This window comes from Lactuca virosa, chromosome 7 (assembly GCF_052849685.1).
Source record: "Lactuca virosa cultivar CGN04683 chromosome 7, Lactuca_virosa_CGN04683_v6, whole genome shotgun sequence".
Lineage (NCBI taxonomy): Eukaryota > Viridiplantae > Streptophyta > Magnoliopsida > Asterales > Asteraceae > Lactuca > Lactuca virosa.
The window spans coordinates 290,576,761-290,648,849 of record NC_136432.1 but is presented as its reverse complement, the minus strand read 5'-3'; the positions used below and the strand labels follow the sequence as shown (position 1 = coordinate 290,648,849).

At 40.4% G+C, this 72,089-nt stretch overlaps 2 protein-coding genes and 1 pseudogene across 4 annotated transcripts; 1 reads left to right on the top strand and 2 right to left on the bottom strand.

Annotated features, from left to right (window-relative positions):
• Positions 1 to 32,461: 32,461 nt before the first annotated feature.
• On the bottom strand, positions 32,462 to 35,503 carry LOC145127824 (protein FAR1-RELATED SEQUENCE 5-like). The gene is made up of 5 exons (XM_079062947.1): positions 34,713 to 35,503; positions 34,448 to 34,643; positions 33,611 to 34,030; positions 32,620 to 33,210; positions 32,462 to 32,503 (listed from the first exon to the last, which is right to left on the bottom strand). Exons 1-5 carry the CDS (start codon positions 35,501 to 35,503, stop codon positions 32,462 to 32,464), a joined length of 2,040 nt encoding a protein of 679 aa, XP_078919073.1.
• Positions 35,504 to 37,222: 1,719 nt separating this feature from the next.
• On the top strand, positions 37,223 to 39,416 carry LOC145124621 (scarecrow-like protein 21 pseudogene; annotated as a pseudogene). 2 transcript variants are annotated; one of them, XR_013715661.1, is made up of 3 exons: positions 37,223 to 37,437; positions 37,540 to 37,580; positions 37,737 to 39,416. The product of XR_013715661.1 is annotated as a scarecrow-like protein 21 pseudogene, transcript variant X2 (transcript). The 2 variants fall into 2 exon arrangements; XR_013715660.1 differs by lacking the exon at positions 37,540 to 37,580 and having other exon boundaries at positions 37,224 to 37,437.
• A 107-nt stretch (positions 39,417 to 39,523) lies between these two features.
• Positions 39,524 to 42,045, bottom strand: LOC145124622 (putative WRKY transcription factor 20). The gene is made up of 6 exons (XM_079060031.1): positions 41,731 to 42,045; positions 41,144 to 41,320; positions 40,607 to 41,036; positions 40,362 to 40,500; positions 40,136 to 40,285; positions 39,524 to 40,058 (listed from the first exon to the last, which is right to left on the bottom strand). Exons 1-6 carry the CDS (start codon positions 41,911 to 41,913, stop codon positions 39,686 to 39,688), a joined length of 1,452 nt encoding a protein of 483 aa, XP_078916157.1. The 5' UTR covers positions 41,914 to 42,045; the 3' UTR covers positions 39,524 to 39,685.
• Between the last annotated feature and the right edge of the window lie 30,044 nt (positions 42,046 to 72,089).

Below are 72,089 nucleotides of genomic sequence, written 5' to 3'. Positions count from 1 at the left end.
CTGATAATCACGTAAAGCTTGGATCTTGACTCTCATGTGACGTCTAGGAGGCTTTACTTGGTGATTTAGCCCCAAACACAACAACCTAAGCTCATTGCCTCCATAGTTCAACATAAAGCAAGCTGGAATAAGCTCTTTAGACCACTATGGGTCCAGATCCGAAGTCTCAAAATGAATAGGGGCCATATTCTCACAACTCCTTCCAATAAAAGACATAAAAACTCTACATCTATGGGTTCCTTCAACAAAACAGATAAAGGGGCGACATAATACCTCAAAGATGAAGTCTTTTGCTCGAAATCCCCAGATGCACAACCTCCTTGGTCTCCTCCAAGCTGAAATCACCTCATTCTTGCAAGAATCAATCACAAAGATCAAGAAATGGCTCCTTTCCTCTCACAAACGCTCTAGCTCTTTTAGGGTTTCTCTCTGGGGTTTGGTAGCCGCAAGTGACGGCCCTAAGGGCCTTTAAATAGGTCCCAAACCCAAGAAATTAGGGTTTCATTAAACAGCGTGGACTCGCCGAGTCCAGTCATTAATCCAGTCCAACAATGCGCGGCTCTACTCGGCGAGTCTAAGCGCCTACTCGCCGAGTCCCTCTCCAAAACTCAAAAATAATTAGATAAATACAGTACCTAGAAATCCGGATGTTACAATTCTTCCCCACTAGAATCAGACTTCGCCCTCGAAGTCTCTCTCAGCAAATAACTCTGGGTACTGTTCACGCACCTCTAACTCCGGCTCCCAAGTCAGCTCGGACCCCTTCCGATGCTGCCACTGGACCTGAACCAATGACACCTCCTTGTTCCTCAAAACCTTGATCCTCCTATCCCGAATCGCGATCGGCCTCTCAACATAGTTCAGGCTCGCATCCACCTGAATGTCCTCAAGGGGAACCACTGCCGACTCATCGGCGATACACTTCCTCAACTGAGATACGTGGAAGGTATCATGAATCTGACTCAACTCCACAGGTAGTTCCAAACGATACGCTACTCTGCCCATCCTGGCGATCACCCTGAAAGGACCAATATACCGAGGCCCCAACTTGCCTCTCTTCCTGAATCGGATCACTCCTTTCCATGGAGATACCTTCAGGAGGACGAAGTCACCAACCTGAAATTCGAGCTCGGACCGTCGTCTATCCGCACAACTCTTCTGACGGCTCTGGGCCGTCAGTAACCTCTGCCTGACCTGCTGAATCTGCTCGGTCGTCTGAAGCACAATCTCCGTACTACCCATCACACGTTGCCCGACCTCACCCCAGCAAATGGGAGTCCGACACCTCCTCCCATACAACAGCTCAAAAGGTGGCATACCAATGCTCGAATGATGGCTGTTGTTGTAGGAAAACTCAGCCAAGGGTAAGTACGTGTCCCAACCTCCTCCGAAGTCGAGTACGCATGCCCGGAGCATGTCCTCGAGCGTCTGAATCGTTCGCTCGCTCTGCCCGTCTGTCTGGGGGTGGTATGCGGTACTAAAATGCAGCCTCGTACCCAACTCCTCATGAAACTTCTTCCAGAATCTGGAAGTGAAACGCACATTTCGATCTGAGACGATCGAGATCGGTACCCCATGCCGTGATACCACCTCCCTCACGTACAGCTCTGCCAACCTCTCAGCGGAAGAGCTCTCACTGATAGCAAGGAAGTGAGCGCTCTTCGTCAACCTGTCCACAATCACCCAAATTGCATCGACGCCCCTAGTAGTCCTCGGCAATTTGGTGATAAAATCCATGGTAATCTGTTCCCATTTCCATTTGGGAACCTCCAACGGCTGCAATTTACCATGCGATCTCTGGTGCTGGCCTTAACTCTGCGACAGGTCAAGCACCTCTCTACGAACCATGTAACATCCCTCTTCATACAGGGCCACCAATACTCTCTCTTCAGGTCCAAATACATCTTAGTGGCCCCGGGATGGATCGAGAACCTCGATCTATGCGCCTCCTCCATCAAGATGGTACGCGTTCCACCCACGAACGGCACCCAAATCCGACCCTGAAAGGTCATAAGTCCTCGACCATCGGTAACGAACTCCGATACCTGTCCGATAACCCACTCTCTCTTTCGGTTCTCCGACCTAATGGCCCTAGCCTGCGCCCCTCGAATGGTGTCCAACACCGGAGTCATCACTGTCAATCTCATACAAACATCTCGTATCGGGGCACTCTCTGCCCTGCGACTCAGGACATCAGCTACAACATTAGCTTTGCCCGGGTGGTACAGGATCTCGCAATCATAGTCCTTCACCACATCTAACCATCTCCTCTGACGCATGTTCAGGTTGGGCTGATCCATCAAATACTTCAAGCTCTTATGGTCCGTATATATGGTACACCGAACCCCGTACAGGTAGTGACGCCAGATCTTGAGGGCGAACACTACTGCCCCCAGCTCCAGATCGTGGGTGGGATACCTCGTCTCGTGAGGCTTCAGCTGCCTTGATGCGTATGCTATCACATGCCCTCTCTGCATCAGCACCGCTCCCAGCCCCGATATCGATGCGTCACAATACACCACAAAGTCCTCCATTCCCTCCGGAAGGGCTAACACCGGGGCTTCGCATAGTCTCTGGCGAAGTGTCTCGAAGGAGGCCTGCTGCTCTGGGCCGCATGAAAAAGCAACACCCTTCCGGGTCAATCTGGTGAGCGGTACGGCGATCTTGGAGAAATCCCTGATAAATCTCCTATAATAGCCGGCCAACCCGAGGAAACTCCTGATCTCGGTGGGGGATCTCGGCACCTCCCAACTCATCACTGCCTTAATCTTGGCCGGATCGACCAAAATCCCATTCTGGTTAACGAGGTGCCCTAGGGACTGGACCTCTCGCAACCAGAAATCACACTTGGAGAATTTGGCATAAAGCCTCTCCGATCTCAAAACTCCAAGTAACTCTCTCAAATGCTCCTCATGCTGCTCTCTGGATCTCGAATACACCAATATGTCATCGATGAACACGATCACCGAACGATCCAACATCGGTCTGCATACTCTGTTCATGAGATCCATGAATGCCGCCGGTGCATTGGTGAGCCCGAAAGGCATCACCACGAACTCGTAATGCCCGTAACGAGTCCTGAATGCTGTCTTCTGGATATCCTCATCTCGTACTCTCATCTGATGATATCCAGATCTCAAGTCGATCTTGGAAAACCAAGACGCTCCCTGCAACTGATCGAATAAATCGTCGATCCTCGGTAAGGGGTAACGGTTCTTGACCGTCAGTTTGTTCAGCTCCCGGTAATCAATGCACATCCGGTGTGAACCATCCTTTTTCTTGACAAAAAGGATCGGCGCTCCCCCCGGCGAGCTACTCGGCCGTATAAACCCCTTCCCCAGCAGCTCCTGAAGCTGCGAGGATAACTCCTGCATCTCTGGTGGCGCAAGGCAATAGGGCGCCTTGGCGATAGGCGCTGCCCCCGGAACCAATTCAATACGGAACTCTACCTGCCTCTCGGGAGGTACACCCGGCAACTCCTCGGGGAAAACATCCGGGAACTCACGCACTATCGGGACCTCATCGACCGACCTCGGTCTCTCTGCATCTACTCTCGTATCCACCACATAAGCCATAAACCCACTACAGCCCTGCTGTAGACTCTGCCTCGCTCTAGCGGCCGAACAAAATGCTAAGCCAGAACGGGTACCCTCGCCGTACACCGTAAGTACTCCCCCACTGGGATCTCGTATCGTCACCAACTGTCGCTCGCAGTCTATCACAGCCCCAAATCGGCTCAACCAATCCATGCCTACTATGACACATACGTCCCCCATAGCAATCGGGACCAGATCTATCGGGAACTCGACACCGAAGATCTCGAGTACACATCCTCGAATCACATCAGTAGCATACACTGTTCGCTCGTCGGCTATAGAAACTCGTAGAGGTCGACTCAACGCCTCTCGCTGAACACTGATGTGTCGACTAAACGCTATCGACACAAATGACCGACTCGCACCCGAGTCAAACAACACCAAAGCAGGTACAGAACACACAAGAAATGTACCTATGCATACCTCAGAATAAGCATAATATCACAAACTCAATATAAACAGAGGAAAGAATACATACCAGCTACCACATCGGGTTCTGCGCGGACCTCCTCCACTGTCAACTGGAAGGCTCTCCCGCGAGCCTTCGGCGCCTCGGCCTTCGCCGGCCGACTCTCTGTAGCTCGAACAGCAGGCGCAGATCCCTGCGCTGATCTCTGCAGTAGCTGTGGGCACTCGGCCTTCCGATGGCCGGTCTGGTTGCAATGAAAGCAAACCGTGAATCCCTTGGGGCAGTCCCTCGCATAATGCCCCTCCTTCCCACACTTATAACACACCCCAGCTCTGCATGTCCCCTCGTGGCTCTTGCCGCACTTTCCACAAATGCGGCCCTTCGGACCCCCAGATCTCGAATCAGCGGGCTTTGCCCGCTTGGCTGCCGGCTGAGACTGTGCCAGTCGCCGATCCACCCTCTGAGACTCGGCCTCCTCCCTGGCCTGCGTCTCCAGCTCAATCTCCCTCTTCCAGGCATTTGCCTGGAGCTCAGCAAATGTCCGGTAAGTCGAGTTCGACACGAACTCCCGTATATCCCTCCGCAAAACACCCAAGTACCGGCTCATACGTGCCTGCTCAGTAGACACCTGCTCAGGGCAGAACATCGCCCTCTCATGAAACTTCCGGGTAACCACAGTAACCGAATCAGTACCCTGTTTGAGGGTCAAGAACTCCTGAGCCAATCGCTCCCTCTCCACCGGAGGAACATACTCATCTCGAAACATCGTGGTGAACCTCTCCCAGGTCACCGCAGTCAGCTCTGCAGTAGTGAAGTATGCCGTCACAAACTTCCACCAGTCCTTCGCTCCCAAGCGAAGCTGGTTCAGCGCAAACCGAACCCTCAGATGCTCTGGACACGAGCAGGTATAGAAACAACCCTCAACATCGGTAATCCATCTCATAGCAGCAATCGGATCATGCGTCCCATCAAACTCTGGTGGCTTCGTGTTGCTGAACTCTCTGTACATCAACGAGTCACCCCCCTGCGGCCTGGCAGCAGCAACGGCTGCGGTGGCCGCAGCAACAGCTGCATCAGTAAGAGCGGCGTACCGCTCATCAAAAGCCTCCATCATCGTGGTCTTGATAGACCCGAACATCTCTGGAATCTCAGCGCGGATGGCAGCAGCCACCTCATCATGAATCATCTGGCGGAGCTCCTCATCGCTCACAACCCCCTCGCTAGTCCCTGGCCGGTGGCGCGTCCCAACCATGATGTCTCTCAGAAATACAACACAAGATATCAGAGACTCGCTCGAGTATACTCGCACTCGATAACTCAACCCTACTTGCTCCTTAGTACCCAATGGATTCTTACTTAGGGTGCACACTGCTCCGGCGTCTTTAGTAGTACGGGCCCTATACTACCATCCACACCGCATCAGCATTCACTCTAAGTCCTCCTCCTTGGATCCCAGATCACAAGTATATAATATCTCACTGGCATAGGCTACCCTTCGGTAGGCCTCTCAACAGCTCCTCACTGCTACCTATTCGCTCTCAAGCATCACATAGCAGCAAAATCATTTCTAGGCTAAGGCATCACAAATCAGGCCACTCCAGTCCTAATATGATTACCTAGCCTACTCTAGCATGCATAATATCTCATAATATCTCATAACACATAAGGTAAGGGTATTTTGGGAAATCACCGTTCGGGCGCTGGCTGATCGTACACACTGCTCTGCTCTGCTCTTTCAAAACATTCTACTCTTTAATAAAATTTTGTGAATTTTATTTTGAAATTCTCTCAAATTCTCAGTTTGAGTTCAGATACGCCCGAAGGTGCACCCGAATCCCTCAAACCAAGGCTCTGATACCAACTTGTAACACCCAATTTTTCAAAACAATTTTTCATTTCAAAACATACTTTCCACCACATAAAAATCACAAAATCATAATAAATCTCTGTATCATCACAAAACATGCCCCAAGATCTCATAAAAATAAATCCTCTCTCGTGTGTACGAATCATGTCGGCGCCTTCCCGCGATCCTCACTAGTACCTGAAACACATCACACATCAACTGTAAGCATAAAAGCTTAGTGAGTTCCCCAATATACCACATACAACACATACGCCACTCGAGGCTACAATATGACCCTCCGGTCCGATGTGTCTCAGCGGGACCCTCCAGTCCCGTAGCTCGTTGGACCCTCTGGTCCGGTCATAGCTCGTTGGACCCTTCGGTCCGGTCTGTATCGTTGGACCCTTCGGTCCAGTCTATATCGTTGGACCCTTCGGTCCGGTCTATATCGTTGGACCCTTTGGTCCGGTCTATATCGTTGGACCCTTCGGTCCGGTCTATATCGTTGGACCCTTCGGTTCGATCTATATCGTTGGACCTTCTGGTCCGGTTTATACAAAACATAGCATACATATAACACAATGCACATAATCTCATACATACACATAGCATACAAGATCCTCTGGTCTACACATAAATACCACTCTAGGTAATGTATAGTGAGAAGACTCACCTCGGATGTCTCGGATAATATCCCGCCTGTGTATATACTGATCTAGCCTCTGCCTATACACATAACATAATCATCTCCATCAATCACGGCTCTCTAGGCTAGACTAGACTCTCACATGTCCTCTAAGAAGGCTAAAAGGCTATTTTACCCTTCAAACAGTCCACAAGTTCCATTGTTGACCAAACCCTAAAAGTCAACAAAAGTCAACGGTCAACTCTTGACCAGACTCGCCGAGTGCACAAATGTGACTCGGCGAGTTCAGTCGTGAACTCGAGTCCTCTATTCCCCCTCTGACTCACTGAGTCATTCCCCCAACTTGGCAAGTCACTCACTGAGTAATTCACGGGAAACCCTAACCCTACTCGCCGAGTCTGCCCTTGGACTCGGCGAGTTCATGTCATGCACAAACTCAAATGACCTCCTGAGGTCAGATCTGTTCCTTAGAACCATAGATCTGAGCTTCCCAAGCCTGATAATCACGTAAAGCTTGGATCTTGACTCTCATGTGACGTCTAGGAGGCTTTACTTGGTGATTTAGCCCCAAACACAACAACCTAAGCTCATTGCCTCCATAGTTCAACATAAAGCAAGCTGGAATAAGCTCTTTAGACCACTATGGGTCCAGATCCGAAGTCTCAAAATGAATAGGGGCCATATTCTCACAACTCCTTCCAATAAAAGACATAAAAACTCTACATCTATGGGTTCCTTCAACAAAACAGATAAAGGGGCGACATAATACCTCAAAGATGAAGTCTTTTGCTCGAAATCCCCAGATGCACAACCTCCTTGGTCTCCTCCAAGCTGAAATCACCTCCTTCTTGCAAGAATCAATCACAAAGATCAAGAAATGGCTCCTTTCCTCTCACAAACGCTCTAGCTCTTTTAGGGTTTCTATCTGGGGTTTGGTAGCCGCAAGTGACGGCCCTAAGGGCCTTTAAATAGGTCCCAAACCCAAGAAATTAGGGTTTCATTAAACAGCGTGGACTCGCCGAGTCCACGTATGGACTCGCCGAGTCCAGTCATTAATCCAGTCCAACAATGTGTGGCTCTACTCGGCGAGTCTAAGCGCCTACTCGCCGAGTCCCTCTCCAAAACTCAAAAATAATTAGATAAATACAGTACCTAGAAATCCGGATGTTACACAACCCGAAACTTCTACCTGGTACATCTAGTCAGTTAATCTAAGTTATCCTCGTTTCTGTTAACTCCTAGCACTGTTTAAGGGTTCATTTAAGCGTTCTAAGCTTGAGTACAACCAAGGTCGAGTTTAGGAATGAGTCAACAAGTCGTATAGTGACGAAATAAGGCCATACACCCCTTTTGGAGGAGTGTGCGGCCATACACAGCCCTCATGGCCACACGCCCACCCCTATATAAAGGATAAACCCTTTCTCTTCATTCCTTTCACTCCTTGGCAGCACACTACTCCTTTTCTCTCAAGATTCTTCAACCGCAAACCCTCTCAAGGCCTAAAAAAACGTGAGTTTTCCATCACCTAGCTTATCATACATGAAGGACCTATTGATCTAAGCCTTGAATCATCATGTTCTTCACTCTTTGAAGGATTACGGCCGCACACCTTCATAAGGTTGATCGTACACTCCTAAAATACCCTCCAAAGTGAGAGTTTGACTTCCCTGTTCGAGTTGGACATGACCCTAGCTTTGCTACACCTTAGAATTGGCATTTTGGACATCATCATGTAGGGTGTACGACCGCACACACCTGTGTACAGCCGCACACACCCTTGTGTGGTAGCACACTCCTTGTGTGCAGCATCACACTCCCGTGTGCGACCACACACTCATCCTAGGGCCGCAAACCCACTTCTAGGACCCTTAACTTGCACTACAATTGAGTATAGACCTAGAAAACTTCATGGATGCAAGTATGGACCTTGAAAACACCACAAAGGAACCTCTCATCATGAGTGTACGGCCGCACACACATTGGTCCGCACACCCATGGCCGCACACACACTCAAGGTGGCCATACACTCCCCTGATGCAATCCTTTAAGGTCCTAACACTTAGTGCAAGTAGTTCCAAGTCCCTAGAGTGGTTCTCCATCACATATAGTGGTGAAATACCTTCAGTTGACTCCTTTATGTGTCATTACGTGTTAATTAGGATCAAATCGTGTTCAAGGCTTCACTTGAACATTCAACATTCCGTATCGATCCTTCATTCAAACCACCACCCGAGGTGAGTTCATACCCCTACATTTTCCGTGTTTTTAATGTTTTCAAGGGGGAATACAAGCCAAACTCAAAGTATTTTACTAAGTTTTAAACTTATTAATACAGTTCAACGATTTTCACGTTTAATAACATATTCGGATATTTTATCCCTTTTTGTAATATGTTGAGCATAAGGGAAACTTTTGTTTGGGAAATATAACTTCATAGCTTTCAGAAAAGTTTTTACAAAGCATTTTCCATATCAACTCTAATAAACTATAATGGGTATAGTTTGGGATAACCCTCTAGGCAGTTTTTACCAAATCAGATTTCATGGATGAATATGTATAAACTATGGCAGATTTAGTTTATGTTAAATATTTTCTCAGGAGTATAAAGTACATTTATTCAAGGATTATTATTGTTTTATATTGTCTCTAGCTTGTAAACTAGATTATACAGAATTGTGAGGCTCTACCTCAAAACTGTACCCTTAGGTGTACAGGGCTAAATCCTATCTCAGTATAACCAGAGTCTCCTGGAGGGAGACCGTGAGATTTGTGAATAGATCTATTCGGGACTGACAATCCACACCATAACTGCTAGCTACAGTTAGGCAGGCATTCCTGTGGTGGACAAATGTCATTTAGCTTAAACGCCTGAAGAACGTTATAAAGGTATCTAGGTCATATCAAGTATGGTTATGCGACTCGCAAATAAGTATAAACTAACTTTGGTTTATGGATCGTGGTGTCCTAGGAGGTGTCAATTGTGAGACAATCCCACACTCCTTAAGATAGTCGAGGAACTCTGTACTAAGATACTCGATCGGATCGAAGCATCTTAATGTTCCTGCCCAATTGATTTTCTACTTCCTGTTTAAACTCTTTAAAACTTTCAAAAGTATCTGACTTATGCTTGATTAAGTAGACATAACCATATCTACTATAATCATCAGTAAAAGTCAGATAATAGCGATTAGCATCCCTTGGTACCCTTCGAACGAGTCTTCCTTTTCTTCCCTTTGCCTTGCCCGATAGCCAAAACAGGGGTAGCTGTAGGAGTAGGAGTAGTAACAACTGACTTACCTTTAAGACCACTTTCGGCGGTCTTCAGAAGTCCTTGAAGCTTGCTGAGTGTAACTTCCTCCTTGTTCATGTGGTATGTCATGCGGAATTGATCATAACACGAGGGTAGGGAGTGCAAAATAATGTCTATTGCCAACTCCTCCGGGAAGTTCACATTCAATTTCTGCAAACGGTCCACATACCTTTGCATTTTCTGCATGTGGCCCGTGATGGGTTCACCATCCTTCATTCGGGTTGTTATCATGGAGAAGATTATGTCATACCACTCTTGACGAGCACTCTGATGGTACCTTTCCATCAAGTCCTGGTGCATCTCAAAAGGGTAATAGTCCTCATAGGACTTTTGGAGTTCGGCTGTCATCGTGGCCATCATGATGCATGCCACTTTGGTGGAATCTCTCTCATGTGTCCTGTATTCAGTGATCTCCTCGGGATTAGCAGTAGTTTCATCGAGTTCCTTAAGCTCCTTGTCGAGGACATATTCCTTGTCCTCGTAACGAGTGACCATCCTGATGTTCCGGATCCAATCCATAAAGTTGGAACCATCGAAGATGACTCTCCCACAAAGGTTCATGAGAGAGAAGGAGCCGGTAGGGTTAGAACCCGAAGAATTGTTGGAAGACATCTGAAAAGAAGAAAGAAAAGTTTAGATTAGATATATAGAGTCCTTAATAAGACACCCAAATGTAATATTAAGGCTAGGACCCAACACAATATATTATAACTTAGAAGAGGGATGTCGTAATCTAAGCTATAACATATTTGAAGGTAGGTGAATGACGATTCACCAATTTCCACCATGAAAACGAAATGAATTATTAGGTTTAATTGGTTTTGAAATTCCTAGATTCTTTTGAGATTCATTGAACATTTCAATGGCATGTTTCAATCTCGATTGTGCCCTTCAAGTTTTGTAACTGGGATGCTGAGGATCAAAAAACAAGGTGTGAATAACCATGCAAATTCACTTGGTACCCTTAATATTATCACCTAATCAATGTGCCGGTTAACCACACGCGCTCCACCGATCTATGATAAACATTAAGTCACCCTTTGTTATCCTTACTAGTCCAAGTTTGTGTGTCGGTTAACCACACACGCTCCACCAACGACTTGGTAAGGTACAAAGTGTGAATTTCATGGGTTAGCACCATTTTCACATTTTCCTAAAGTAACTAAGATTGGGAATTTATAAAAAACATTTAGTTACTTTATAATAATCATTATACTTTTAATGAGAATTAAAGTCATTGTCCTACCCGTTCGGCTAACGACCCTCCACCAGTCAAGGAAGAGGTAGGTGAGAGTGGACACCCATTAAGCTGCCATTTTATAGGCAGCAACCTTATACCCCCCTTATAGACCGGCTTCGTGAATGAGGCCTACTAACGGTAAAACGACTTGATCTTATACAAATATATAAATATTAACCATTAATCTTATAATAGTATAAGGGTTGAATTTTAACTTTTAAAATCCTAAGGGTTGGAATTAAAGTGTGTGTGACTTTACAAATTCCAAAACTTGAGGGCAATTTTGAAACTATTCAAAACTTTTCATTTCATAACTTATGAGTTAATTGTTCATAAAAGTGAAGACTCTTCATTTTTATGTAACTTATGTGCTTTAAATGTACATTAAAGAAAGTGACCTTTGGAAATCCATAACTTGAGGACAAAGTATGGATTCCATAAAACACATAATTGATCAAGATTTAATCATTAAACAATTTAGCAAGTAATTCCTATGATCTACCAATAACTCATAAGAACATGAATATCATATCAAAATTTCAAGAATCATATGAACACATATAAAACATGGAATTTTGATATAAGCCATTGTAAATGGATTAGCACAACCATTACACCATCTAAAACAAGTTTTAAAACACCAAAACAGTTTAGGGTAATGTTTCTAGTCCATTTCCAGCAGCAAAAGTCGAAAAACTGCAGTCAGAGCCTCCTACTCGTCGAGTGCATGAACCTACTCGACGAGTAGGATGAGTTTGTGCTTGGACTCGTCGAGTCCCCCCATGGGCTCGGCGATTCCACTGTCCAGACAGCTCAATTTTTCGATTTTTTTCACAGTTTGCATCAAGTATTCAAGAAAACAATCCAAGGCTCTGATACCACTGATGGGTTATGAGCATCCTAACACTCCTATGGTGTACATGCAACCCTAGAAACCTTGGATCTATGTTTTACTATGAATACATGCAAATTTGTTTTTCCAAGGTTCATAACCTATCTAGCATGGCATGGGGAACTTTAAACATAAAGGCTAGAAGAATTACATACCTTTTTTATAGTGAGTTGATTCCTTGGAGTTTGAGAGCCAGGCACCAATAATGTGAATGCCTCAAATGGAAATCACAAATCACCACAAACTTGGAAAAACTATGAGAGAATATGTTTGCTTTGTAGAAATCGGCCACCTTCCTTACACACACACAACTAGTGCCATTTCAAGCATCATAAGCTCCTTTATATAGTGTGGAGGATTAGGGTTACATCCATGTAAACCCTAATACCCATGACTCTTCCTTTCCAAGGATCCATGGGTTAAAAGCTCCATGGACTATCCATGGACTCCCATGCATGCCAAGCCCATTCCAAATGAGTATTAGCCCACACTTATATAAATACAAGAGCCCATATTTAATTAGTCACTTTTTTATCACCAAATTAATTCTAAATTAATTTATGATCAATACTAATTAAATAATATGATTTCATATTAATATATTATAACTTATAAAATATTAACAAATCATAAACATACAATTCTCAAAGGTTTAACCATACAAATAGTTCGGGTGAAGTGCAGCCCAAATGGACCATGCCGGATCGGGTCAAGTATATACCAAATAAAGTTATGGACTTAGACACCTTATCGAACAAGTGAAAGTTGGAGCGGATCACAATGGACTTCATAACCAAATTGCCCAAGACAACGGGTGGTCTCGATACCATTTGGGTGATCGTAGACAGGTTAACTAAGTCCGCACACTTCCTACCCATCAAAGAAACTGACAAGATGGAAAAGCTAACTAGAACTTACATTAAGGAGATTGTACGACTGCATGGTGTTCCCATATCTATTATCTCTAAAAGAGATAGTAGATTCACTTCAAAATTCTGGCAGTCGCTACAAAAGTCCCTGGGAACTAGGCTGGATATGAGCAAAGTCTACCATCCGCAAACCGACAGACAAAGTGAGATGACTATTCAAACTCTTGAAGATATGTTGCGAGCCTGTGTGATTGACTTTGGAAAGGCATGGGATACTCATTTACCCCTTGTCGAGTTCTCCTACAATAAAAATTATCCCACAAGCATAAAGGCTGCTCCATTTGAAGCCCTCTATGGCCGGAAGTGCAGATCCCCTATGTGCTGGGCTGAGGTGGGTGACACGCAAATAGCTAAAGGACGAGTTCATGACAACACTCTCACGGGTCCAGAAATCATTTGGGAAACGACAGAGAAGATTGTTCAGATTCGTGAACGATTGAAAGCCTCTAGAGACCGACAGAAAAGCTACGCTGACAAGAGACGGAAACCCTTGGAATTCTAGGTTGGTGATCGTGTTCTATTGAAGGTCTCACCCTAGAAGGGCTTGATACGCTTCGGAAAGCGTGGGAAGCTAAATCCAAGGTACATAGGGCCTTTTGAGATTATCGCTAGGATCGGCCTTGTAGCTTACAAACTCAAACTACCTCAAGAACTTAGTAACGTACATCCTACCTTCCACGTTTCGAACCTGAAAAAGTGCCTATCTGATGAGACTCTTGTTATCCCACTCGGCGAAATCGAGATATATGAGAGCCTCAACTTCATGGAAGAACCAGTAGAAATCATGGACCGGGAGGTCAAGCAAACGAAACAAAGCCGTATCCCGATAGTGAAGGTTCGCTAGAATGCAAAGCGTGGACCCAAATTCACTTGGGAGCGGGAGGATCAAATGAACCTTAAATATCCTCATCTTTTCCCTTAGTCTATCTGTATTTGCTTAAACTCTAATTTCGGGACAAAATTCCCATTAACAGGGGGATGATGTGACAACCCGAAATTCTTATCTTGTAAAGTCAATCAAATCAGTCAAAAATTCAGACTTTTTTCTGCTATCTTTTACTGAGTTAAGGGTCATTTTATGAGTTCTAGGCCTAGTACACTTAAGGGATTGTGTGTTAGGAAGTGTTAGCAAGAGATCATTGGATTGCATTCGAGCCGGAAACACCTTCAAAAGGTGTTCACGGCTGCAAACTAGGTTCACGGCTGTAAACCCATGCTTGGGCCGTGAACTACCTTTCCCCTATATATATGGGAGTTAGCCACTTTTCTCTTCACTTCTCACCTTCCAGCCATGAACATCTCCTTTCTCTCTCAAGTATCATCCTCAAAAGGGTCTCCTTTCACCTCAAAATTGTAAGTAACTCATCCCTTACTTGTGGTTTATAAGAAGTTCCTTGCTTTCATATATTGATTCATCATCTTTTCATCAATGATCTTCAAGTGTTCTTGGTCGTGAACCCTTCATAGGGCCGTGAACCATCATCATTGGTCGTGAACCCTCCTTATCTTCATCATTGGGCCGTGAACACATCAAGTGTTCTTAGGTCGTGAACAACCCAAGGGCCATGAACCCTTCTAGCTTGGCCGTGATCATCTTTCAGCCCTTCATTTTCAATTCTAACACTTCATTGTAAGTGTTTCCTAGATCCTAAGGCTGTTACCTTTACACTTTAGTTGTTATAAACACTAATTGTATGTCTATATATGTTATTATATGCTAAATAGGATCCGTTTGTGCTCGGGACTTCACATGGCATACTTAACATCCTATATCGATCTTTCATTCGAATCACTCACATCAGGTGAGTTCATACCCCTACAAATACACTTTTAAATGCCTTTAAATGCTTTGGGAGGGGGGATACAAGTAAAACACAATACTAATGTGTTAACCATTTACGTGTGAAAACAGTAAACAAAAGGATTTCTTATACTCAAAAACTTGTTAAAACTCTTTTAAACTATTTTAAACTTCTTTTATATCAAAATCATATTAGTTTATTTATTTACGTATAAGTATGCTTTAGCGGACTTAGGACTACTGCTAAATACCTTGACTCTTGTTCCTTGTTTGGTTGTGGGCTTAGGGTAGGATCACTAGTTCGACTGTTGGCAAAATCATAGTTATGCTCATTAAATACATATATAAATATTAAACCCATTTTTAAGGATGATACTTAACTTAGTTGCTTATGTTGAGTAATTGAGTCTTTTCTACAAATCAGAAACAGTCAAACAATCATGCTAATAAACTATAATAGGTATAGTTTAGAGGATTACTACTTACTATTTCTAGAACAGTGAAACATACATGAGTCAGTTCATTCATACTATAACTAGAACAGTAAGGAACATACATACTATAACTAGAACAGGAAGGAACATACATACTATAACTAGAACAGGAAGGAACATACATACTATAACAAGAACAAAAAAGAACATATATACTATAACAAGAACAGAACAACTAGAATGTGAAACACTATTTCATTGCATAGCAATATACTTGTTGTGTCACGTTTTGTAACCAGAGTCTCCTGGGAAGAGTACGTGAGTTTGTGTATAGATCTATACGGGATTGACCATCCTACACCTTGCTGCTAGCTACAGTGGGACCTGCAGGTCTACGGGTGACAAATTTCATACCATTTTCGACGCCTGAAGAACGTCGTGTTTTATACTAGTCAGTCAAGCATGGCTATAACCTAATCACATTTTTACCTTAACTGAACTAATTGGTTTTAAGGTAGTTAGTGCTTCAGTAGGGTATTTTTACACCACACTATTGTACATCTTCATTTTCCATTCATTCATACGTGATATCCTCATATTGAGGAACGCAAACTATTTTTCTAGTAAAGATAGTCATAAACTTGGAAAAACGTACATTTTACAAAAGAAAAAGCATACAAAACAGTTGAGTCTTGGTAGAAGACTACTTTTCATTTAAGTGGAAAATATAGGATTTTCTGGAAAGATGCAAACATATTTACTTTACATATACAAACCTTTTCGTGAAACTAACGCAAACATTTGACACAAAAATACTTATGAACTCACCAGCTTAAATGTTGATCTACTCTTTCAAAATAACTTGTATTCTCAGGTCACCAGTAGACAGGTACAGATGACCAGGTTTTTGAGAAGAAGGAGCATATTCAAGACTCGTCTTTATTTTGATTACATATTTTTGGTGTCTTACAACTTTACTCAGAATACACTTGTATTAACTATATTATTAATGCAATGGATGATGTTGTTGCTTGTTTTACTATTGTGCATTATTATGATACTGTACATGACGTCCTCCGCCCCTGAACGTTTCCGCCATTTTGGTTTGGGGGTGTGACACTTAGAGGTTATATTCACTAAATTCATGCCAATATGTTGAATATATTGTCATTTAGGACTTGATTTTGTCCCAGGAGCTAACTAGTGAAACATTTATCCTATATCGAACTCCAAATCGAATCACTCACACAAGGTGAGTTCATACCCCTACAAATTACAGCGTTATATGCTTTTAAATGCTTTTTATGCTTTTTAAATGCTTTTTAAATGCTTTAAGGGGGAGAATACAAGTAGAACACGATATAATTGTGTTAAACACTTACATGTGAAAACATCAAACGAAAGGATTTCTTATACTCAAATACTTGTTAAAGCCATTTTAAAACTATTCTTAGATTTTTGTTTTTATCAAATTCATATTCGTGTATCTATTTACGTATAAATATGCTTTAAAGGACTTAGGACTATTTCTAAATACCTTGACTCATGTTCCTTGTTTGGTTGTGGGCTTGGGGTAGGATCACTAGTCCGACTGTCGGCTAAATCATAGTTATACTCATTGAATACATACATGAATATTAAACTCATTTTTAAGGAACATACTAACTCGGTTGCTTATGTTGAACAATTGAGTCTTTTCCTACAAATCGGTAACAGTTCAAACGAACATACTAGTAAACTATAATAGGTATAGTTTAGAGGATCACTACATACTATTTCTCGAATCAGAGAAACATACATGAGTCAGTACATACATACTATAACAAGAACAAGAAGGAACATACATACTATTACTATTCATTTACAAGAACAAGAAGGAACATACATACTATAACAAGAACAAGAAGGAACATACATACTATTACTATTCATTTACAAGAACAAGAAGGAACATACATACTATAACAAGAACAAGATAACAAAAATGTGAGATACTATATCATGGCATAGCAATTTCCTTGCTATGTCACGTTCTATAACCAGAGTCTCTTGTAGGGAGAGCGTGAGTTTGTGTATAGGTCTATACAGGATTGATAATCCTACACCTTGCTGCTAGCTACAGTAGGACCTGCAAGTCTACGGGTGACAAATGTCATAACTTGTTCGACGCCTAAAGAACGTCGTGTTTCACACTAGTCAATCAAGCATGGTTATAACTTTATCACATTTTAACCTTAAAATTAACCAGTTTAGTTACGAGGTAGTTAATGCATCAGTAGTGTATTTTATACAATATTACTGTAAATCTTCATTTTCCATTACATTCATACAATGATATTCTCACACGAGAAATGCATACTATTTTTAGAATAAAAATAGTTTTACAAATATGGAAAACATTACATTATACTATTTCAATTACAAACTTACATTTTACACTTTATTCAAGAGAACAGAGCATACAAAACAGTTGAGTCTTGGTAGAAGACTACTTTTCATTTTAGTAGAAAATATAGGATTTTCTAGGAAGTATACAAACATTTTCATTAAACAATTACAAACATTTTCATGAAATAAATACAAACATTTGACACAAAAATACTTATGCACTCACAGAACTTTTATGTTGATACTCTCTTTCAAAATAACTTGTATTCTCAGGTCACCAGTAGACAGGTACACTGGACCAGGTTTTGAGAAGACTAAGCATGTTCAAGACTCATCTTTTATTTTTGATATAATTTTTGGTGTCTTACAACTTTACACAGAACACACTTGTATTAACTATATTATTAATGCAATGAATGTTGTTGCTTGTTTTACTATTGTGCATTGTTATGATACTGTACATGACGTCCTCTGCCCTCGAATGTTTCTGCCATCTCAGTTTGGGGGTGTGACAGCACTGCACAACGATGAGTTTACCATAATACCCCTCTTCTCCAAAGCCAAAGCTGTTGGAATTCTGTCTTAGACAGCCCTCCAGATGAAGCATAACACCTTGATTGGAATCACCTTACTCCATACCATATCCGAAGTATCGGGGACGTTTCCATACGTAGAATCTACAATCTTCCTAAGAGAACAGACCGAGTACATGCCATCAATAGTTAGCTTGCAGCTCCAATGGTCTGAGCTCGAAACTAAGTGAATGCTGGATGTATCACTAGAAAGGGTACTAACAGCAGAGTCTAACCCCAGGTCAGCGTGTATAGACTTCCAATTCCAACCATAATTCGAACCACCAATTCTGTCAGCTACAGTGCATCGTTTCTTGGATTCTAATTCAAATAAGGAGGGATATTTTTACCTTTAAACTCCCTGGCCCTAGCCAAGAATCATACCAAAACAGAGATTCGTTCCTTGATTCGATCACCAATCTGAATATGTCTTGAACGTCTATACCTTGCTCAAGCAGTGCCATTTTTGTTCTGCTAATATTATTCCAAACTCCACAAGACGTTTGTCTAGAAAGATAATCGAAGGGATTATTCGCTAAGTAGTGGATCCCATAAATCACCCGGGCCCAAAGGGAATGTCTCTCATTCTTTAGTCGTCACCACCATTTCACAAGTAACCCAATATTTAAGGCTTTAATGGAACCCACTCCCAAACCCCCATCACATTTGGCTGCCACCACCTTATCCCAACTTACCCAGTAAATTTTCTTCCTTTCATCACACCCACCCTATAAGAATGAACGCCTAACCTTCTCCAATTCTTCTGCCACACCCAATGGAGCTTTGAATAACGATACGTGATAGGTAGGCAGATTCCCAAGAACTAACTTTATTAAAGTCAATCTTCCACCAAACGATAGGGTTTTTAGATACTAAATAACTCATTATTTTTTGGATATTTTACGAAAAAATATATTTTATTTTTTCATCAAAAATCTATTACAATTTGGAAACAGAAACTCTAATTCAAACTCTCATGATCGATTGTATAACACACATATACATAAATACACACACACACACACATATATATATATATATATATATATATATATATATATATATATATATATATAGGGTTAGGTTCATGTGAGACCACTAGATTTTGTGAGACGGGGAGACCAAATCTTGACCACTCATCTTTAATAATCAAAGACTGATATTAATTTAGATTAAACCATAAAATAGGCGGTGACAATTTTGTAAATTAATGGAACTTTGGGATTAGATCAAGACACGGAGGGGCAGGAGTGGAATTTTGCATTCTTTTTCGTTCAACACACAAAAACACCCGGTATTCTTCCTAAAAACCCTAGATACGAACACTAAAACCCATTTGATCCAAATCTCGATCATCGTTCTGCTTCCAAATCTCGATCATTGTTTCAGACTCCTTATTCTCATTATACTTGAAATTCATCTTCCGATTCTTACACGAATCAACTAGAATATTAAAAACCTTTTGATTTTGAATTTGATATCGAATCAAATGGCTCATTCTACAGATTCTGATTCTGATTTTGTATCAACAGCTGTTCCAAGTTAGTATAATACTATAAACCTCTTGTTCTTATTCAATAAACCTATATGTTCTTATTATAGACAGTTTTTTCACTTTGAATCGTTGTGTATCTTCAATAAATGTCTAATAATCGAGATATTTCACTAGCGATTTATATGTCGAAGTCAGGATGTAATGGAATATAACATTATAAAACATACAATCTAAACCTAAATCTCAGTGTGTGATTTATATAGAGTCTATGTATCTAAATGTTAACTCTACATAATATTCTAATTATTCCCCATTTCATTTGATCTAAATATTCTTAATCAAAATCAGCAAAGATGTTATGTTATTCGAACTAATTGTTCATCATTTAATTAGATTTAGATCCATAAATTGTCTAATACTATAGATTTTGGTAACATAAATCTCTTCTTATGATTGTAGTATAGTGTTTAGCCAAAAAAAATCTTTGTATTCTAGTGAATTTTATGTTGATTGATAAATAGAAATTTGTTGTTATGTTGATTTATCATATATTCTAACATTTGAAAATCAGCAAAGATGTTATGTTATTCTAACTAATTGTTCATCATTTAATTAGATTTAGATCCATAAATTGTCTAATACTATAGATTTTGGTAACATAAATCTCTTCTTATGATTGTAGTATAGTGTTTAGCCAAAAAAATCTTTGTATTCTAGTGAATTTTATGTTGATTGATAAATAGAAATTTGTTGTTATGTATTTATAGAACTGTGACCAGATTATATATCATCAACTAATATGAATTCTAATGGAATTTGTTGTTATTGATGCAGCTAAAAAAGTGCAAACAAATGCAACTGTAAGAAAAACAGGGAAAGAAATTTATATAGATATAGGTAGAAATTGTAATTAATTTTAGATTAAATATTATAATTGCTTTTAGTAACTTCTAAATGCTTTTAATAAATATTCTAATTGTTTTTATTTGATAATTTTCTTCATACAGATTTAGGGGATCAAGATAGGGTTAAAAAAGGTATGAACACACTTTCTTTCAAAAATTCATAAAAAAGCAAATGTTTGGATTTATTTTTTTAAGTTAGTTATTCTGAATATTCTAATTTTGTTTATCATATATTCTAATTGATTTTAATTGTTAAATTTCATGATAAAAATTTGCAAATTGTAAATCAAAAGAAAAAGAAGGCAGATTTTATGTTGATTGATAAATAGAAATTTGATGTTATGTATTTATAGAACTATGACCAGATTATATATCATCAACTAATATGAATTCTAATGGAATCTGTTGTTATTGATGCAGCTAAAAAAGTGCAAACAAATGCAACTGTAAGAAAAACAGGAAAAGAAACTTATATAGATATAGGTATAAATTGTAATTACTTTTAGATTAAATATTATAATTGCTTTTAGTAACTTCCAAATGCTTTTAATAAATATTCTAATTATTTTTATTTGATAATTTTCTTCATACAGATTCAGGGGGTCAAGATAGGATTAAAAAAGGTATGAACACACTTTCTTTCAAATAATTCATAAAAAAGCAAATGTTTGGATTTATTTTTTTTAAGTTAGTTATTCTGAATATTCTAATTTTGTTTATCATATATTCTAATTGATTTTAATTGTTAAATTTCATGATAAAGATTTGCAAATTGTAAATCAAACGAAAAAGAAGGCAGATGAAGGAAAATCAAAGAAAAAAATTTAAAAAAAAAAAACCGTTGTTACTTCTGAAAGCGAATCTGATTCTTCTTCCGATTCATCCTCACAACATAGAAAAAGAATTTAAAAAGGTATCAACAATCATTCTTTAAAACACTTAACAAAAGAAATTTTTTGGATTTATTTTTTCAGTTGATTATTATGAACATTCAAATTGATTAAAATAAATATTCTAATTTATTTCAATTTTTAAAATTCTTCATACAGCTAAAAATACATAAAAGAAGAAAAGGCTTGAAAAGAAAAAAAGACACTATGTTTTAGAATCTTCATCTTCACAGTCAGAGACATCAGAGTCAGAGATATCCACAACAGAGAGTGATGAATATGGTAAAATATGTTATCTTTTATAATATATATATGTTGACATCAAATAAAAGTATATTATATTTTTCTAATAGAATAATTATTGATGCAGATAAAGTAAATAAAAAGAAAAAAAGAAAAGTCAAAAAACATTTGAAGCGCTACAACAAATTAATCCATAATGATGTGAAGTACAAAAAGAAAAAGCATGTTTCTGATTCTTCAACAGAATCAGAGACAAAATCAAATACACAGTCAACGGGTAAAATAATCTAAACTTTTTTAATCTGAAATATGATTTTATACTTTATAATTCCAATATTATGGAACAATAGAAATATTAGAGTGTTTCTAACAATAATTTGCATAGCCTATGTTTGACATGAATTGCTTATGGATCATAACTGAAATTCTAGGTATTTTGATATGAAAGTATTTTTCTAGTGTTTATTGATGTGAAAATATGTTTCTATGATATGAAATGTTTATGGTTCATATTACACATTCTATATATTATTATATCATAAATCATATAATACTTGATTTTTGTTGTTTTACTTAGCTGATATAGGATTTGCAACATTTGAGTTTAATTTTTTATAAATAATATAATTTGAATAAATATCTACATTTTACTTAGATGATATAGTATTTTTGGATTAAATTTCACAGAATATTCTGATATAATAAGTGTATATGTATAATATTCTTTTGGAATATTACTTTGTAATTAGATGATATATGATTTTTGGATTTTTGTGGTGTTACTAACATTTATGAGTGATGTAATGAATTAGATGATGAATCTGATGAAGAAATCTATGTAAAAAAGAGAACCGGTGATAGAAAATATGTTAAAGGAGTGACAAAGATTAAAGAAGCAAAAAGGAAGAGGAATAGTGGGGACAATCGTGCAACAATAAAGAAGCAAAAAACCGTGAAAGAGCAAAAGACTGTGAAAGATATATTGAAGGAGTTGCCTTCAATAAACACTAGATCGACACCTGGATTGATGACAGATGCTGTAAGTTCTTTGACATCAGAACAAAAAGATTGGGTGAAACGGATGGGATTTAAAGCATTTTTGAAGGTCAACATTAAGAGTATTCCCTTAAAACTTTGCCATTTTGTGCTTGAGCATTATGATGAAGGCACAAACAGTATTCTGATTAAAGGAAAAAGAATAAAGATAACAAAGGAAAAAATTCATAAAGTGTTTGGTTTACCCAAAACTGTAAAAAGCTAATTTGACTTGGACATGGTTAGCGAAGATCATCAAGTGTTTGATGGATGGATGAAGGAACTTAAAGGTGGAAAGGCACATGCAACAAACTACAAGAAGATTATTCAAAAGTCCAAACAAGTGGATATGAATTTCAAGCTGGGTTTCATAGCTTTATTTGTTAATACGTTTGCAGAATCCATTCCTATGGGGACAAACAACTTAGTTCCAATTAGAGCACTTGTTGAAGTAGATGACATTTCTAAAATCGATTAGTGTGCGTATTTGTTGTACTGTGTGAAAAATTCAAAAGGGAGATGGCGTCCAGACAACCCCAAATGTTATTACAGAGGCCCAATGTTGTTGCTATTGGTATGTTTTTTCATATACTTATTTTTTTCTTAAAAATGGATATCTGATATGATGTTGAAACAATGCAGCTAATTTACTGTGATGAAATTGAATGCAATCTCCAAAAAATAGAACGTAAAACACCATTAGTTACGATGTGGACAATAGATAAGTTGAAGGAAAGACAATCTTTTGAGATTGAAGCTGGTGGATTTGGGGTTGGAAATCTAATTGAACAAAGTTCAAATTTAGAACGTGAGTAGAATGAGAATCAGGAGAATGAGAATCAGGACACACGTATTGAGGTATATTCTAAGTAGAATATATTATTAAATTATGTTTTAGAATATATTTTAATTATGTCCTAACTTAATATAAGAAAAATATTATAATGTCTTTTTTTCCCAAGAGTAAGAAGAAAAGTATGAAAAAAATTTCAACAATGTCTCAACTGAAAAGGATAATATGGAAGATATTATTTTTCATTGTCTATCGAAATTCCCTGAAGACAATAGAATGAAGGAGATGATAAGGAAGTTTAGAGACATATTTTCAACTACACTTTTTTCTAGTCGAGAGAAATCAGAAATTATTAAGGAGAGAACTGAAGTCAAAGCAGATAGAGATGAAGAGCTTAATAAAACAAACATTTCTGATTTTGATGATGATAAAGATGAAGGAATGAATACAAAGTTGGTTGCATTTTTAGCTGTTAAACCATTACAATAGAAGTTTCCAGATAATGAAGAAAGACAAGAAAAAGATCAAGATATGAATGTTGACAACCCAATAAATTTGGGTTTAGAGAATAATATTGGCAAGGAAGCTATTAGACATCCGCACAATCCAGAAAGACAAATAGAATTTGAAGGCATAAATATTGATGACAAAATAAATTTGGCTTTAGAGGTGAATAATATAGACGAAACTATTGGAAAGAAGAATTTAGAAGAGAATGTTGAGAGAAAAAATCTTGTTGAGGGTGGTGAAATGATTGGTGGGGAGAAGATTAGGGAGGGGAATACTGTAGAGAAAGTGGTTGGAGACAACATAGGTGAGAGCTCAATTGTTACACCAAAACATGATCCAAAATGTATATCTATTGATTTTCCCCTTGGTCTGATACATTCATAGAAAAATTAGATGAGGATTTGTTTAGAATATTCTCAAACAGAAATCCAGATTCAAATACAATTCCAAATCCAGTTGTCAAATCTCCTGTTCCAAAAAAAACTAACATTTGAAAATTCAGAATTTCCTTCCTTTGATCTTCAAATAACCCAACTAATGAACGATGCAGAAACTGGTGATAATTCTGAGAGTAGAGAAAGGGAAAAGGGTCAGAATGTGAATGAAAGAGGGAAAAGGAAGGTGACTAATCTAGATATTTTTATATCACCTTTTGTGAATAGGGTAATTGACTTAAGTGAAAAAGCATGTATTGGGCAAGAGATAATGGCGCAAATCATGTTTAGATGCGTTGGAGACAAAGATCCAATGTAAGTAAATTCACAATGTTTAGTAATTTTTTTTATTAGATATGCATATTCTTGAAGGAATACTTTTATAAATTTGAGTATTGTGTAATATTCTTATTGGAATATTGTAACACTATTCAAAACAAAATATTATTTTAATTAATTTACATTAGTTTTAGTTAAATAATATATTTTAACTACAATGCAATATTTTCCTTTGAAGGGAAATGCTGTTTGAAACCGATTCTGGAGACATAATGGATAGGGTGCATTTTGAGGGTATGCGTCCAAATCATAAGATACATCCTTTCGTTATTGATTGTTGGGCTGCTGTTCTTAATTTTGAAGAAGAAAACCCGAGAAACAAAAAATCACCACCACGTGTCTTCTTCAACACTCAAATTATGGTACTTAATTTTTAAATTTATTTTCTTTACTCTAATTATAATTTATAACAGTGTATTCTAATATTTCTATTGTTCTATATGTACAAACAGAAAAATTATTGGATTCTTCAATACCTTTTGTCGAAAGATTCCGACTTTTTGATGAGGCTGTAAACAATTACTTATATGACATCAAAAGAAAAGTGGATTTCAATTCTATTAATCTGGTATGTATTTTTTATTACAAGATAACATATTCATATTAAAATTTATAAAATTCATCGGTATTTATGTTTGAACTACAAGTGTTTTTTCCAATACACAACCGTGGTCATTTTTATTGTCTTCTTTTCAACCTTACAAATCCATAACATATAATCATTGACAGCATAAGATACACCAAAAAAGTAGAAGATATCTATGGAGAGATTCTTAAACTTGTGGTAATTGTTTCTTGCATAAATCTAAATTTTTTATTTTAATCATAACTGTTTACTTTAAAAAACCACTATGTATAAGTAAATAAATTCTGATTAGAATATAAAATATAATATTTATATTCTTATAAGATTTATTTACTTAATATAGTTATAATTTTAGAAAAATAATGGTATTTTATTAATATACATTGCATCAAATGTACTTTTCAAAGTTTTTGGACAACAATCGGCGGGATAAGGTTTCTTTGTTTAAATCTGTGAAGCCAAAGAAAATGAAAATGACATGGCAAACAAAAGCTAAGACAAATGATGATGGTATATTTTTGATGAGGCACATGGAAAAATACATGGGTGAGAAAGAAGAAAAATGGGATGTGGAACTGGGAGAAGAAAGTGTTAGGACATCTAAGAAGATTGCAAAGTTGCGTACATATTATGTTGCTAAGCTAGCAAACCATCAAATTAACAAGCAGAAAAAATTGAATGTTGCAGAAGCATTGGAATTTTCAAAACTTGATAAGAAAACTAGGTGTATGTTGGTGAAAGAAGGGAGTGAAGCAAGAGACAATTTGGAAATGAAGAAAGTTTGAAAATTTCTTATATTGGCTTATTACATACAAACAATTTATTTTCTATTGTGTTTTTTTAAAAAAAAATACTTATGTTTTAGGATATGCTTAAACCATTGATATTTTCGTAAATGATATGCTTAAACTAGTTAGTTGGTATCTTGATAAAATATTTACTGCTTAATAGTAAATGATATATAGCGTTTAAAATTTTTGTTTGATGATGCCTAATTATTTGATTAAAAAATTGTTTGGTAAAATGATAAATGATTAAAATCCATAATAATGTTGACAAATAAAAACACATATTGTTAATATTGTATTAAGCTTATTCTAATTTGTTTTATGTAAATTATTCTGATTATTCTGGTTTCATTAAAATACTTAATAATAAAACGTTTTATTATCTAACTATAATATAATATGTAGTTTTGTTTTAGAATATTTTAATAAAAAGAATAAATGAAATTAGATTTAGTATCCTGTTACAATAATAAAAAATTAGGATAATAAAATTTTAGTATCTTTTAGGACATCTTACTTTAGAAAAAAAAGTACATTGTCTCTATTAGTAGAAGTAAAATTTTAGAATAAATGAAAATATTTGTTTTTGAATATTTGTAATTAAGTAATTTTATTTTAGAATATACGTAATTAAGTAATTTTATTTTACAATTAAAATAATCTTTGAACCAAAGTGTAAGTTTTTAAATTAAAAGGGACTAAAAATACTAGGAATTACTTGCCAGGGACGAAAAAGGGACAAATGTAATAACTTTGAGATTACGACTTATTCACGAGGGAAGAACATTAAAATCAAAAAACTCAATTTCTTCATTTGTATTCTCAAAACTCTCTTCCAAACTTCTTATCATTCTCGGTTTTAAACACTCCATCAAAACCCTAACTTCTTGTGCTCTTGAACTCGTCATCTTCGATTTCTCCTTGGATCGATTTCATTTTTCGATGTTGTGAATCCGATTTTCACTTGAAAACATCGATAAATACCCTAAAAACCTTGTCATATCGATTTTAAACTTTTTGATTCATATTATGGTCTTTAATCCCTCGATAAAACCCTAAACTTACTTAATTTCATTCTTATCGAGTATTTCTATCAACGAAAATGGCTACATCAACACGTGCTTCAGAATCTACACCATCAAATCATCTAAATGACATTATTACCAAAACTTCTCAAGAAATTCCATGTATTTCAATAGTTCTGTTAATTATCATATTATATCCTTGTTTCCGTTTGAAAACGACGATGTTGCTTCGAGAATTGACCTTCTATTGTTGCTCCAGTCTCCATATCTACATACTAATAATTAGGGCATTGGGCTCTTGTATCTTAGTGATTCCCATTGTTAGGATCATAAAGTGAAATAGGTGAAACGAAATGAAATAAGATGCAAGATACACCATACCTTCAAGAAGCAATAGAAAATGTAGAAAATAACATCAAATTAGGCTTCTATTAATAAATCCAGTTTATGAATCAAACCAGCAGGAGTAAGTATTATGATCCTAATAATGGAAATATTTTACCCCTGTTTCAAAAATGGTTGGTTTGAGAGATTTTTAGAATTTTTGACTTATACCTTGTTGAAAGTTGAAATTAGGTGACAATCCCCTGGGGTAAGTATTATGATGAGTTAGAATATAATTTTGAAATAAATGTAAGTGTTTTTCTATTACAGACAACAATTAAAGTGTATTTAACATTAATTATTTTCATGCAGCTAATGTTATAACAAGAATGACAAAATCAAAAATAAAAATGATGACACTGGATAGAAGTAGTGAAGTTGAAACTTCAACAGGCAAACGGTTGGTTCAAAAAAGAAAATCATCGAAGTCGATCGATGAATTAACAGCTACAACATCAAAAGAAAAAGAAAAAAAAGGTACATCATCAGTTATTCTATTCTAATAAAATATTTATCTCATTTGTTTATGTTATTCTATGTATTATAATAAAATATTCTATATTCTATTATTGTTTTTCTATATTCTATTAATCTTATTCTAATAGAATATTTTTAAATATTAATCTAAATATTAATTTCTGTTATTCTATGTACTATAATAAACTATTCTATGTATTATAATAGAATATAAAAGAATAAATGATATATTGTGTATTCTATGTTTTCTAATAAAATATTTATCTCATTTGTTTCTGTTATTCTATGTATTACAATAAAATATTCTATATTCTATTAATCTTATTCTAATAGAATATTTTTAAATATTAATCTAATTTGTTTCCTTATTCTAATAGAATATTTTTAAATGTTACTCTAGATATTTGGATATGATAAATCAATTATTAATTATAATTTGATTCTGAAAATGCCAATAAACAGCAAGAAGGTTGGATATGGGTAAAACTCATGAAAAAACTTCAATAGCCGAACGACTAATTGAAAGAAGAAAATCATTGAAGCTTATTGATGAATCAGCCGATACAACAGCAAAATCCAAAGAAAAAAAGGTATATCATCAATTATTGTAAAAATAAACATTTTACATAGTTCGTTTTAATTGGAGATTTTTGTGTTGACTAATAACATGTTAGTTAAACCCTAACGGGTTTTTGTCTAACCCTAATCACTAACAGTTTGGACTTAATTATACGATTAGGTACTTAAGTCATGATAATTAAAGTTTGGAAGAAAGTTTCCATATAATCAATTTGATCGATTTTGCCCTTATGCAAAGTATTGACGATTTTACCCCTGTTTCAAAAATGGCTGGTTTTAGAGATTTTTAGAATTGTTTGACTTATACCTTGTTGAAAGTTGAAATTAGGTGACAATTACCTGGTGTAAGTATTATAATAAGTTAGAATATAATTTTGAAATAAATGTAAGTGTTTTTCTATTACATACAACAATTAAAGTAAATTTACTGTAATTATGGAACGTTGCTGGATTTTCTGAAGTTGTCAAAGTTGGTGTTTGACTTTGACTTCTGTTATTAATTATATTGATGTCTCAGCATTCATTGGCTTCTGAAACATAGTAGACATATTCATATAGATGTTATTCTACTAGAATATTCTGAAGTGTTACTTTTCTATTCTATTTTTATGATGTTATGATCTTTTTTCTAATATTATTTATTCTGAAAATCCATTGAACAATAGGGTAACAAAAGGTGCATTCTGAAGAAAAAAATAAAAAAAAGGAAGTTAGACAATACGAATGATAACATCGAGAAAAAGACACAAAAAACAACAAAAGATTTATTAAAAGATCTGCCTTCAATAAATACTAGAATGAATCCTAGAGCTATGATTAAAGTTATAAGAAGTTTAAGTATGTCTCAAAAAAATGTGTAAAGAAGATGGGTTTTGGATCGCTTTTGGAGTTGAACATCAAGAGAATTCCGTTGAAGCTTGCACATTTTGTTGTTCAACATTATGATCATCAAAACAACAGTATTGTGCTTGATAAAAAAAATTAAGATCAGGAAAGAAAAGATTCATAAAGTCTTTGGTCTACTAAATGGAGGAAGAAGCTTGTTTGATTTTCATTTTGTTGACAGTGAGAATGAAACGTATGTTACATGGAAAAGTCAGTTTACAAAAGAAACAATGAATGCCACTAGATTCAAAGAAGCCATTCTGAAATCCAAAAGAGATGATGATATCTTCAAGCTAAATTTTCTTTCTTTGTTTGTGAATACGTTTGCTGAATCACATTCTTATGGGACGTGCAACATAGATCCTGTTAGAAGAGTAGTTGGAGTTGAAGACATCTCATGCATTGATTGGTGTGCATACTTAAATTACTGTCTGGAGAATACAAGATCTCTATGGCATCAAGATAAAAAGAAATGCTATTATAATGGGTCAATGTTGTTATTGATGGTATGCTTTTTGTTTAATTATTTTAATTATTTTTTATTTATGAATATCTAATACAATTTACAAACTACTATCATGCAGCTACTTTACTGTGACGGTCTTGAATGTCAGCGTTTAATCTTAAAGTCAAAAATTCCAACAATAACAATGTGGTCAACAGAGGATTTGAATAACAGACAGTCTTTTGAAATTGAAGATGGTGGGTTTGGATATGGAAAAGTTGTTATCACACAAATGACGAGAGATAGCGAGGGACCGTCCAATGTGAAAGACAATCTTTATGACACTGTTGAGGTAACTTTAACTAAAATATAAAATATAATTTCTTTTTATATTAGGTTAAAGTATGATGTTATAAAAAATTCTGGATATTTTTATATTACATGCTTATGGTTCATAGTAAATATTCTAAGATATTCTGAGATGATAAAATATTACATGCTTATAATTCTAGTAATTTATTATTTTTCAGGAATATAAAGAGAACTTTGATAAGATGTTCAATAAAGTTTCATCTAGAAAGGAGGACATGTATGGAATTGTTTCTGATTGTATATCAAATTTCCCAGATGTCAATATAACAAATGAATTGAAAGAGAAGTTCATTAAGTTATTTTCATATCCTATTTTTTCAAGTGCTGATAATCAAAACAATGAAAACGAAAAAAAGGATCACATGAAAGGGTTGAATCTCAAAATGGTGACACGGGGGGGGGGGGGGGGGGGGGGAATGATATAAGTTCTTACAAATCACCACATATGGATAAAGTTGTGAATTTATTTGATATAATCGATTTGCAGAATGTTCTTTTGATTCAGGTTCTAATAAGATGTGCACAGGATAAAAACAGAATGTAAGTTACTAACTCTTGCTATTTTAATTAAACATGTATTATTTTTTTGAATTGTTGTTTAACTATAATACATGTGGATATTTATTCTAATGTTGATGACATATTTTTTGTTAATGTTTAAAATTAAGGGAGATACTTTTTGAAACAAATACGGGAGAGATTATGCATAGACAGGATTTTGAGAGCATGCGGCCTTATCATGTTATACATAATAGTGTGATTGATTCTTGAGCTGCTGTTCTAAATTACGAGGAACAAAAGCCAAAAAGTAAACCATACCGCTTGTTCTTCAATACCAAAATTATGGTAAATTCTTTTACAATTGAAACTTTTATATTTTAGTTGTAAATTATAACAAGATATTCTAATTTTCTGTTTTTCTATGTTTACAGAGTTCTGAGTTATTAGATGAAACTAAATCTTTTGACGAGCGAGTTTTAACTTTTGAGACTCGTGTTGATAAGTTTCTATCTAATTTCAAGGCAAATGTAGATTTCAATGATCTTAAACTCGTAAGAATATTTTATTAATTAAAATATTACATTATTAAAGGATACGAATTATGTTAACTTTTTGATCAATTTGTTGGAATTGCAGGTGGTTTTCCCAATACTTAATGGTGATCATATGTATGTTGTTGTTTTCAACCTAACATATCCACAAGTTCATATTATAGACAGCATAGAAACAAAATCGTTAGAAGAAACTTATGGAATGACACCTACATCATTAGTAAGTTTTCATTTACTTTTATTAAATGTATTAAAGTTACAATATAATAGACTGAATAATGTAATTTTGTAATATACATTGAAGAAATTGTACTTTATACGATATCTGGAGAAAACTACATTTATCGTCAATAAAATCAAAGGTTTGCGATCAACAACAGTGAAGATGATGAAAATTGACTGGAACACAAAGAAGTTAACAACATAGAATGGAACACTTTTAATGAGACATATGGAAAAATATTGTGGAGAAAAGCAAGGAAAGTGGAATGTGGAAATGGAAAAAGGCAGTGATGTGCAAGATGTGCAATTTGGTAAATTATGTGCCTTATATTCTATTAAGATTGCTACACATGAAATCAACAACCACAAGGAGAGAGTTATCAAAGAGGCAATCGAATTTGGAAAATTTGATCATGCGACTAGAAAAAAGATGTTAGAGGAAGGTATCAATAGAATGGATGAATTGGAAATGGGTAATAGATAGAATTTGATATAAACTTGATATGGTGACTTAACAACAATTCCTTTTGTAATATCTATCTTATTTTGAACAAATTAGACAAAAAAAATGATGTCTAGTATTATGTAAGAAACTTGATATGGTTTATTAGGTGATTAATGCTTAATATATAGTTGGTATTGTGATCACTTCTTAATGATCATGGTAGAAATATTCTATAGTAAACATAAATTTTTTAGAATATTCTAATAGAATTATGTATAATGACATCATTATTCTATTAGAATAATATTAGATGTTGCATATACCTATATAACATTCTTACATGTATAATCTTGTATTATAATAATTTGATAACAAAACATTATACTACAATCATTCGTATATACTTCAAAAAATTAAAGATTGAAAATATTAGAAGAATCAATATGTTTTCAAATGTATCACACATCATCACAAACCAAATGTCTCATACATCATCACAAATCAACTGTCTCATACATCATCACAAACCAAAATATCTGAAAAATGTCCAAAACTAAAGAAATTCAAACTTTTATCTATATGGTATTATTGAACTTTATTGAGATACGAAAAAATCGAAATATATTTCTAGACACAACTATGCACTTTGTACCTTGGAGTTATTCAACAATGTCAAACATTTCCTTGAATTATGCCCTTTAACTCCACATGTTTTGCATGATCTTGATTGCTTGTTACCTTGAATAGTAGCCTTCTCCAAAGCACTTTTTAAACGTTTTCCTGTACCAGAACCTTTATTCTTCACCATAGGAGGATTTTCAACATCAACAACTTCAGGATTCGTAGCAGCTCCGTAAAGTTTATCAATATGAGCTTCTTTTGTAACCGGTGCTTCGTCTGAACCTTGTTCACCAATATCAGTCATAAAAACTTCTAGCTTTTGCATGAACTCTTCTAACTTCTTGTCATCATTACTTAATGAAGACAAGCATTGATCAAGCATGGAAAAAGCTTTGTATGCAACCTTCTCAACATTTCCAGACGAATCACCATATCTAAACGTCCTTTTCAAAACTGTGGTGGGGATAATATCTCTTCTCCATCTCTTAAGAATGTATCTTGACGGAATCTCTTGTATGTCATAAATCTTTAGAATACAGAAGATGTGTCTACAAAAAATTCCAAACCGCTCAAAAAGCATGCATGAACATTTCACTGTTAGATCTTCTCTGTTGAATTCAACCTGGTTCAAAAGTATTAGGATATTAAGTATATTCAAAAAAGAAAAATTAGAATATTTTTCAAAAGTATTAGAATATTAAGTATATTCTAAAAAGAAAAATTAGAATAATATAAAAAAAATTTAAAGAAAATAATTTAGTAATAAAAATTATAATATTAGAATTATAAAATGTCAACATTACCTCGAAATCACCTTCACTTGTGTTAAAATTCCATTCACAATCGATGTCAACTTTTTCTTTTTTCTCAACTACTACCTTCTTCTTTGATAGATTTGTCCTTTAATGTTTGACAATGCATATGTCGGAAACAACACCTGAACTAACACTCTTCTGTGAACAAGAAACAAGTGAATGAAGAATCTCCCTCTGCACCATGAGAAAAATAGTCCTGGTGTATACCATAGATGCATGTTTCTCCATATCTTCAAGAGGTGTTTTGATGATTGGAATTATAGTAGATGTATCAAAATCAAATTTGATCTGATTATTCATTTGCCTTTCCATAACAGACTCAAAAGCATTCATGAAATTGTTTAACGTATAACCATGATGTGGTACCCTATTGAATGTTGAATTCTCACTGTCCGACCGAGAAGTTGTTCTCATTAGACCTGACATCGGTACATCTTTAAAATAGGATGGAATCCAACTGCTTCTCAAATCAAACATATCTTTCATCCATTTATTGTCTTGTAACTTATATTTTACCATTAATGCATCCCATCTCCTTTCAAAATCATTCACAACAATTTTGGAGTCCCATACTATACTATTGAAGTCCACCTTAAAATTCGATTCATTCATTGTTTCCCAGCTTACCTTCAAAAAACAATTCATATATTATTCTGTTAGAATATAATATAGTATAAAAAGGCATTTCATTTAATATATTATCCTAATTACAAAAAATATTTCATTTAATATTCTGATAAGAATATAATACAGTATAAAAAGGTATTTCATTTAATATATTATTCTAATTACAAAAATATGTCATTTAATATTCTGATAAGAATATAATACAGTATAAAAAGGCATTTCATTTAATATATTATTCTAATTACAAAAAATATGTCATTTAATATTCTAATAAGAAAAGAACAATAATGTCATATTTATATTGAAAATAATGTCATATTTATATTGATAAGAATATAACAATAATGTTAGTACCTTCAATGGAAGTTTATTTGTGATATGCCACATACAAAATCTATGTTTTGTGTATGACAATACTATCTCAATAGCTTTTTTCATTGTTGGATCTTGATCGGTCACGACCATGATTGGTGCTTTTCCAAAACACTTCAAGAATGACCGAAGTAACCAAATATAGGAATTTGTATCTTCTCTACACAACAAACCAGCTCCAAAAGTGATGCACCTTTTGTGATTATCAATGCCAGTAAAAGGTACAAATACCATACAATACCTAAAAAAACACAAAAAAAAGACCATTAGAATATAGAACTAAAAATGTTTATAATTCTTGAATAAATACCTGTTTGTACGATATGTTGCGTCAAACGAAATAACATCCCCAAATAACTCAAAGTTTTGTTTTGAAGTGTCATCAGCCCAAAAAAGAGCATTTAACTGCTTCTTGTCACATCTGTATTCGTATGTAAAATTTGTAACATTCTCTTTACGATTCTGAAGCTTTGTAATCAACAAATTTGCATCAGTGCCCCCGATGTGACAATTTATATCCCTTGTAAAATTTTTCCAATCTATCTCTAGTCCACCAACAAATTCACATCCTCCTTTTATAACGCACATTAGCCTATAAGCTGTAGTTGCCCCCACCTTTGCACTCGAAAGCTTATGTATAAAAGCTTGATCAACAACATCCAACTGACGTTTAGCTCTTGAAAGATGCATACAATCTTGATTGATCAATTTGTGGTTGTTCTGTTGTTCAAAGCGCCACAGGTAAACTTCTGAAGAATGTGGTATAACTTTGAATGCAACAAAAGCTTTGCAATTTGTGCGTTTACAATTACTATTTCTCAATTGCTTGTTATGATCGTCACTAATCGTGTCTAAGGTAGAAGTGTTTGGCAATCCCCCTCTATTGCATATAAAATATTTCGAAGTTGTGATTCCACTCTTTTTCCTCTCTGTTGATTTTCTAATATCAAAACCAGATCTTAATGCATATCCTTTATACCACTTAATAGCATCTTTGATATCTTTAAAAATTGAACCCCAAAGGAGGTATCCAACTAGCTTCAACCTCTTGAATCCAAAAGAAAGAACAATCCACTCCAATGAATTGTTTGCAAGAGCCATATTGTGCTGCAACATTGTCACTTTGAAATACAAAAAAGAATATACCACCATGTTAACATATAATCAGAATAATTTGCATTCATATGACTGTAATCATAAAAAACCACAATGTTATATGTGCATTATTCTATAAGCATAATATGCAGTAACATTCTATAAGAATAACTGATATCAGTAACAGAATTACCGTGGATTTCCGATTGATTTCCATCATTATGCAGAATCTCTGAATCACCAGAACTGAATTGATGATTTTCTTCATCGTAATGATCATTTCCGATGTCATTCATATCTAAATCATCCATAACTGTTACTAGGTTAAAAATTGAATATGTTATATGCAACTAACAATGAAAGCAATGAAAACTCAAACCTTGATCAATTGATCAAATCATGATATAAAGTAAAATTTAACAAAATTACCTTGGGTTTCTGATTGATTTTCCTCGTTATGAAGGATCTCTGAATCATTAAAACTGAACTGATGATTTTCTTCATCGAGATGATTGTTTTCCATGTCATGCATATCCAAATCATCCATAACTGTTATCATTATTGATATATAAATGTATGTACACTATTCTATAAGAATAACATGCAGTCTCATGAACTTATCACTAATATGATGTTAATGAAAAGCAAATAGATGATGTTAATCAAAAGAAAACAGATGACATATTGCTGAAAAACATAATGATTGAATGAAAGTTAAAAATCAAACAACGAAATAGATGATGCATTGTCAAATAACATATTATAGATTAAATTGTTTTCTAGGTCAAACAAATTCAACAACAAATGATGTTTGATTGCTGAATTGGATGTCTCAACAACAGATGATGTTTGATTGCTGAAATCACAAATCATACAAATATAAAATTGGAGAAATCGATAATAGCTTGATGATTCAATCATGAACTAGGTTAAAAATTGAATATGTTATATGCAAGTAACAGTGAAATCGATGAAAACTCAAACCTTGATCAATTGACGATTTCATGATGTTGAAGATGAAGATTAGCAGAAATCGTTGAACACTTGAACCTCTACTGAAATCGATGATCATAGAGTTAAAATTGATCAAAATCTTCTAATGAATTGCTAATGTCAATACATGAACATAAACATCAATCACTCAGATTATCAATTGCAGATGTAGAAGAATCAAGAACATGAACTCGAAAAACACAAAAATCGCGAATTTAAAAGCTATGATTCAACATCGTTCGATCAATGTCCAGATCAAATCGATTATCGGTTGAAAGAATATAAGATCGGAGATAGAATATCGATCAAATTAAATTGAAGAACAAGGAATGTTGTTTCATCGAATAAATTGGTAGAAAACCGGAACAGGTGATATGATTTCTTGATGACGTGAAAGTTAAGCTAACCTGATCATCTTAAATTTAACCTAGTGACTAATCTACCCCTAATTAATTAATCAGTTAGATTAATTAGTATTAATCCATTTTTTTTATGAGCCACAAGATCAAATTTGATCAAATGCTAAGATTTAGTCCTCATGTCTCACAAAATATAGGTAGTCTCAAATGAACCTCTCTCTCTCTCTCTCTCTCTCTATATATATATATATATATATATATATATATATATATATATATATATATATATATATATATATATATATATATATATATATATATATGTTAATTGATATTCTAATATGTTAAAGTACATTGATATTCTAATATGTTTATACCTTCGGTTGGGGGTGCCGGGGTGGAGTGGTTGTCTAAAGTAAACCACATGCTCTCGTCCGCTCCACTGCGTGGACCGTCGACACACAGAACCTTCTTCCTCCCTTCATTTCCTTCCGCTCTATAAATGCAACTCAACTCAACTCACTCTTTGGATTATGTTACCTTCCACCTTCAAAATCACACCCATCACATCTCCACTTTCAACAAAAGGTATCCACTTTCAGTTCAACATTTCATCTCTAATTGTCAATTTACCTTTTTCTTATTCAGAAACCTCCGATTAATTTCTAATTGGGGTTTTCTTTCTTTTAGGGTTTTTATCCTCTCCTTCGCTCACACATTGAGTTTGATGCGTTAGTTTCTGTATAGTAATTGAAGTAGTTGTATATTTCTGTGTAGCCTAGGGTTGTTCTGAGTCACCAATTAAAGAGTGTTATCATGTTATTGTAGTTGCAGTCTATGGATCTGGCTTGTGTTATCTTCTACTCATTGATCTAAGTTGTATGCAGGTATGAATCAAGTCGGATCTGAAGATATCTAACAGCTAGAGCCTGGATGGAAGCATCATCTAACCAACCCTATTACTGGAGGCCTACGCAGAACCTAAATCTATACTCGGGTGACGTAAGCCAAGGAAGCCAGTTTTCCAACAATTCTACTTCTTCAGTCAGCTTCTCCACAAATGGCAGCCCCGTATCGGTATCACTGCAGGAGTCTCACCCAGACACCGACTATAACTCTCAGGACGTGGACGATTTGCAGTTGAGGCTCAGAGAACTAGAAACTGTTATGCTGGGAACCGATGAGGATTTTCAAGACTTATTTGATGTTTCTTCTGCTTTGACTGCTGCTACTACTTGGCGTGATGATGATTGCAGGACGATGAAAGAGATGATCGATAGAGGAGACCTGAAACAAGTGCTTCTTGCTTGTGCTAAAGCAATAGCAGAAAATGAGTCGATAACTGCGGAGTGGCTGATATCGATGGTACGTCCTTTGGTGTCTGTTTCCGGGGAGCCCACACAGAGATTAGGAGCTTACCTGATGGAAGGGCTGGTGGCGAGACTATCTGCTTCAGGCAGCTTTATCTACAAATCTCTGAGGTGCAAAGAGCCAACGGGGCCTGAGCTCTTCTCTTACATGCACATGTTATACGAAGCATGTCCTTACTTCAAGTTTGGTTATTTGTCTGCAAACGGAGCCATTGCAGAAGCAATGAAGAACGAGGACAGAATCCATATAATCGACTTTCAGATTGCACAGGGCGGACAGTGGGCGACTCTTATCCAGGCTCTTGCAGCTCTGCCGGGTCCCCCAAGGCTAAGAATCACCGGAATCGATGATTCCAGAAACGCGTACGCAAGGGGCGGAGGACTGGAAGTCGTTGGACAGAGACTAACAAAGCTGGCAGAAGCATGTAAACTTCCGTTCGAATTCCATGGATTGCCTGTTTCCGGTTCCGAGATCGAGGCTCGACATTTCAGGATCGACCCGGGGGAGGCATTGGCTGTTAATTGTGCGTTTGTGTTGCACCATTTGCCAGATGAGAGCGTGGATCCTCAGAATCACAGGGACAGAATGTTGAGGCTGATCAAGGGTTTGTCTCCAAAAGTGGTGACTCTTGTTGAGCAAGAAGCTAATGTGAACACTGCGCCATTCTTGCACAGGTTCCAAGAGGCGTTGAGCTACTACTCGGCTATGTTTGAGTCGATTGATGTGACTGTTCCCAGGGATCATAAAGACCGAATCAATGTGGAACAGCATTGTCTTGCTGGTGAGATAGTTAACATAATCGCATGTGAGGGTGCTGAAAGGGAGGAGAGACATGAGCTTCTTGGGAAATGGAGGTCACGTTTTGCTATGGCGGGATTCACTCCGTATCCTCTTAGCTCTTATGTCAATGCCACCATCAAGACCTTGCTAGACAACTACTGTGACAAGTATAGACTTGAGGAGCGAGATGGGGCCCTCTTTCTTGGATGGATGAATCGAGACTTGGTCTCGTCTTGTGCATGGAAATGCAACTTTTAGATCATCTATCTATATTATATATTATATATGTGTTTTGTTTGGTACTTTGGTTTGATAGTGGACTAGTGGGTTGTAGTATATCACACACACAAACACAAACACAAACACGCACCTGTCGAATTACGTTTTGTGGTAATAAAGCTTCCTTCATTGTACTACTTGTAACAAACTTTTACCACAAACAAATAAAGAGTCCAAAAAAATGGAGAATGAAGAATGTATTTTGCAATACACATAAACCTACTAATAAGTATACTAGTGAGTGTTAAGCACCAACTATACCATGTTTACAAAAACTAAATCGTTTAGTTCGTGGAATACGTACATACATTATACATATCTGCTAATGGTTAGTTATTGCCTCCAATTCCCAAACATACACACAAGGTAAGGCTCTGAAAAAAGCAAAAAGCAGCCAAGGCAAGTGTCATGGTCCCAACAGTATTCTCCCAATGTTTTGCGGATATGAATTAGAAGAATCATAGTTATTATGATGGGGATGGGGTTCAACCTCATTCTCCCTAGATCGATAGACACCACCCCCATAGGCATAGCATGCCAATTGAGGTTTGTAATCAGTAGAATTAACCACAAGATCAAGGGATACACCAATACCAACATCCTCCTCTGCTCTTGTATTCCTTAGATTCCCAACAACATCATGACTTCCATTCCTTGCAATAGGCACATCATGATCGTGTTTCCCTTCATATGTGGTGATCACTGCTTTCGGGTCATGGGATGCCCTTTCTACATGTTTCCTAACCTGACATCCACCGCTTGTGCACTTGTAGTAACTCCTAACATAAAAAAAATATATGTATATATATAAGTTATCAACCAAGCAACATTAAACAACAGCAAAACACTCACACACCTGGGATTAGGATTACCCCGCACAACTTTTTGGCCATACTTACGCCAACGGTATCCATCGTCCAATATGTCAACCTCGCTTATGGTTTGGACAACCACACGTGGCTCACGGATAGGCTTAACCACCGGGGTTACATCATAATCCATTCGCCTGAGAATTGATACAAAATCACTCAATATGTATATATTATTTTAACCAATATACTCACAAGTCACAATGTTATTACCTCCTTTTTGGATACGGATCATCATCTTCATCATCCTCATCACGAGTGTTGTTCTCATCCACTTGAGTTCCACTGGTGTCCGAGTTATTATTATTATTATTATTATTATTATTATTATTATTTGCTTTTGCTGAAAGGCCTTCGACAATAAAGGTCTAATCAGGATTCAGGAGGAAAGGAAGCAGCATCCACATTGGATATGAAGAAGAAGAAGAAGAAAATGCAAAAGTTACTCATCTGGTTACCTGGTTGAGGTTGACCAGTTATGGCCATAGATGATACTTTATCAGTAGCATTATGACGATCCTCCTCTTGTATAAGTATTGATGATGGATTGAGGCGACGGGTAGGCTGAGGTTTGGGATGATCATGTGTACCCTTATACACAATCTCTGTGATTTTCCCAGTATAACAAGATCGTTCAAAGATCTTCTTCACTTCACAGTTGGGATGAGTACACTTATAATAGCTTCTAGGAAATTCACTTCCTTTCACCACTTTCTGACCATACTTTCGCCAATTATATCCATCATGATCATCACCTGCAACCTTATGCCCCTCCCCCTCCACCCCATTTGCTAATGTTTCCTCTTCATTTGGTGCTGCATATAACTGATACTGACTTCTGTCTTTATTTGGTACACTGCTTCTCTGGATGTTGTAACCTGCAGAAACCTTTCATGTAACCAGTATTATAATTTATAAATCACTCACTCCCACTCTTTTACAAACACCAAAATCGCCTAAAACCACATCCAATAAGTGCAAGAAAGTGAATATACCTCAAGTCCTAGAGAAGACGATCCAGTCTGTGGCTTAAATTCAAAGAAGCTGCAGTTACTGTCATCCAAGGACTTGCTACCAGAATAGTTGCCATTCAAGGAGAAAGCTGCAGAGCTGCTTAATCTTTGCACTGGTTGACTCTTAAAAAAAGAACCGGTGGTTGGAGAAGGCTCTGCCTACAAGATAAACACATACTCATCATCAAAAGGTTCAAGTATAGTTATACAACACATTAGCTGTTTGTAGAGATTACCCTAAACAATAGTGCACAATAAGCAAAATAAATGAAACAACAACGACAATAACAAATGAAGCTTGCAACCACAATGGATGAATACATAATCTAGAAAAGCTTTGGGAGAAGCTCGTTGCTTTCATGAATGATGATGGAGTTTATTTCTGTATTAACATACTCACTAGTCGGGTAAAATTATCCCACAAAAACTAGTAGGGCAACCAATCGCCTTACATTGTATTGTAGTATGGTACAAAGGAAGCTCCCAAACTATCTGGAAGAGGGAGTAGAAAACAAAAAGAAATCTAAGAATAGCCGGATCCATATCAAAGTTTACAACTTGAATATTACCTTAACGTTGGTGAGGAGGACGGGGGATTCGAGGAAGGAGGTAGGGCTGAGACCTGGAGGGATGGTGATGCAGGAGGACCTTGAGATGGGAAGTTTAGCAGGTGACATGAGCTTATACCTAGCACCACCACCACCACCAGTGTTTGTATTTGTGGAGGAGTTGCAGGCGTCTTCGTCTTCCATGACTGAAGGCTACGATCAGATTCTAGGTCAGCTAAGAGCAGCAGCAGCAGCACAAGGAAGAACAAGGAGCTTTCACTTTCAGATTCAGTGGACGAAGAGGAAACGGCGTTTACGGACATTTCACACACTTAACGGAGATGACACGTACAAATTTATGCTTCCTTCAATAACCATTTTGTTTATTCTTTACGAATTTCATTTTATTTTTCTCTCTTCATAAAATGTAAGAAAAAAATACATTAATTTTAGACAAAATTTCATAAATGGTCTTAGTATTTTTCAAAATTTTCCCTAAAATAGTCCTTATGAAACCTTTTCTACATGGATAGTCCTTTTCGAGCAAACTTTGCACGTAAACAGTTTTTATCGTGGACGTTCGTTTATAAGTGTCGTTACCATGCCCCGTGTGCTTTATGCATGAGGGCATTTTCGTCATTTCATCTGTGGTCCTCTCCTAACATTAACGTGGCAGAGGGGTTGAGTTTCAGACAGTAATAATCATTATCCCTCCCTCTATTGCCCCAAGAAAACTCTTGATCACCCCTCTTCTTCACGACATTGTGTAGATTCTCACTTCATCGGCTCCAGAGTAAGTGATTCTAGGGTTTCGACAAGAATGGTGCTCACTTTGTAGATCTTACGTCTACGAGATTCTCAATCATGTGACATACATAAAGAGTATTATACATAACCTTGAAATGTTAAGGTTGACCAAATGATTTTTGTATTCGTTATCCATTGTTATCTATAACATCTATTTCTTGAACATCCATCTCAGGTTTTGTAGCAAGCTTTTGCACATTCAAGATAAACCATGGGGTTTGGTTCACCAATAGGCTTCCCGGAAGGTTATACATGGAAGGGCTAGTGGATCATCTTGATTTTGTGGACATGGATGTGTTTTCAGACCATGAATTGATATGATGGCGGTTTAAAGGTGCAATGATGGAGGTATAATTTTCAACCATTTCATGATCCTATATACATACTTGGATAGTGGGTTGCTACCACTTGGTATTAATCAAGAAGTAATTCATTTGGCAAGGTATGTGCTTGATCAAAATGATATTTATTCGTACATTGAGCATGTGAGCATGAGAATAGTCTCATACTTTAAGTCCCCATTAAAGGTTCATATTGAGGAACTTAAAGGGGATGCTTCTCCTTAATTGAATAGAGTTAGAATCTAAAGAAAAAAAATTGGTTTATGTAGTAGGAAGTTGGAATTAAATGAACCAATTGATGCCTTAAAGTCCATTGTACATTATAAAGACTTAGTTGGTTCATATAGTACAATCAACCATAAAGACTTAGTTGATGAATTGAGGTTTTTAATCAGTAGAATTCAGTAAGATGTTGCCAACCACAAGATCAAGGGATACACCAATACTAACATCTTCCTTGTAACAACCTAAATTCTTAATAAAAATTTTCATTTTTAATTAAGAGATTCATTATAAAATTCCAATCACAATTGTTTTCAAAATCCATAACATCAGATAAATTATTCATAAAATCAGAGTGTCCCCAAACAAAACGCTAGAGAGTGCATGTCGCGTCATTACGACAGGCTCTTGCCCTTAGATCCTAAAGTACCTGAAACAACCAACAAACTGTAAGCTAACGCTTAGTGAGTTCCCCATAACATACCCCACCCAATCCATATAATCACATAAAACATATCAGCCATATAAGCCACATAAGCCATACATACAAACATATAAGGACGCCCTGGAAACCCTCCAGGGTCTTACTCCGGGTGCCATGGGAACCCCATGGTCTTAGCCCAATGCCTCGGGAACCCCTCGAGGTCTAGACTAAGGATGCCATGGAAACCCTCCAAGGTCTTACACCATAGTGCATCGGGAACCCCCCGAAGTCTTTACTTAGGATTCCATGGAAACCTTCTAAGGTCTTACACCCAAGTGCCTTGGGAACCCCCCGAGGTCTTTCATGCAAGTATCGCAAAACAACTAACATACCACATAGCATATAACCAACTAGTATACCACATATCACTACATCAACTAGTGTAATACATATCACAAAATGGGCCGGCCTTAGTGCCTTCGACCCATTGGTATGGTGAGGAGACTCACCTCTGTCTGCTGAACTCGAAAGTTGCTCGCCTAACAGTCTAAAACCACCCATGCTGAACAATAATGCCATTAACCCAAAATTAGGATTAAGTACAATCTAATTAAAGAGCCCAGTTACCTAAGCCCAAATCCTTCCATAATGGGCCAAGAGTCTTTCCTTTGCGAATGGGCCCAAAGTCCATTTCCAAAGCTATTAATGGGCCACATGGCCCAATAAGGCTCAACCAAAGCAACCATGGCCCAAAACAGATTAATCGGGCCGCTAACCCCAAAATATGACCAGGCCCAAAACAGATTAAGGCCCAAAGGGCTTACAAGCCCACACGAAGCCCAAAACCCACTGGAGTGCGTACGCCCAGTGTACCACTCCAGTACGCTCAACGTACTAGCGCCTTAGTCAGTACGCGTTGCGTACATGCTGCTACGCACGGCGTACAAGTCAGACATGCACAATGACCATTAAGCTCTTAATGTGTAACATCCCAAAAATACAGGCCAAAAATTTCATTTTTAAATACGTTATTATAAAACCAACAGTATAATAAAACATCCATAATATCATGTCATGTCAAAACCAAAGTAGAAATAATCAAAACATGTTATCATAAAACAATATCAGAGTGTAATCCCAAAGATGTCATGTGCGGAAAACCATAGTGTGATGCGATGCGATCAAACCGTCTCCTTTCCTTAAAAAAACGAGTACCTGAAACCAAAACTATAAACGTAAGCACGAAGCTTAGTGAGTTCCCCCATCATACCACATACCATACAATCATATGACATAAATACTCCCAGACATATCTGGGTGCCCGACCGACCCCTTCGGTCCTCTCGACCGGTGACCTTGCCTATCATATCTGGGTGTTGGCCTACCCCTTCGGTCCTCTCGACCGGTGACCTTGCCTAGCATATCTGGGTGCTGGCCTACCCCTTCGGTCCTCTCGACCGGTAACTGGGGACTATTTCACCCCTACTACTACCACATAATATCATATCATATATATCATAATCTGTCTAGCATAGCTGGGTACTAATCTACCCCTTCGATCCTATCGACCGGTAACCGGGGACTATTTCACCCGCTACTACTACCACTATCACATAACATCATATCATGCTAGCACATAAAACATAACAGGTAGCAGCAAACCTAGATGAATATCACAAAGACAATCATCTAACATACAACTCCTACTAGTGGGCCGACATTGTGGCCGTAGACCCACCGCTACTGGAAGGTAACTCACCTCACACTGCTGAAGTCCCGAAGACACAACCCCAGCTGTTGGATGACAGAATCCCGATCCATATAAACACCCACAGCCACCACCCACGGTGGCTGGTGGCGGCGGAATAAGGAAGAAATGGCAGCGGCGCGTGATTCCTTTCAGCTCTTCAGCTCCGCCATCCTTCAACCGGCTCGCCGGTCCTTCAATCATTGGCATCTCCGGCAACGACGATGTAACATTACTAGCTGCAACAGCAGCGGTTGGCTGCGACGCCCGACAGTCCTAGCGACATTTGCAGCGTGGCGGAATGCGAGATAGGAGAAGAAGAAGGAGGGGAATGTTCGAGATCGACAACAACACTGCCGAGGCGGCAGGCGGCGGTTGCTCGGGACTGCATCTGGTCGGAAAGCATGAGGGAAGCTTGGAGTGGTGGCGGCTGTGAATCCTTAGGATTAGGGTTTGAATGGAAAGGGTGGCGGGTTATAAATCCCGACCACTCAACATCTTTTGTAAAAATTACACTTCTGGCCCCTCCCTAAAGCATCTTATCAAATGTAATCCAAATTTTACCCTTTCTACCCTGGCTTTGGAAATCTTCAAATTAACTCCGATAATTACCATCTAAACCCTCAACATTAAAATCCTTTACATCTTAGGTACAAAATTTACCAAACAGCCCCCAATATTTTAATTATGACATAATCAGCCCTTCAACCTCATTTCCTTTTAAATTAATTCCAAATAATTACCACAGAGCCCCCTGTCTTCATAAATAATTATAAACTGAGTCTGGAACTTACACTTTTAACCCTCAACTTCTAAATTATGCCAATTAGCTCTTCGAGACCATCCTTTGATATATAATTATTTATTTTAGGGCTACCGATCGTTCATTAATTAATTAATTTATTTAATAAATAAACGGGGTGTTACATAATGCTTGGAATATTAACGTCAAGCGTTAGATTTGAGTCCATTAAGACGTTCTAAGGCATAAAGTTGGCAACTTTATGCCCTTGCATGTTCAATATGTTCCCAACAACCCCTTATAACCCATTAAGACCTTTCCAAGGGTCTTAACTCATGCATGAGGTCAAAACACTCATCAGGACTACATTTTTATGGTATGAATGAATTAAAGGACCTCAGATCTACTCTTCCTAAGCTCTAGAGTTGCTCAAACTCCCAATAGATGATCCATGAACACAAATGGGACAACATAGCAAACCCTAGCTCAATCTAATGAATAATATGACAAGATTAAAACTTTATACCTCCAGAAGCTCGTCAAGGTGAACTGGATGCAGGATCTTGAAGCCTAATACCACCCCAAGCTTGCTTACTAACTTCTTCTTGAATAATCACTAAAATGGCCACAAATACACTCTTTAAGCTCAAGAACACTCTCACAGGGGAAATATGGGGTAAAAGGGTGAAATGAGGCTATGGAGGCTGATTAGGGTTTGGTCCAAGAGGCTTAAGGATGTTTTAATAGGTGTCAAGTCCGAGAATTAGGGTTTTGCTCTTCTGTCGCGTATGCCCCGCGTACGCGGCCACCCCCTGCGATCAATCATCCTTAGTACGCTAAGCGTACTCCTGGAGTATGCCCTGCGTACTAAGGGACCATTATGCTATATTTTTCATTTCAAGGGTTCAAATGGTAGTTACCTGATTTGGAGTGTTAAAAATCTCCCCCACTTGAACTAGACTTCGTCTTCAAAGTCCGCAGACGCAAACAGATCTGAGTAATTCTCCCGCATCTCATCTTCCGGCTCTCATGTCCATTCGGAGCCTCTTCGGTGCTGCCATTGCACCTTCACTAGCTTCATCTCCTTGTTACAAAGAACCTTAGTCTTCCTATCCAGAACCGTGATGGGTTTCTTAATGTAGTTCAGGCTCTCATCTACCTGAATGTCGTCCAGAGAGATAACTGCAGGCTCGTCAGTGACACACTTCCGAAGCTGGGACACATAGAAGGTGTTATGAATCTAACTCAGCTCATCCGGGAGGTCCAGTCGATAACCAACCCTGCCGACTCGGGCATAAATCCTGAACGGACCAATAAATTGGGGCCCCAACTTGCCCCTCTTTCGAAACCTAATGATACCCTTCCATGGTGACACTTTCAGCAAAACAAAATCTTCCACTTGAAACTCGAGATCCGATCGGCGCCGGTCAGCATAACTATTCTGACGGCTTTGTGCGACTCGCAGCCTGTCGCGTACCTACTAAATCAACTCGGTAGTCTTTAGCACCACTTCGGTGCTTCCCATGACTCGATGCCCTACCTCGCCCCAGCACACATGAGTCCTACACCTCCGACCATACAACATCTCAAACGGGGGTCGGTTGATACTAGCATGATAACTATTGTTATATGAAAACTCTGCTAGTAGGAGGTATGTATCCCAACTCCCTCCGAAATCCAATATGCAAGCTCGAAGCATATCCTCGAGCGTCTGAATCGTCTGCTCGCTCTGACCATCGGTCTGAGGGTGGTAAGCGGTGTTGAAGTGTAACTGGGTGCCCAATTCTTCATGGAACTTCCTCCAGAACCTGGAGGTGAATCGGACATCGTGGTCTGAGACCACTGATACCGGCACCTCATGCCTGACCACCACCTCTCACATATAAATATCTGCTAATTTCTCAGCAGCGATGCTCTCGAAGATCAAAATAAAATAAACACTCTTCGTCAACCTGTCCACAATGACCCAAATGGAATCCACACCCCTTGCCGTCCCCGGTAACTTCGTGATGAAGTCCATGGTGATCTCTTCCCACTTCCACATAGGAATGGGTAGCGACTGAACCTTGCCATGAGGCCTCTGATGTTCGGCCTTGACCTTCCTGCAGGTCAAGCACCGCTCCATGAACCAAGCGACCTCCCGCTTCATGAAGGGCCACCAGTAACTCAACCTCAGATCTCTGTACATCTTTGTAGCCCCCAGATGTATAGAGAACTTGGACTTGTGTGCCTCCTCCAAGATCTTCTGTCTCACTCCCCCAGATACTGATACCCACACCCGGCCACACTATGTCAAAAGTCCCCGACCATCCCGAACAAACAAGGGAATCTGACCCCAAATCCATTCTATCTTCCAGTTCTCTTTCTTCACACCCTCCACTTGACCCTCCTTGATCATATCTAACAAGGGGGAAATCACCGTCATCCACAAACAAACATCTCTAATCGGAGCACTCGCCGCTTTGCGGCTGAAGGCATCGGCTACCACATTGGCCTTCCCGGGGTGGTACAAAATCTCACAACCATAGTCTTTCAATACATCCAACCACCTCCTATGACGCATATCCAGGTTCTATTGATCCATCAAATATTTCAAACTTTTGTGGTTAGTATAGACGGTGCACCGAACTCCATACAAGTAATGCCTCCAGATTTTGAGGGCAAACACCACCGCCCCCAATTCCATGTCGTGAGTGGGGTAGTTCGCCTCATGAGGCTTTAGTTGCCTCGAGGCGTACACGATCACATGCCCCCTCTGCATCAAAACAGCCCCCAACCCTGTGATAGATACATCACAATACAACACCAAATCACCCAACCCCTCAGTTAGTGCTAAAATCGGGGCCTCACATAGTCTCTGTCGCAAGGTCACGAAAGCCAACTGCTGATCCGAACCCCACTGAAATGTCACATTCTTCTTAGTTAAGTGAGTCAAGGGTACCGCAATCTTGGAGAAATCCTGAATAAATCTCCGATAATACCCCGCTAGGCCCAAGAAGCTACGAATCTCATATGCATTCTTCGGTATTTCCCATTGCATCATTGCCTCAATCTTGGCTGGATCAACCAAAATACCCTCTAGGTTGATGATGTGCCCCAAAAACTGCACCTCCCGCAACCAGAAATCACACTTTGAGAACTTGGCATAAAGCAATTTCGTCCTCAGTGTCTCCAATACCTCCCTAAAATGCTGCTCATGCTGCTCCTTGGTCTTAGAATAGACCAAGATATCATCGATAAAAACGATCACAGACCGATCCAACATCGGCCTGCACACCCTGTTCATGTGTAACGACCGAAAAAAATCATGACCAAAAAATTCGTTTTTAATTTAATAAATAACCACAAGTGTCAACCATTCATACAAAACATATCACATCAGAGTATCATGTCCAAAACATTATTTTATTTTATCAGAGTAAAACATCCCACGCTGAATAAACAATGGTGTGTGCCATGCGATCACCCCGAACTCTTCCCTCCGCTACCGGAAGTACCTGAAACCAAAACTGAAAACCGTAAGCACGAAGCTTAATGAGTTCCCCAACCTACCACATACCATGCATAACCACATACTGCAAGCACTGGGCCACGCCCTCTACTTCGGGCCTCGCCCGCTACATCGGGCCCCGCCCGATCCCAGGCCCCGCTTGGCTTCGAGCCCTGCTCGGCATACATATCTGTTTTTCTTAGGCCTCGCCTGCCTCCGGGCCCCGCCCGCTAAACACATACGAACATATAACCCTAGCACATAACACATAGACTGAACATACCCTACTGTATTCCTGTCCTATGGCCTCGCCTGTCTTGGGCCTCGCCCCTGCCCTGCTACTGGTGAGCCATGGAACCCCGTCCACACTCCTACTGATAGTGAGATACGGGCCCCCGCCCACACTCACCCCTTTCCTAACTCGGCCTCGCCCCTGCTCTGCTACTAATGAGATATGGAACCCCGTCCATACTCTGCTAATGATGAGATACAGGACCTCGCCCACACTTACCTCCCTACTAGGCACATACAAGTATCACACAGACGATAAGTATAATCTATCATGCAAACCATTCCTTGGGCACGCGCCCGACATCGGACCTTGGTCCTGGATATCATACTAGCATACAATGCCTAGGGCTAACCCCCGGGTCTTCCTACTCATAACTACATGGGTCGGCATTGTGGCCATAGACCCATTCACACAAAGGGAAACTGAAACATCCCAGAAATATAACCTAAAATTTTCGTTTTTAAAACATTAATAAAAGCATCAACCATCCAAAATCATAAGTAAAATCATAATCATGTATCATGAAATATCATAGTATCTGTCTCAAATCAAAATCTCATATCAAATCATCAGAGTGAACTCCCAGGCTGTGACTGTGGTGTGTGCCATCCGATCAACCCGAGCCCTTCCCTTTGCTAGTGGAAGTACCAGAAACCAAAACTAAAAACTGTAAGCACAAAGCTTAGTGAGCTCCCCCAAACTACCACATACCACACAATAACACAAATAACACATACTGGGCCTTGCCCACTGCATCGGGCCCCGCCCGACATCGGACCGAAGTCCGACATAATCTGGGCCCCGCCCGGCATCGGACCGAAGTCCGGAATAACTTGGGCCCCGCCCGGCATCAGACCGAAGTCCATAATAACTGAAAATAACATAACATGAACATATAGCATAGTCACATACTGTATCGGGCTTGCCCGGCATCAGACCGAAGTCCGGATCATATAACACATATTACAAACATGCATGAATCACGAAGACATCAAGCATACCTACTACTGCATCGGGCCCCGCCCGGCATCGGACCAAAGTCCAGAACTACTATCATCTAAACGGGCCGACATTGTGGTCGTAGACCCGTTCCTACTGGAAGGAAACTCACCTCGTAAGGCTGACTGCTGGAATGCTGAGCGGGAAATGTCTGACTGCTGCTCCGGTAACTCCCCGACTACAATTCCCATAAAGACACTTAGTCAAACACTGATACTAATCTTAGGGTAAAGTGACTATTTTACCCCTGGCCAAAGTCCTCATCCCGGTCAAAGTCAACTGCCAGTTGACCTGACTCGCCGAGTTGGGCCACCAACTCGCCGAGTTCCTACCCTTTCTTCTATTCCCCAACCCGACTCTACTCGTCGAGTTTAGCAAAGACTCGACGAGTTCTCCTTACATAATAACATCGAGTCATTCTTCATCTGACTCGCCGAGTTGTATGAACAACTCGTCGAGTCCTCCGTCATCACATGAACACGTCCAGTCTAAGACTTGCCGAGTTGTATGAACAACTCGTCGAGTCTGATCTTGTGGGTAAGAAGATTGCCTTGGACTCGCCGAGTGTGTTCTTTCACTCGTCGAGTCCCATGATTTCCAGATTATGGCTATGACTTAATACGTCGAAACACTCCTTGGGACCTTTCTAAACCTCTGCTAACACTCAACTGGACTCCTTTGAACCACAACAGATTGGGGACTCAAGCCCCAGACTCGTCGAGTTGCAAGAACAACTCGTCGAGTCGCCCATTGTCCAAGTCTATAACTCGATTTCTGATGTACAACTCTCGTCCAAAAGGTAGATCTGGGCTTCTAAGGTCGATCTAACACGTAAAGTTATGAACTTTACGTGCATGCATGGAAGTATAAGCTTTAAGGACCCAAAAGAGGTCCAAAGAGGTGCATGGGCTAATATGGTCATAAGGCTTGCATCTTTATGCCATGAACTCGGTTCTAGAGTCTAGATCTAAATGTGAATCGACTTGGGACGTCCAAATCTTAAGGATCAAGCTTATTGATCCCCAAAACTCCATAAAGGGGCAAAGGAGAAAATCTATAAAACCATAAGTCAAGTTTTGAGCTTGATTACCTGAAAGTGAATAGAAACAGATGTTGCTTCTGGATCTAGTCCTTCTCTCTTGATCCTTCTTCCTTCCAACTCTTCTACTAGATACACAATGCACCAAAAACCCTCCAAGTCACTAAGAAAGCTCAAGTTTGCCAAAAAGGGAATTAGGGTTTCGAAAGTAATGTTGTGGAGGTGATGGAGGCTGGACCTGAAGCTCATAATGTTGTTTAAATAGGGTGCAAACCCTTTAATTAGGGTTTCATCCAGACTGGCCTACTCGTCGAGTCCAAGAGCGGACTCGGCGAGTGGATTACTTAAACTAGCGTCCCAACCTTGCATCTACTCGACGAGTTAGGGCTGCCACTGGTCGAGTCAATAACACAAATGGTATAAACGAAGATCAAATACGTACCAGAAACGGGGCGTTACAAATCTCCCCCACTTATCTTAGACTTCGTCCTTGAAGTCTGCTATCTCTACAAACAAATCTGGGTAATGTTCTCTCATCTCCTCCTCAGGCTCCCACGTCCATTCCGAGCCCTTGCGGTGATGCCACTGCACCTTTACTAGCTGAACCACCTTGTTCCTCAAGGTCTTTGTCTTCCGATCCAAGATCGCAACGGGTCTCTCGATGTAATTTAGGCTGCCATCAACCTGAATATCCTCCAATGGTACAACTGCTGACTCATCCACTAAGCACTTCCGCAGCTGAGAAACGTGGAAAGTGCTGTGGATCTGGCTGAGCTCTGCCGGAAGATCTAACCGATACGCAACCCGACCCACCCGGGCCAAAACCCTAAAGGGACCAATGAATCTGGGGCCCAGCTTGCCCCGTTTCCGAAATCGGATGACACCCTTCCAGGGTGACACCCTCAGGAGGACCATATCAGGACCATATCGCCCACCTGGAACTCCAAGTCCGAGCGCCACTTATCGGCGTAACTCTTCTGCCGACTTTGCGTAGTCTGAAGCCTGCTATGGACCTGTTGTATCAACTCCGTGGTCTTGAGTACTACCTCTGTACTCCCCATGACTCTCTGACTGCCCTCACCCCAACAGACTGGGGTCCTGCACTTCCTCCCATAAAGCATCTCAAAGGGAGGACGGTCAATACTGGCGTGGTAACTGTTGTTATACAAAAATTACGCTAATGGAAGATATGTATCCCAACTGCCACCGAATCTAGGACACATTCCCGGAGCATGTCCTCAAGAGTCTAAATCGTCCTCTCGCTCTGCCCGTCCGTATGAGGGTGGAAAGCGGTGCTGAAATGAAGACGAGTACCCATCTCGTCATGAAACCGCTTCCAAAACCTGGAAGTGAACCGGACGTCTCGGTCTGACACCACCGAAACGGGCACTCCATGATGTGCCACTACCTCTCGCACATAAATATCGGCTAACTTCTCAGCCGAGATGCTCTCCTGGATAGGTATAAAATGCGCACTCTTGGTCAACCGATCCACGATGACCCAAATCGAATATATCCCACGTGCGGTCCTGGGAAGCTTGGTAATGAAATCCATGGTGATATCCTCCCATTTCCACACGGGAATGTCTAGCGGTTGCATCTTGCCGTGGGGCCTCTGGTGCTCTGCCTTGACCTTCCTGCAGGTCAGGCATCTCTCCACATACCAAGCTACGTCCTGCTTCATGCAGGGCCACCAGTAATCGGGTCGAAGATCTCTGTACATCTTCGTCGCCCCTGGATGAATGGAGAACCGAGACTTGTGGGCCTCATCCATCAATACATGTCGTACTCCGCCCTAGTATGGTACCCAGACCCTCCCATGAAGGGTCAACAATCCCCCGTTGTCGTAATCAAACGAAGCCACTCAACCCACTATCCTTTCGCACTTCTGACACTCCTCTTTCAGGCCCTCAACCTGCGCCTCCCTAATCTTCTCCAGCAGTGGAGTAATCACTGTCATCCTCAAGCAGATATCTCGAAGCAGAGCCGCTACCGCCTTGCGGCTCAGGGCGTCGGCCACTACGTTGGCCTTGCCCGGGTGGTAGAGGATCTCACAATCGTAATCCTTTACCACGTCTAACCACCGACGCTGCCTCATGTTCAAATTCGGCTGATCCATGAGGTACCTCAAACTCTTTTGGTCCGTGTAAATAGTACACCAGACCCCATAGAGGTAATGCCGCCAAACCTTGAGGGCGAACACTACAGCCCCCAACTCCAAATCATGCGTCGGGTAGTTAGCCACGTGAGGCTTCAACTGTATCGAGGCATATGCTATCACATGCCCCCGCTGCATCAACACTGCTCCCATACCTGTGATCGAAGCGTCACAGTAGACTACAAAGTCATCTACTCCCTCTGGCAGGGTAAGAATCGGCGCCTCGCACAGCCGCTGCCTGAGCGTCTCAAAGGCTGTCTGCTGCTCAGGACCCCAGTGAAACACCACCGACTTCTTGGTCAGTCGGGTCAAGGGTACTGCTATCTTGGAGAAATCCTGGATGAATCTCCTATAGTACCCTGCCAATCCCAGGAAGCTCCGAATCTCTGATGGAGTCCTCGGAACCTCCCACTGCATCACGGCCTCTATCTTGGCCGGATCGACTAATATACCCTTCTGGTTGACGAGGTGACCCAAAAACTACACCTCGCGCAACCAGAAATCGCACTTGGGGAACTTTGCGAAAAGTCTCTCCCTCCTCAAGGTCTCAAGCACCTCTCTCAGATGTTCCTCATGCTGCTCCTCAGTCTTGGAATAAACCAAGATATCATCAATGAATACTATCACAGACCGATCCAACATCGGCCTGCACACGCGGTTCATGAGGTCCATGAATGCGGCTGGAGCATTGGTGAGCCCAAACGGCATCACCACAAACTCATAGTGACCATAGCGGGTCCTAAAAGCGGTCTTCTGCACATCATCATCTCTGACCCGCATCTGGTGGTATCCGGACAGTAGATCAATCTTGGAGAACCATGATGCTCCCTGAAGCTGGTCGAACAAATCATCTATCCTCGGGAGTGGGTAACGGTTCTTCACCGTCACCTTGTTCAGCTCCCGGTAGTCTATGCACATACGGTGCGACCCGTCCTTCTTCTTCACAAATAGGATCGGGGCTCCCCATGGTGAACTGCTCGGCCTGATAAAACCCTTGTCTAACAGCTCTTGCAGCTGCGTACACAACTCCTGCATCTCGGGAGGAGCCAACCGATATGGTGCCTTGGCTATCGGAGCCGCACCGGGGACCAAGTCAATCCGAAACTCAACCTGTCTCTCCGGAGGTATCCCAGGCAAATCCTCTGGGAATACGTCCGGGTACTCTCGTACTACTGGCACATCATTGACTGACGTCTTACCCTTATCCCGAGTATCCATGACATAAACAACATATCCCACACAACCTTGTTGAAAATAGCATCTCGCCCTTGCTGCTGAACAAAGAACTGGTCCGCGTTGTGGCCTCTCGCCCTGAATCACTAACTCTCCCCCACTAGGAGTGTGAACCCTCACCAACTGTAGCTCACAATCAATCACTGCTCCATTGGAACTTAGCCAATCCATACCCACTATAACCTTATTCCCTCGCAGGGGAATAGGAACCAAGTCTACTGGGAACTGCTCATCAAATAACCGCAGTGTACATCCTCTATGAACTCTCGCGGCCCTGACGGTCCTATCATCTGCTATCTCAACGTCGAGTGGACAATCCAGCTCCCCCAGAGCTCTGCTAAATCGCTTGCTAAGTGCAAGCGACACAAACGATCGGCCAGCCCCCGAATCAAACAATACCATGGCTGAAATGTCGTTCACTAGGAACGTCCCTATAAACAACACATAAACATGAGTGATAAAAAAGAGTAATAGAGAGAAAATAGAGAAAAGACGTACCAGCAACCACATCAGGAGTCGCTCGCGCCTCCTCTGCTGTCAACTGGAATGCCCTACTCTTTGACACCGGCGCCTCAGCACGACCCTGCCGGCCGTCTGTAATCCTCAGTGTGGTAGGAGCGGGTACCACCAGTCCTGCAGGTGCTAAACTCGGACACTGGGACTTCTTGTGTCCCCTCTTATTGCAATGGAAGCAAATCAGATCAGATGTTGTGGTGGTAGTGGTAGTAGCTGTACAATCCCTACTCATGCCCAGTCCGACCGCACTTGAAGCAGCCGGAACTCCCCGCCTTGCACGCCCCATCGTGCATCCTACCACACTTGCCACACCGACTGTGGCTCTGCTGTCCCCTAGACCTGTGATCGGACACCTTGGGCTTTATGCCCGAACCTGCTGCGCCAGACGTCACCTCTGGCTTCCTCTTCCTCTCCATCTCTAGATCAATCTCCCTCTCACGAGCCCTCGCAATCATGCCCTCCAGCGTCTTGCAGCTGGAACGGCTCACAAACTGGCGGATATCACTCTGCAACATCTCATGATATCGGGCCTTCTTCATCTCCTCGTCCGCCACATACTGCGGAACGAGGAGGGCCTTCTCCCTAAACTTGGCGGTAATCTCCGCCACAGTCTCTGTCGTCTGCTGGAGGTCCTGAAACTCCCTAGCGAGCTGCTGCACCTCAATAACAGGTGAGAACTCGGCTCTGAACCTGGTCGCGAAATCACTCCAGGTCATAGCATCCAACACAGTGTCATCTCTAATAGCTTTCCCGACCTCCTCCCACCAATCTCGAGCCCTGTCCTTCAGAAGACAGGATGCTAATCTGACCTTGTCCCCCTCGGGACATCTGCTGGTGTGGAACGCGTTGGCGACATCCACCAACCACCTGGTACTCGCAATGGGGTCCCGAGCCCCATGGTAGTCGGGAGCTCCACAAGCTCTGAACACCCTGAACGTCAATGTGTGCGATCCCATCATGACCGCTAACTCAGTACGGAACGCGCCCAACTTCTCATCCAGAAGCTCTAGGATACCCTCCTTGACCGATCCAAAGATCACAGGAGTCTGCTCAAGTATGCTACACGTGACCTCCGAAGAGATGAATTCTCTGGTCTGCTCATCCAAATGCTCGGCTCCCGAGCCTGAACCTGATCCCTCTCTGGCACCTGAACTGCCGACTGTTGGTCTAGGGCGTAAAACCACCATTCTGAAACACATAATGACAATCGTCAGAAACACTGATATAACTAAAGGGATCACATTTACCACAAGTTTCCTGGCCTTGTCTCAGCCTTCCTCTCGAGTACGGATCCTCTGCTTTCAATAGTACAGGCCCATACTACCTTCCACATCTATTCGTACTTTCCTCAAGAACTGCCTTGACTCCACCAAGTCCCTTCTACTGCTACTGATCTCTGCTACGCTCTTCCTAGGCTTGTCCTAGGGTAATCACCAACCCATTCTCCGCCATCAGCTGCGTAAGGAGTCCCTGCTTTCTTCCCCTAACTAGCTCGCAAATACTATTACATATCACTCAGACTAGATAATTCTTTGAATGAGAGATCCTACCCTATAACGGTTGGACTTAAACAAGAGCTACGAATAGGGCTAGACCTAACCTTCTGGAATTATTTAGTCCTTGCAATATGTAACTTAACATATTTGTTTACTAGCTAGTGAAAGACAACTAGAACTCCTAAAAGCACAAAGCAAGCAGCATTCAGACATCGAGCGCACATAATCAAGCATATACTACTCAAACTATCATCCTGACTAATCTGTACTAGCATGCAGTTCTCATAGATCTGAACACATATAACAGTCACATAAGGCATCCTTCCTAGATCCTTAGTCATAATCTAGCATGCTGTTCTAATAAAGCTGATAATCATAACATAGCATAAACTTGTATGGGTAATTTGGGAGTACTTACTTGAGCTCGGCTGATCGCATGCACCACACCCTTTTCTCTTTTTCAAAAAAAAAAAAACTCTTTTCTTTTTAAGTTTCTTTTTACTTTTCTAAAACTCTTTTCTTTTGAAAACTTATACCACTTCCTTAGTTTGAGTTCAGACACACTCGGAAGTGCGCCCGAATCCCTCAAACCAAGGCTCTGATACCAACTTGAAACATCCTAGAAATATAACCCAAAAATTTCGTTTTTAAAACATTATTAAAACCATCAACCATCCAAAATCATAAGTAAAATCATAATCATGTATCATGAAACATCATAGTATCTGTCTCAAATCAAAATCTCATATCAAATCATCAGAGTGAACTCCCAGGCTGTGACTGTGGTGTGTGCCATCCGATCAACCCGAGCCCTTCCCTTTGCTTGTGAAAGTACCTGAAACCAAAACTGAAAACTGTAAGCACAAAGCTTAGTGAGCTCCCCCAAACTACCACATACCATACAATAACACAAATAACACATACTGGGCCTTGCCCACTGCATCGGGCCCCGCCCAGCATCGGACCGAAGTCCGGAATAACTTGGACCCCGCCCACTGCATCGGGCCCCGCCCGACATCAGACCGATGTTCGGAATAACTGAACATAACATAACATGAACATATAGCATAGTCACATACTACATCGGGCTTGTTCGGCATCGGACCGAAGTCCGGATCATATAACACATATTACAAACATGCATGAATCACGAAGACATCAAGCATACCTAGTACTGCATCGGGCCCAGGCCGGCATCGGACCGATGTCCGGAACTACTATCATCTAAATGGGCTGGCATTGTGGCCGTAAACCCGTTCCTCCTGGAAGGAAACTCACCTCGTAAGGCTGACTGTTGGAATGCTGAGCAGGAAATGTCTGACTGCTGCTTCGGTAACTCCCCGGCTACAATTCCCATAAAGACACTTAGTCAAACACAGATACTAATCTTAAGGTAAAGTGACTATTTTACCCCTGGCCAAAGTCCTCCTCCTGGTCAAAGTCAACTGGCAGTTGACCTGACTCGTCGAGTTGGGCCGCCAACTCGCCGAGTCCCTATCCTTTCTTCTATTCCCCAACCCGACTCTACTCATCAAGTTTAGCAAAGACTCGACGAGTTCTACTTCCATAATAACATCGAGTCATTCTTCATATGACTCGGCGAGTTGTATGAACAACTCGTCGAGTCCTCCTTCATCACATGAACACGTCCAGTCTAAGACTCGCCGAGTTGTATGAACAACTCGTCGAGTTTGATCTTGTGGGTAAGAAGATTGCCTTGGACTCGCCGAGTGTGTTCTTTCACTCGTCGAGTCCCATGATTTCCAGATTATGGCTATGACTTAATACGTCGAAACACTCCTTGGGACCTTTCTAAACCTCTGCTAACACTCAATTGGACTTCTTTGAACCACAACAGATTGGGGACTCAAGCCGCGGACTCGCCGAGTTGCAAGAACAACTCGTCGAGTCGCCCATTGTCCAAGTCTATAACTCGATTTCTGATGTACAAATCTCGTCCAAAAGGTAGATCTGGGCTTCTAAGGTCGATCTAACACGTAAAGTTATTGCATGCATGGAAGTATAAGCTTTAAGGACCCAAAAAGAGGTCCAAAGAGGTGCATGGGCTAATATGGTCATAAGGCTTGCATCTTTATGCCATGAACTCGGTTCTAGAGTCTAGATCTGAAGGTGAATCGACTTGGGACGTCCAAATCTTAAGGATCAAGCTTATTGACCCCCAAAACTCCATAAAGGGGGAAAGGAGAAAATCTATAAAACCACAAGTCAAGTTTTGAGCTTGATTACCTGAAAGTGAAAAGAAACAGATGTTGCTTATGGATCTAGTCCTTCTCCCTTGAATAGGGTGCAAACCCTTTAATTAGGGTTTCATCCAGACTGGCCTACTCGTCGAGTCCAAGAGCGGACTCGGTGAGTGGATTACTTAAACCTGCGTCCCTACCTCGCATCTACTCGACGAGTTAGGGCTGCCACTAGTCGAGTCAATAACACAAATGGTATAAACGAAGATCAAATACGTACCAGAAACGGGGTGTTACAGAAACTCACCATGTACTGCTGAAACTTTGCTGATATCCCTCACGCTGCTATCTGCCAATACCCGAACTGATGCTCCTTCGGCTCCCCGAGCTACCAAGATCAAAATAATTACTTAGCCCAATTCAATAGTCCTTCTCAGGGTAAAATGACCATTTTACCCCTATCCTAATTTGGTCCATGACTAAGGCCCAAAGCATAATATAAAAGGCCCAACACTAGATAAGCTTCCCAAGCCCACTAGTGGCCCAATTTGCTATATTGGGCCCAATCTCTTTATTGAGCCTTACCCTAAGCCCAACACATATACTTGGCCCATATTTACTGACTCTTGATGGCCCACCAAGGCCCAAAGACCCAAGATCCAAAACACAGCCCACACCGAGGCCCAATTACTCAAAACCCAAACTGCAAGAGTACGCGGAACGTACTCCTAGGTAAGCTGAGCGTACTGGCTGATGGCTTGTACGCCGTGCGTACCTCCTTGTACGCCCAACGTACAACCCTGTTAAGCCAATTTTATATTAATTGTTTAATACTCCGATTCAGAGGCTACAAACTCAGATCCAAGTCTTATTCCATGTCTTAATTCATAAAGTTGCTTACTTGATGGCTTGCAACTCATCAGATAAACCCAAACTCCAAAATGTGACAACCTACTTCCATGAAAATGGTCCATCTCTTGCATGGATCCATTAAGACCATCAAGGTATCAACTTTCTGTTTTAGGGAGTCATTTAGCACCATGGGTGGCAACCCTTGGCCTGGAAATCGGATTTAAGCTATAAAGCTTCCACCTTTGGACCAAAACTAATCCATACTAAACCACAATAGATCTAAGCACCCTTAAGTAAAGTTGTGAGCTTTATACCTCCAAATAGTTCCAAAAGATGATGCTATCTCAGATCTATGAGCTCCAGCTTCCAAGGTTCCTCTTTGCCAATGTCTTCTTTTCTCTTCCAAGCTTAAAACCACCAAGATGAGCTTTCCAAGGTCAAGATCTCACAAAATGAAAGGTTGGGCGTTCTAGGGTTTCTCTGAGGTTGGGGAGGCTGATAAGGGGGCTAGGGTTGGAGCCATTATGTTCCTTATATAGTGGAACACCCTAAAAATAGGGTTTTAAGAATCTGAGCGTACGCCTCCCCGCACCCGCGATCACTTGCTCCATTACGCTGGGCGTAACCCAGCTTACGCTGGGCGTAACCCAGCTTACGCTGGGCATACCCACGCGCGTTCCAAATTGCATGCATGGCCTTCCATGCGAACTTTTCTCCATAAGGGCCATTATTGCCAATATCTTCAAAGTGTCATAACTCCTTCATTCTAGATCCGTTTCCGATGAACTTTATATCCACAGAAAGGTGGCGAGAAGCCCTACGCTTCTAACAACACACCCCGACCCGAAACCTTCTCAAATAGCCGCTCTAAGACTCATAGAGGACCGAAACGCCCCTAGCCTTGGCCTCTGAAATTCCATAAATGAATAATTTAGAACAAGGCGTTACAACTCTCCCCCACTTAAACTAGACTTCGTCCTCGAAGTCCGCTACGGCCAACTATCCTGCAATCTGCTACCTTCCCACCCGATACTCGCTTCACCTGCTCAATCCAATCCTCGGAGGACTGCCTCCAATGGCCTTCTGCCCGGTCATTCCGGCCAAAACTAGTCCTTGTAAATAATAACCTCGAGTGCACTCTAATCCCGTCAATCCTAAGAACACAACTTACTCACCCGACAATCCTTCCGGTACTCCCCGAGTACTTATGCTGGACATCCTAGGGGTTCACCCCCCTTTTCCTTGTGCGTTTACTGGCCTTCCCAAGGAAACGTTCCATAACTAACCACCCCCTCTATTGCCGTGAAGGACATACCCCTCATGGTATCCATTACTCCAGCCACTCCCAGTGCTGGTCACTACTTCCGGTACATACTAAATACTTCTTACTACTATAACTTAGTGTTGAGCACCCATCCCAGCGAATGGATCAAATAATCCTTCGAGTAAAAGATTCATCCCTGCAACGGTTAAGACTCAAACGAGAGTTGCACAACAGGGTCAAACCCTTCCCTCTGAGATTATTTAACCCTGCTGTGAGAGGCGTAGCACTCCCCGGTCAACTAGCTGCCCCATACCATACTTCTCTTATCACCACTGTCCTTGTCTTAAGATTCTGTTGTCCCTTATCCGCCTTCCGGATGAACCGAGACCACCCTGGTCCCAACTAATCTGCTGATAACTGGGTTATCGGACTCCCACCGGTTACTACCCCCAACACAATCTCTCAGTCGCTCCCAGCGACTTCCGAGGAAACTTCGGCTATCTACAACTGCTCTATCTACTCTGCCACTCTGGCCCTACAAATCTTGGAATCCTCGATCCCCTATCTTGACCCTAAGGTCTCTACCGGGTCCCACCCGCACTACTACTAACATACGGGCCTCGCCCACGGGTCTCACCCAACTATATCTTGGAGCAGCCTCTCCCAAGGTCTCACCTCTCTAGGGCTATGCAGGCTAACTCCCTACAGATGTCAAGGAACTAACCCTTCCTGATTTCTATCATGCTAACTAGGAGATACGGGCCTCGCCCAAACTCCACTAACTAGGAGATACAGGCCCTCGCCCACACTCCTCTACTAGCTACTAACAATGTTGCGGCTATCCCGCAGTCTTACCCCATTCTCCATGTTGTTTCAACCATCGACAACTAATCCGAAGGCATCCCAAATCGCACTTACTCCCACTCCTGTCTTCTGGAATAGTTCTCCCCCACTTCAATTCGACTAGGTCCCTACATTCCCCAACTTAAGAAGGATTCCCAATCCTTTTCTCTATTAAAAGAGGTCAGTCTGCTGACGTCCAACACTTACCACTGCTAGCGCTCCAACCCACCAACACCAATACTGAACCACTCTTGAAAACTAATAAAACACTTCCCAAACCCCACTCATACCTGCCACTGCGACTGCATCTTAAGAACCGGTTAGAAAAGAGGGTACTACTATGAACTACCGTCCGGAACCCATGGTATGCAGATGGCATATAATCCAAACACAACAGAAATAAATCATAACATACATTCACTTAGCATAAATTCAGTACCATAACCATATAATCAAGAATAAAACTAACATGAAATCAAAAGATACTCACCTACAACGCCCGGTGCTGCTCGCGCCTCCACTGTAGACAACTGGAAGGCCCTGCTCCCCACCGCAGGCGCCTCTGCTCGGCCCTGACGGCCGTCCGTGATCCTTAAGGTCGCAGGGATAGGTGCCATCACCTGTCCTGCTGAAAGCAAACTCGGACACTGGGCCTTCTTGTGGCCCCTCTGGCTGCAATGAAAACATATCGGGTCTGATTCCTGAGTGGTGGTAGCAGTACAATCCATGCTGAAATGACCAGTCCGGCCGCACTTGAAGCAGCCAGAATCACCCCCACTACCACTCCTGCATGCACCCTCGTGTGTCCTGCCACACTTGCCACAACGACTGCGGCCCTGATAATCCCTCGATCTCACATCCGACCCCTTGGGTCTCCTGCCTGTACCTGCGGCTACCTGCACCTCCCCCGGCTTCCTCTTTCTGATGTGCTCCAGATCGATCTCCCTTTCCCTGGCCCGAGCAATCATATCCTCCAATGTCTTGCAGCTGGACCTGCTCACAAACTCCCTGATGTCACTCCTCAGCATCTCGTGATATCGGGCCTTCTTCATTTCCTCGTCCGCGACATACTGCGGAATGAGAAGAGCCTTGTGCCTGAACTTGGCGGTGATTTCCGCCACCGTCTCTGTAGTCTGTTGTAGATCATGAAACTCTCGTGCTAACTGCTGCACCTCAATAACCGGTGCAAACTCGGCCCTGAACCTAGCCGAGAAATCAGCCCATGTCATCGCGTCCAACGCGACATCATCTCCAATAGTATGTCCAACCTCCTCCCACCAGTCCCGTGCTCGGTCCTTCAGAAGACAGGAGGCCAGTCGAACCTTGTCCCCCCGGGACACCGGCTCGTACGGAAAGCGTTGGCAACATCGGCCAACCATCTGTTGCTAGCAATGGGGTCCCTGGCCCCGTGGTAATCTGGAGCTCCACAAGCTAGGAACTCTCTGAATGTCAGTGTATGAGCCCCTACCAAAGCCATCATCTCAGTGCGGAAAGCCCCCAGCTTCTCATCCAGAAGCTCTAAAATACCCTCCTTGACCGACCCGAAGATCACATGAGTCTGGTCTAGAATACTGTGCGTAACCTCAGCTGATATCAACTCCCTCATCCGCTCCTCGAGCTGCTCGGCTCCGGATCCAGAGCCCGATCCCTCTCCGGCGCCTGATCCGCCCACTGGTCTCTCGCGCAACGTCACCATACTGAAAGCATATCGTAACAATCATCAGAATACACATCGCTACCGAGGGATCACGCACACTACAAGTTCCCTGGTTTTATCTCAGCCGTTTTTGAATCGAATACAGATCCTCTGCTTTCAGTAGTTTGGCCTGTACTACCTTCCACATCTATCCGTACTTTCCTCAAGATTTGCCTCGACTACACCAAGTCCCTTTCACCGCTACTAACTCTGCTCCCGACACTACTCTCATCCTAGGCTTTCCCTAGGGTAATCTCCAACCCGAACCTAGTCCTCAGCTACTGAAGGCATCCTCGCAATGCCAATTAGCCACTACCTGAATACCATCACATGTGACGAGGCTCAGATAATCGTTCAAGTAAAGGACTCTTCCCTACAACGGTTGGACTCAAACAAGAGCTACGCAATAGGGCCAAATCCAGCACTCTGGGATTATTCAACCCTTGTCACATGTGACTTGACGCATTCACCTAATGGCTAACTCCCATTACTCAGAGTCCCACAAAGCACAAAGCAAGTAACATTCAGACAAAAAGGGGAATCTAACCAGAACATAATCAAGCAATTCTATTCACACATCAAGAATCTGTATTAGCATGCGATGCAAAGCTCTTATAATCAGGCATAACCTAAACATGCTATCCTACCGTTTTCTAATCGATACTAGCATGCAGTTCATAAACACATATAACAGGCATGTAAGGCATCCTCCTAGATCCTTAGCCATAAGTCTAGCACGCTGATCACATAATCATATCATAACATAAACTTGTATGGGTAATTTGGGAGAACTTACTTGAGCTCGGCTGATTGCATGCACCACACCCTATTCTTCTTTTCCCAAAATTCTTATCTTTTTCTCGAAGTTCCTTTTTATAAAAATGATTTTCTTTGAAAATTTTCATACCAAGTCCTCACTTTGAGTTCAGACACACCCGAGAGTGTATCTGAATCCCTCAAACCAAGGCTCTGATACCAACTTGTAACGACCCAAAAAAATCATGACAAAAAATTTCGTTTTTAATTTAATAAATAACCACAAGTGTCAACCATTCATACAAAACATATCACATCAGAGTATCATGTCCAAAACATTATTTTATTTTATCAGAATAAAACATCCCACGTTGAATAAACAATGGTGTGTGCCATGTGATCACCCCGAACTCTTCCCTACGCTACCGGAAGTACCTGAAACCAAAACTGAAAACCGTAAGCACGAAGCTTAATGAGTTCCCCAACCTACCACATACCATGCATAACCACATACTGCAAGCACTGGGCCACGCCCGCTACTTCGGGACTCGCCCGCTACATCGGGCCCCGCCCGATCCCAGGCCCCGCTTGGCTTCGAGCCCTGCTCGGCATACATATCTGTTTTTCTTAGGCCTCGCCTGCCTCCGGGCCCCGCCCGCTAAACACATACGAACATATAACCCTAGCACATAACACATAGACTGAACATACCCTACTGTATTCCTGTCCTATGGCCTCGCCTGTCTTGGGCCTCTCCCCTGCCCTGCTACTGGTGAGCCATGGAACCCCGTCCACACTCCTACTGATAGTGAGATACGGGCCCCTGCCCACACTCACCCCTTTCCTAACTCGGCCTCGCCCCTGCTCTGCTACTAATGAGATATGGAACCCCGTCCATACTTTGCTAATGATGAGATACGGGACCTCGCCCACACTTACCTCCCTACTAGGCACATACAAGTATCACACAGACGATAAGTATAATCTATCATGCAAACCATTCCTTGGGCACGCGCCCGACATCGGACCTTGGTCCTGGATATCATACTAGCATACAATGCCTAGGGCTAACCCCCGGTTCTTCCTACTCATAACTACATGGGCCGGCATTGTGGCCATAGACCCATTCACACAAAGGGAAACTCACCTTGTACTGCTGAAACTTTGCTGATATCCCTCACGCTGCTATCTGCCAATACTCGAACTGCTGCTCCTTCGGCTCCCCGAGCTACCAAGATCAAAGTAATTACTTAGCCCAATTCAATAGTCCTTCTCAGGGTAAAATGACCATTTTACCCCTATCCCAATTTGGTCCATAACTAAGGCCCAAAGCATAATATAAAAGGCCTAACACTAGATAAGCTTCCCAAGCCCACTAGTGGCCCATTAATGGCCCAATTTGCTATATTGGGCCTTACCCTAAGCCCAACACATATACTTGCTATATTCACTGACTCCTGATGGCCCACCAAGGCCCAAAGACCCAAGATCCAAAACACAGCCCACACTGAGGCCAAATTACTCAAAACCCAAACTGGAAGAGTACGCGAGGCGTACTCCTAGGTACGCTGAGCGTACTGGCTGATGGCTTGTATGCCGTGCGTACCTCCTTGTACACCCAGCGTACAGCCCTGTTAAGCAAATTTTCTATTAAATGGTTAATACTGCGATTCAGAGGCTACAAACTCATATCCAAGTCTTATTCCATGTCTTAATTCATAAAGTTGCTTACTTGATGGCTTGCAACTCATCAAATAAACCCAAACTCCAAAAAGTGACAACCTACTTCCATGAAAATGGTCCATCTCTTGCATGGCTCCATTAAGACCATCAAGGTATCAACTTTCTGTTCTAGGGAGTCATTTAGCACCATGGGTGGCAACCCTAGGCCTAGAAATCGGATCTAAGCTATAAAGCTTCCACCTTTGGACCAAAACTAATCCATACTAAACGACACTAGATCTAAGCACCCTTAAGTAAAGTTGTGAGCTTTATACCTCCAAAGAGTTCCAAAAGATGATGCTATCTCAGATCTATGAGCTCCAGCTTCCAAGGTTCCTCCTTGCCAATCTCTTCTTTTCTCTTCCAAGCTTAAAACCACCAAGATGAGCTTTCCAAGGTCAAGATCTCACAAAATGAAAGGTTGGGGCGTTCTAGGGTTTCTTTGAGGTTGGGGAGGCTGATAAGGGGGCTAGGGTTGGAGCCATTATGTTCCTTATATAGTGACACACCCTAAAAATATGGTTTTAAGACTCTGAGCGTACGTTGGGCGTACGCCTCCCCGCACCCGCGATCACTTGCTCCATTACGTTGGGCGTAACCCAGCTTACGCTGGGCATACCCACGCGCGTTCCAAATTGCATGCATGGCCTTCCATGCAAACTTTTCTCCATAAGGGCCATTATTGCCAATATCTTCAAAGTGTCATAACTCCTTCATTCTAGATCCGTTTCCGATGAACTTTATATCCACGGAAAGGTGGAGAGAAGCCCTATGCTTCTAACAACACACCCCGACCCAAAACCTTCTCAAATAGCCGCTCTAAGACTCATAAAGGACCGAAAAGCCCCTAGCCTTTGATGGGTTTTCAGCATTCTAACACTCCTATGGTGTACATGCAACCCTAGAAACCTTGGATCTATGTTTGACTAAGATACATGCAAATAATTATTTTTCCAAGGTTCTTATCCTAACTAGCATGGCATGGGGTACTTGAATCAAATAAAACTAGTAGAATTACTTACCTTGTAATAGTAGTTGATTGCGTGGAGTTTGAGAGCCTAGCACCAATAATGTGGATGCCTCAAATGGAAGTCACAAATCACCACAAACTTGGAAACTTGAGAGAATAGTCACAAACTTCTTGAAATCAGCCCTCTTAGTTTACACACATCAACTAGTGCAATTTCAAGAACCAAAGCCTCCTTTATATAGTGTGGTGGATTAGGGTTACATCCATGTAAACCCTAATACCCATGTCTTTTCATTTCCATGAGATCCATGGGTTAAAGCTCCATGGAGCATCCATGGACTTTCCATGCAAGCCTAGCCCATTCCAAATAAGCATTAGCCCACGCTATATAAATACAAGAGTCCATATTTAATTAGTCATACTTTTGATCTCTAAATTAATTATAGATCAATACTAATTAAATAATATGATTTTATATTAATATATTAGGACTTATAATATATTAATAAATCATAACTTATACTATTCTCAAACAATTATCCATAAATTGTTCGGGTGAAGTGCAACCCAAATGGACCATGCCGGGTCGGGTCAAGTACATACCAAATATAGTTATGGACTTAGACACTATATCCAACAGTCTCCCACTTGGATAAGTCTAATAACTATAGTTGCAAGTATGACTTCAGGAACCGATCAACAATCGTAGCTCTTTAAACTCTGTTGAACTATGAAGCGCCATTTTAGATAAGTGATCATATAATCCTATGTTCTAGATATCAGCCGGACAAATACATGGAACATGGTCTTGCTTATTGTCCAGCATTTGTTTCCCGATTTCCGATTTGTTTGACATAGAACTTAACTGAACACATCAATTTAGTTCTGACCGGGCCCGGTACATAGGTCAAACCAAAATCATCGAGGGGCCCATATATCGCATCTAATCCTAGAAGTAACAGATAAACTTCGACTCATATGTTTGATCTACTACTTGTTGAATTACACACAAAAGCACGGTTTATAACATCGAGTTACCAATGCGTTTTCGTGCAATCAATGCATAACCAACTCATAGGCAACAAATCATATCTCTAGGTTTGAAGACTTATATGATATTACCGTCTCACGATCACTCAAGATAAATTCCATGAAGTGATACAAGTGAGCGTGGGTTGAATCCAATACTCAGAACTTATGAGCACTCATGAGTGTTGTAGCCCCGCTTTGTCTAACATCTTAGACCTCTACAAGCCAACCCATGACAGTCTTGATTCATATCTACTTCCAACATATGACCGACTGTGGAGAGTTTGAATAATATGATATAAACCATAACATAATTATTCTGGAAGTCAAAACATGCAAAAAGAAATAATAGTAAATGATTGACAAGAGATAACAACACTTTACTCATAAATAACAGCTTTTATTTATCATCAAATGTCAATTACATTTTACAAATTTCAAGATTATCTAACTACTAAAACTAATATCATCCTTCAGCCCTATGCTCGAGCATGCTGGAGATGCTTAGCCCGAGTCAGTCCCTTCGTGAGGGGATCTGCTAGGTTCTCATCCGATGATACCCTCTTTGCCACGAGGATTCCTTCTTCTATTCGATGTCTGATGAAGTGATATTTTCTATCAATGTGTCTGGATCTCCCATGATCTCTTGGTTCCTTGGCTAAGGCAACCGCACTATTGCTGTCACAGAAAATCTCCATTGGCTCCTTTATAGCTGGTACAACTCCAAGGTCTCCGATGAAGTTCTTTAGCCATATAGCCTCCTTTGCTGCCTCGCTTGCTGCTATATACTCTGATTCACAAGTGGAATCAGCCACTGTCTCCTGCTTGGAACTTTTCCAAGTAATCGCCCCTCCGTTTAGAGTAAAGACCCAGCCCGACTGAGAGCGGAAATTATCCCTGTCAGTCTGAAAGTTAGCATCACTGTATCCTACAACTCTCAAGTCCTCACTGCCACTGAGGGTAAGGACCCAGTCCTTAGTCCTCCGTAGGTACTTGAGGATATTCTTTACCGCAGTCCAGTGTGCCTTGCCAGGGTTCCCCTGATACCTGCTAACCATGCTCAAAGCAAAGGCTACATTAGGTCGAGTACACGTCATAGCATACATGATCGATCCTACAGCTGAAACATAAGGTATTCGACTCATTTCTGCTATCTCAGCCTCAGTACTAGGGCTTTGTGTCTTACTCAATCTGGCGTTACTCTGGATGGGTAACTCTCCTTTCTTGGAGTTATGCATGTTGAACCTTTTCAACACTTTGTCCACATAGGTGCTTTGACTAAGTCCAATTAGTCTTTTACTCCTGTTTCTCAAAATCCTTATCCCTAGGATATAGGCAGCTTCTCCAAGGTCCTTCATAGCGAAACACTTCCCAAGCCAGGACTTTACTTCCTGCAGGGTTGGGATGTCATTTCCTATGAGTAGTATGTCATCCACATACAGTACCAAAAAGCTGACTATACTCCCACTAGCCTTGATATAGACACAAGATTCATCTTCACTCCTTGAAAAGCCAAATTCTTTGACTTTCTCATCAAAGCAAAGATTCCATCTGCGAGGTGCCTGTTTTAATCCATAAATGGATTTCTCGAGCTTACACACTCTACTGGGGTACTCTGTATTGACAAAACCCTCTGGCTGAACCATGTAAACATCTTCAGCCAACTTTCCATTAAGGAAAGCGGTTTTGACATCCATTTGCCATATTTCATAATCATGAAATGTAGCAATGGCTAACAGAACCCTAATAGACTTAATCTTGGCCACTGGTGAAAAGGTCTCATCATAATCAACTCCCAGAGTTTGAGAATAACCCTTTGCAACCAGTCGTGCCTTATAAGTGTGTACATTACCATCCATGCCGGTCTTCTTCTTGAAGATCCATTTGCACCCAACTATCTTACGATCAGGTACATTGTCAACCAAGTTCCAAACTTGATTGTCATACATGGACTGTATCTCGCTATCCATAGCCTCTTTCCATTTAGCAGCCTCAGGGCCTACCATGGCTTCCGTGTAGCTGTTAGGCTCATCCAGATTTACCAGTGTGTTATCACTGATAAGTGTCTCACCTTCTGCAGTAATATGAAAACCATAATAATGCTCAGGTGCATTCCTAACTCTGGTGGAAGGCCTCAGAGGTATAGATTCTTCAGTCGGCTCAACAGGAGTTTCCTCCTCAGGTTGAGGGCTAGGGTTTGAGGTTCCTTCACCACTTGACTCTTGAATTTCCTCAAGGTCAATTTGCCTCCCACTGTCTCCTTGGCTCATGAATTCTCTCTCTCGAAAGAATCCTCTTCTTGCTACAAAGACCACATTATCACTGGGTCTGTAGAAGATGTAACCAAAGGATTTATGTGGGTAGCCGATGAAAATACATCTTTCGCTTCGGGGTTCGAGCTTATCGTGAGTCTCGCGTCTCATGAAATCCTCGCAACCCCAAATCTTGATGTGGTCTAGATTGGGAACTTTTCCAGTCCACACCTCGTGAGGTGTTTTGGCAACCTTCTTTGTAGGGACTAGATTAAGGATATGGGCGGCAATCTCTAAGGCATACCCCCAAAATGAGATTGGTAGCGAAGCTCGACTCATCATGGAACAAACCATGTCCAACAAGGTCCGATTGCGCCTCTCAGCTACACCATTCAACTGTGGTGTCCTAGGAGGTGTCAATTGTGAGACAATCCCACATTCCTTAAGATAGTCAAGGAACTCAGTACTAAGATACTCACCACCACGATCGGATCGAAGCATCTTAATGTTCCTGCCCAACTGATTCTCCACTTCTTGCTTAAACTCTTTGAATTTCTCAAAGGTTTCTGACTTATGCTTGATTAGGTAGACATATCCATATCTACTAAAATCATCAGTAAAAGTCACATAGAACCGATTAGCATCTCTTGTGGCGGTTCTGAAGGGTCCACACACATCCGTGTGTATGAGGTCCAACAAACCTTCACCCCTAGCACAAGTGCTAGTAAAAGGTGACTTTGTCATTTTATCAAGCAAACAAGATTCACAACTATCATTTGACTTTAGGTCAAATGACTCCAAGACTCCATCCTTTTGGAGTTGGCCTATGCGTTTCTTGCTTACATGTCCAAGACGACAATGCCATAAGGATGCTTTATCTAAGCTAGTGGAAGAGTTAATACACAATACATTATTTCCTAGATTATCTACAACAGATACAGTTTCATACATGTCATCACAAGGTAATGCTTTAAAATAAAGAACATTATTAAAGAAAGCATCAATACTACCATTATTATTATCAAAATAAAAGGTAAAACCTTGTTTATACAATGCATGAAAGGAAATAACATTTCTTGCCATTTCTGGCGAATAATAACATTTATTCAAATATAATGTAAACCCACTATTTAGCACTAAGGAATAAACTCCTATCTTGGTGACAGGTGAAGCTTTCCTGTTTCCCATGATCAAGTTTATCTTTCCCTGCTCCACATTCTCACTTCTTTTTAGTCCCTGCAAATCACAACATATGTGAATACCACAACCTGTATCAAGGACCCAAGACT

Excerpts from the sequence above, each read along its gene's own strand:
- LOC145127824 (XM_079062947.1), bottom strand. The coding sequence starts at position 35,503 with ATGGCTCTTGCAAACAATTCATTGGAGTGGATTGTTCTTTCTTTTGGA. Across the intron at positions 34,644-34,712 it reads GCAACATATCGTACAAACAG|GTATTGTATGGTATTTGTAC; the intron begins GTATTTATTCAA and ends GTGTTTTTTTAG. Across the intron at positions 34,031-34,447 it reads TGAAAAAAGCTATTGAGATA|GTAAGCTGGGAAACAATGAA; the intron begins GTATTGTCATAC and ends TGTTTTTTGAAG.
- LOC145124622 (XM_079060031.1), bottom strand. The coding sequence starts at position 41,913 with ATGGAAGACGAAGACGCCTGCAACTCCTCCACAAATACAAACACTGGT. Across the intron at positions 40,501-40,606 it reads AACTGGTCAACCTCAACCAG|GCCTTTCAGCAAAAGCAAAT; the intron begins GTAACCAGATGA and ends TTATTGTCGAAG. Across the intron at positions 40,059-40,135 it reads CGGGGTAATCCTAATCCCAG|GAGTTACTACAAGTGCACAA; the intron begins GTGTGTGAGTGT and ends TTTTTATGTTAG.